The sequence below is a fragment of the Hippopotamus amphibius genome, chromosome 4, assembly GCF_030028045.1.
Source record: "Hippopotamus amphibius kiboko isolate mHipAmp2 chromosome 4, mHipAmp2.hap2, whole genome shotgun sequence".
NCBI lineage: Eukaryota > Metazoa > Chordata > Mammalia > Artiodactyla > Hippopotamidae > Hippopotamus > Hippopotamus amphibius.
Genome location: NC_080189.1, coordinates 1,780,795 through 1,852,883, shown reverse-complemented (window position 1 = coordinate 1,852,883; position 72,089 = coordinate 1,780,795). Strand labels below are relative to the sequence as shown.

The 72,089-nt window shown below is 45.0% G+C and overlaps 1 long non-coding RNA gene across 1 annotated transcript; it reads right to left on the bottom strand.

The window, feature by feature from the left end:
- Positions 1 to 20,018: 20,018 nt before the first annotated feature.
- On the bottom strand, positions 20,019 to 51,014 carry LOC130851729 (uncharacterized). Its single transcript, XR_009053261.1, has 3 exons — positions 50,694 to 51,014; positions 20,924 to 21,023; positions 20,019 to 20,269 (listed from the first exon to the last, which is right to left on the bottom strand). It is a non-coding gene; the product is annotated as an uncharacterized LOC130851729 (long non-coding RNA).
- Between the last annotated feature and the right edge of the window lie 21,075 nt (positions 51,015 to 72,089).

The following is a 72,089-nucleotide window of genomic DNA, read 5'->3' as shown; positions in this document are numbered from 1 at the left end:
TTAAGATTCTTTTCCCATAGAGGTTATTACAGAATATTGAGTAGCGTTCCCTGTGCTACACAGCAGGTCCTTATTCGTTATCTGTTTTACATATTGTGGTGTGTCTGTGTCCGTCCCAATCTCCCAATTCATCCCTCCCCCCCACGTAATGCCTGGTAACCATGTTTGTTTTCTACATCCGTGACTCTGCTTCTGTTTTGTAAATAAGTTCATTTGTAGCCTTTTTTAATATTCCACACATAAGCAACATCGTATATTTGTCTTTCTCCGACATACTTCACTCAGCATGACAATCTCTAGGTCCATCCACGTGGCTGCAAATGGCATGAGTTCGTTCTTCTTCATGGCCGAGTAACACTCCACCGTACCTACGTGCCGCAGCTTCTTTCTCCCTTCCCCTGTGGATGGACGCTTAGGTGGCTCCCATGTCCTGGCTGTTGTGAGCAGTGCTGCTGTGAACACTGGGGGCAGGCACCCTTGCCAAACCGAGTGTTCCTCCGGGTACGTGCCCAGGAGTGGAAATGCTGGGTCCTACGATAGCTCTATGTTTAGTTAAGGAGCCTCCACGTAAAACAGTAATTTTAAAGGGTAAGAATGGATGACTTAAGTTTGATTTCTTTTTCACGAAATATGGTTAATTACGAGTCCATACTATATGCTGCCTAAAGGGACGGAGTCACTAAAAATACTAGGTTTAAAACTGTGTTTCCTTTTTGAAAGTTCCATGAAGGTCTCTGGACTGTAGTGGTCGCTGCGTGTACCCTGTGCTGGTGCAGCAGACACCTGTGGAGTGGGCGAGTAAACGAGCGAGCTCGGGTGCCTCCCCGGAGCGGCCAGTCGCCAGCGTCCGCACGGCATCTCACTCATCCTGGTGGTCCGTTTGCTCGGGCCACCCCCCAAAGCACCGCAGACCAGGCCGCTTACGCACAGAACCTCGTTTCTCCCATCCTGGAGGCCGGGGGCGGGGGGGTTCCTCAGAGGCCTCCCTCCGTGGCTTGCGGATGGCCACCCTCCTGCTGCCCCTCCACACGGCTGTCCCTCTGCACGTCCAGCCCTGTTGTGATGCCCTCTCCTTAGAGGACACCAGGCACAGGGGTTCACCTCATCTAACCTGAGCATCTCCGTGAAGGCCTGTCTCCAAGTACAGTCACGCTGTGAAGCACTGCGGTCAGGACCTCAACACACAGATTTGGGGGCCCAGCTCAGCCATAACAGGCAGATGTGGGCAAACTGGACTTCTCTTCCTGAGAAGTGAACTGGGACACAGCAAGCTCTGCATTCTGAGAGCAGGGTCTGCACCACAGGTCCAGGAATCGTTCCCAGTTCACTGGGTTAACGATGAACGTGGAAAAGCAGAAAAGAACGTCAGTGAACACAGACTCCAGTGGGTCGACTGCATGTGTCTCCAAGTGCTGCACAGGACGGGGCTGCACGGTGAGACCCAGAAGCTGGGCTTCTGCTCCTGTGGTTCTGGAACAGGAGCCAATGAGGGAAGGGAGTGGTCGGGGGGACACGTGCTGCTTAGAAAGGGGGGCACGTTGGGAAAAGGAGTGTTTCTCCACAAAGCCGCCAGGAACGTGTGGGCTGGCGTCTCCACTAAGGGCTCAGCACCCTCCCTGCCTTCCCCGAGGGGCAGAAATCTCTGCTCTCCTCCAAAACGTGCCGGAAAGCAAGCTCTCCTAACCTCACCAAGTGACCAAATGACACCGTCCACGTCTGAAAGCGAAGAGCCGCGGCCCGAGTTAGCGAATGGGGTGAGGCCTCGGACACTGGAGACGGAAGGAGGGCACTGGGAAGAGGGGCTGTCCTGACCCACAGGCTCCACTGGGACACACCCGCCCAACTCGGACCCCGTGAGTCAGGGCCTGTGCTTTGCTGACCGAGGGTCCCTGTTCCCACTTTCACCATGAGGCTCTCTCCAAGAACATTCTATTTTTTAAATTATCAGGTGGAATTTACTCTCTCCTCTCCTTAGAAGTACTTATAAGAGATTCTCTTCTAATACTCACAAGTTCATGAGCAAACTAAAAATTTCTCAATACTTTCCAAATAAACTATAATTTTAATTTTCATGTCTCAATAATTCAGTCTTTAAGGAAAAAACAAACAAACAAACAAAAACCTTGACTGTTTTCTAAATGGAAATCATTTCCTCTTTAATGATCTTTGCTACCATCTTGGTTTCAGGCAGTGTTGAGAGTGGCCACAGGCGACATAAATACGGTTTTCATCTGACTGCCATGCAAAGAGTCAACACTCAGCGTGTGTCTTTCAGACCAATGAAATGACAGACATTATTTGTTTATCATATAAATAAAAAGTTACAGGTGTACAATACAGTGAGTGAGTCATAATTTTTAAAGACTCCACTTATAGTTATTACACAATATTGGCTATATTCCTCATGTTATACAATGTATCCTTGTATCTTATTTTATACCTAATAATTTGTGCCTCTTAATCCCCTAGAGAGACCTTATTTTTAAAGTGCTCTGGGATGGGAGTTTCAGATCTGAGAGCAGGAAGAGGTCTTGGAGCTCAGGTAAACTCTTGTGAAGTTGACACCTGCTTCTGCAGGCAGAACGGAAGTGGCTAATTTGTGGAGGGAAATACAGAGGAGGCACCCACAGAGGGTCCCAAGACAGCCGTCCTCACTGTGCACCTTGCCAGCCCTGAGCCTGTCGGCACCTATCGGCTCCGCAACCTTCAACCCTCTCACCCCCCACTCCCCACCCCCGGCCCTCCACCCTTCTCTGCATCGCTCTGTGCTGTCTGTGACCCCACAGGAATGCATCCCCGCCCCCGTGACTTCTGGCTTCTGGTTGCATCCCTGGGAGACCCGGGAGACAGAGGCTCGCGACACCACAAGCAGCACCTCCTCCAGCCACCCCCGCGGCCCAGCTCCTGCCGCACGGCCCCTCCCTCCTGGCCCTAGCTATCGGCTCCCTGCTGGGCCAGGTCTCAGGTGCTGCAGTGTCCTGGGTTTGTCCCCTAACCTCGGCCCCACTTTAGTCAGCCCTTCCCTAAGTCTCCGCATTTGCATCCTGCCTCTGCCAGAACCCAAACCCACAAGACGCTGCTGAGGGAAAAAAGGAAGCGGTTTCATCTAACAACTCACTGTGTTCTTGTTACTTTGCCACAAACAAAATGGTTTCAATACTAAAAAATCTGGCAAAGGCACTCTAGGCCCTGCTAACCTGAACTCAAGAAAATGAAGCCACTGCTGCCGCAGTTTAAAGTCTTCAAACGGTGCGTCTCAGGTGCCCACGGGCCCCAGCACGGTCACCCCTCCATCACGATGTCCTTAACATGACCATGGGGCTGTCCCACAGGACTCAGAGACCTGCCCAGTGTGATGGCTGCGCAGGCCCGCTGGCTCTGCATCCACCCCCCAGGCAAAGGCGGGTTCAGTGAGGACAAACAGCCCCCAGGAGCCTGCTTCCTCCACCCCACACTGCCACGCGGTTCCTGTTACGTGGGAAGACGCTGCGTCTTCTTAGGAACCGTGGATAAAAATGATGGCAGCGTGGCCTCCAACTGGACGTCCCTGCCTTCAACTCAATAAAGGAGCCCCTGAGAGCCCAGCATTCACAACACCAGGGCCCACCCCAACAGCCTCTTCTATATAAGGTTAGAGACAACAAGAAGTCAGTTGTGATTTGATTTTTAAAAATGGGAAAATGCGTTTTTTAAAATCAAATGAGTCTGATAATAAGGTGAAATAAAAAGCCACTATTTCTAGGAGCCAAAAATAGTCTCCTAGAGAAAAAAACCCTCCAGCAATTGATTTAGTAGGAAAAGAGATTTTTGTTGAAAGCGATGAGTCTCCAATTCCTGATTTTCCTATGAACTCTGTATGAATCATTTAAGACCCAGCAAGACACTTCTGCTCCAAATGCTCGCAAGCCATTTAAGGGGTGACCTTCATCGTGTGTGCTGGGGATTTTCTGAATTTCTTTTCCTTTGAGTTCCCATCAGAAAGACTCACCCACCATCAAAGTTTTCAGATCACGAGTTAACTTCATTGGAGTTGGCAGGGCATTATAAAACGCTCTGACAACAAAACAAACCTTCGCCTGAGACCAAACGCAGACGCAGGTTGTGAGAGACGACTCCCGGGCAGGGCTGGAATTCCCCTCGTTAGCAGGGAGCTGTCCTAATCTGCGCCAGTGCATCACCCTGTGGTCCAGAACCCCTCAGTAGTCTTCCCCTGCCTGGTGCTTTATTCTTTTCTCTGCAGTTGTTTTCTTTGGAGGCACTAGACATTGAACATGTGACAAGGCAGCATCACCTAGTGGAGAGAATGTCGGAGGAGTCGAGACAGGGCAGAGTCGTTTCATTTCTATATGTCTTGATTTTCTCAACTATAGAATGGGGTGAACACACCATCATTTCATAAATACACTGCAGAGACAACTGCAATTAATCTAGGAAGGGCTTCTAACTTCTCACAAAACAGTCAAGTCTCTCATTTTAGAGCTCCCGTGTGCAATATTCTTGCAGTTTAGAAGTGGCTTAAGACTCACTCTGCACTTCAGGTGGGGAGGGAGGGTGTGAAACAGGCCTGTTGGGGCTCTCTGTCCCTTCCCTCCAGTAGCTGATATCCCTACCCTTCGGTCCGCTCTAGTCCCTCCTGAAGTGGTAGCGGATGTCAGTGCTATTTCTCTGAGATATTTTTTTTACATTTCAGTAGCAAATGATGGAAAACTTCCAATACCTAATGCTGGAATTTCAAAGTCTCTCAGAGGAAGTTGGTCAGGTCTTTGGGAGTCTTCCAAGACATACTTCAGCCTACCCCCCCTGCAGACACCTCTCTGTTCTGCCTCCCTGGAGTCAAGCCCTTTCTGAAGAGAATGTTCTGACCCTACCCACAAAATTAAAACTTGAAAATTAGACAAAGTCTAATATAGCAGGTTGGTGTAACAAAAGACCATAGATTGGGCAGCTTATAAAGAACAGACATTTATTTTTCGTGGTTTTAGAGGCTGGGAAACTAACACCAAGGTGTCAGCACACTTGGTGCCTGGAGAGGACCCCCTTCTTGGTTCACAGATCTTGCCTTCTCCCTGTGTGTGCACATGGGGGCGGGGGGGAGCACTGTGGGGCATTTTTAAGGGTACTAATCCCCTTCATGAAGCTCCACCCTCATGACCTAACCACCCCCCAAAGGCTACACCTCCAAATACCATCACCCTAGAGGTTAGGACTCAGTGTATAAATCTGTGGGGGACACAGGTATTCGGGTCATAACAAGAGGCAACATTCTGATGGAAACATTTTCCGCTGGAAGATGCCCAGAAGTCCTCGTGGCTACAAGGTCTCCGTGGTCTCTGGAGAAGCTTCCAGAGTTAAACCAGCCCCCAACAGTGCACTTCCAGTCAACCCAGTGTGGAGCCTCTGTCTGCATCACTTCTATCTCTTTAAGACACTCATCAACACAGGAATGGCCTCCAAGACAGATCACATGCTAGGCCACAAAACAAGTCTCAATAAATTTAAATTTCAGAAAACTGAAATCATATCAAGCATCTTTTTCAACCACAACACTATGAGACTAGAAATCAACTAAAAGAAACTCCGCAAAAGACACAAACATATGGAGGCTAAACAATATGTTTCTACACAACAAATAGATCACTGAAGAAATCAAAGAAAAAAATTTTAAATATCTGGAGACAAATGAAAACACAACAGTCCAAAATCTATGGGATGCAGCAAAAGCAGTTCTAAGAGGGAAGTTTATAGTGATACAAGCCCATGTCAGGAGACAAGAAAAATTTCAAATAAGCTAACCTTACACCTAAAGGAACTAGGAAAAGATGAACAAACAAAACTCAAAGTTAGTAAGAGGAAAAAATCATAAAGATCAGAACAGAAATAAATGAAATAGAAACTAAAAAAAGAAAGAAAGAAAAGAGCAATTAAATTAAGAGCTGGTTCTTTGAAAAGATAAACAAAATTGATAAACCTTTAGCCAGACTTATCAAGAAAAAAAGATAGAGGGTCCAAATCAATAAAACTAAAAATGAAAGAGGAGGGTATTAAAGATGGTGGCAAAGTAGAGGGACGTGGAATGCATCCCTCTCCAAAGATGCATTGGGAATGCACCAAAAGATGCAATAACTCCCACAGAGAACCAAATGAACACCAGCAGATGACCTCAGACACCAGAAAGGACTGCAAGGATCCCAACATAACCAGTAGGAAGGCATTTATGATGGTTCAGAGGGTGAAGCGGCTGAGCTGTGGCAGATGGGAGGGAGTGAGAATCACATGGAGGGTCCGCACCACAGCTCAGCATTCCCAGACTGAGACATCAATTCACAGCTGAACAGAGGGTCCGGGAGCAGGAGCATGAGAACCGGAGAGCTGGTTCAGGGTGAGAAACATTGTTGCCAGTAAGGAGACAGACCGAGAGGACAGGAGGGAAGAGGTCTGCAGCGAGGAGTGCCTGGCCCTGAGAGCTGCCCAGCCATGATGGCAGCTGGATGCTGCTGGCTCACGGGGGGAGCAGCTGCAGGCATAGCCTCTCTCTCTCTTTTGGCGCCTGCAGCGGGCAGAGGAGGGACCCCTGTGGGCCACCTAAGGCACTCAGGGATAACAAGGACCCTCAGGCCCTCAGGCAGGGCTAGCTTAAAGCCCCGGCAGGCAGCCAAGAGCAGGTATAGAGTGCCAGCAGCAGGGAGACAGCCAAAACAAAAAAACCTGGAGAGAGGCCCAACTCTGAGACATTCTGTTCACACCTGAGCCACCAGCGTCCCTCTGCAACAGGCACCTCCAAGCCCGACTGAAACGGCAGTGCGCCACTGCTCACTCACTCCCAGGGGAAGGAGCCACTGCTGTCCGCTCTCCCTGCCCACACACCAGCGCTTACAGATGAACCATAAAGGAAGCTCTGCTGGTCACAGAATAATACAAAAAACCCAAGGCGAGTAGAAGGACACTTACAGCTGAGACTCTAAGGAAACAGAAATGTTAGTATCAATTCTATTGAACTGGTCCATTCTGGGATCAGTTCTAGTTTTTTTTTTTTTCTTCTTTATTAATTATGATTTTCTTCCTAAGGGATCTACAAGTTTTATAACATAGTTTTTACTCTATTTTTTATTCTATTTTTATTTTTAGCTTTTATATATACTTCTATTTCTAGCTAACTTTTTTGTAGTATGGACTATATATCTCTCCTACCTTCTTTTCATTTCTATCTTTTACACATTTCTATTCCTTTCTTTTTATTTGCATATTTCCAGTCATACTACGCTCTTCTGTTGCCCTGTCTTCCAGCCTTTTTTAGTTTATTTTATCTTAACATACTTATAAGTAACACTATCGATCTGCTCAGACTCCATGCTCTATTCTCCAGATGACACACTGCCTTGGTATTTAATGTTAGGTTTTTGTCTTTATCTTAGTTCTTAGTATAACTGTCTAATTTCATTCTGAGAATCTCCATTCTGTCTGGTGGTACTCTAGCTCTTTTTTATCTTTGATCCTAGCTTTCAATATCTCCCTGGATTTGTCTTTGTGTGTGTAAGGTGTTATTTGTTTGTTTGTTTTTGCTTTTGTTTCTGTCTTGCTCTGTTTTGGTTTTCAATTTCTGTTGGTTTTCTCTTTGAATATCTGATAGCATACAGGGGTTCTTCTGTCAGGTCTCTCTAGTGCCTTATGTTCTACTGGATTCAGTAATTGTGTGTCTTATACATGTATGTGTTTCCTAGACTTAGTATTTGTTTGACCCAACACTCTGCCATTAGTCTGGAGCTTGAATAGTCTTCTTTAAACCCCTCTATTGCTGGGACAAGCAACTCCTGAAGTTTGGACTACCATGAGGAAACAAAGAAACACCATGCAGGCAAAGGACCAGGAAAAAAACCCACAAGACCAAATAAATGAAGATGAAATAGGAAAAATGCCTGAAAAAGAATTGAGAGTAATGATAGTAAAAATGATACAAAATCTCCATAACAAAATACAGAAAGTACAAGAGACAGTTCATAAGAACTCAGAAGAACTAAAGAACAAACAAACAGCAATGGATAACAAAATAACTGAAATTAAAAATACTCTAAATGGTATAAACAGCAGAATAACTGAGGCAGAAGAATGAATAAGTAAGTTGGAAGATAGAATGGGGGAAATAACTGCCACAGAGCAGGAAAAAGAAAAATGAATAAAAAGAACAGAAGACAGTCTCAGAGACCTCAGTGATAACATTAAGTGTACCAACATTCGAATCATAGGCATCCCAGAAGAAGAAAAAAAGAAAGGGTCTGAGAAAATATTTGAAGAGGTTATAGTGGAAAACTTCCCCAACATGGGAAAGGAAATAATTAACCAAGTCCAAGAAGCACAGAGAGTCCCATACAGAATAAACCCAAGGAGAAATACACCAAGGCACATGTTAATCAAACTAACGACAATTAAACACAAAGAAAAAATATTAAAAGCAGCAAGAGAAAAGCAACAAATAACATATAAGGGAAAATCCATAAGGACAACAGCTGACCTTTCTACAGAAACTCTGCAGGCCAGAAGGGAATGGCAGGATATACTGAAAGTCCTGAAAGAGAAAAACCTAGAGCCAAGAATACTCTACCCAGCAAGAATCTCATTCAGGTTCGATGGAGACATCAAAAGCTTTACAGACAAGCAAAAGTTAAGAGAATTCAGCACCACCAAACCAGCCTTACAACAAGTGCTAAAGGAACTTCTCTAAGTGGGAAAAACAAGAAAAGGAAAACACCTACAAATACAAACCCAAAACAATTCAGAAAATGGTAATAGGAGCACACATGTCAATAATCACCTTAAATGTAAATGGATTAAAGGCTCCAACTAAAAGACACAGACTGGCTGAATGGATACAAAAACAAGACCCTTCTAAATGCTGCCTACAAGAAACCCACTTCAGACCAAGGGATACATATAGACTGAAAGGAAAGGGATGGAAAAAGATATTCCATGCAAATGGAAGTCAAAAGAAAGCTGGAGTAGCAATACTCATACCAGACAAATTAGACTTGAAAGTAAAGACTATTACAAGAGACAAGGAAGGACACTACATAATGATCAAGGGATCCATCCAAGAAGAACATATCACAATGGTAAGTATCTATGCCCCCAACATAGGAGCACCTCAATAAATAAGGCAAATGCTAACAGCCATAAAAGGGGAAATCAACAGTAACACAATAATAGTGGGAGACTTGAACACCCCACTTACATCAATGGACAGATCATCCAAACAGAAAATAAATAAAGACACACAAGGTTTAAATGACACATTAGACCATCTCGACTTAATTGATATTTATAGGACATTCCATCCAAAAACGACAGAATACACTTTCTTCTCAAGTGCACATGGAACATTTTCCAGGATAGATCACATCTTGGGTCACAAATCGAACCTTGGTAAATTCAAGAAAACTGAAATCATATCAAGCATCTTCTCAGACCACAACACCATGAGACTAGATATCAATTACAGGAAAAAAATTGCAAAAAATACAAACACATGGAGGCTAAACAATTCACTCTTAACCAAGAAATCACTAAAGAAATCAAAGAGGAAATCAAAAAATATCTAGAAACAAATGACAACGAAAACACAACAACCCAAAACCTACGGGATGCAGCAAAAGCAGTTCTAAGAGGGAAGTTTATAGCAATACAGTCCCACCTTAAGAAACAAGAAAATTATGGAATAAACAACCTAACCTTACACCTCAAACAATTAGAAAAAGAAGAACAAAGAAACCCCAAAGTGAGTAGAAGGAAAGAAATCATAAAGATCAGAGCAGAAATAAATGAAAAAGAAAGGAAGGAAGCAATAGCAAAAATTAATGAAACTACAAGCTGGTTCTTTGAGAAGAGAAAAAAATTGATAAACCATTAGCCAGACTCATCAGGAAAAAAAGGGAAAAGATGCAAATCAACAGAATTAGAAATGAAAAAGGAGAAGTAACAACGGACGCCACAGAAATACAGAAGATCATGAGAGATACTACAAGCAACTATATGTCAATAAATTGGATAACCTGGAAGAAATGGATAAATTCTTCGAAAAATACAATCTTCCAAGACTGAACCAGGAAGAAATAGAAACTATGAACAGACCAATCACAAGTATAGAAATTGAGACTGTGATTAAAAATCTCCCAACAAACAAAAGCCCAGGACCAGATGGATGCACAGGCGAATTCTATCAAACATTCAGAGAAGAGCTAACATCTATCCTTCTCAAACTCTTCCAAAATTAAGCAGAAGGAGGAACACTCCCAAACTCATTCTATGAGGCCACCATCACCCTGATACCAAAACCAGGCAAAGATGTCACAGAAAAAGAAAATTACAGACCAATATCACTGATGAATATAGATGCAAAAATCCTCAACAAAATACTAGCTAACAGAATCCAAAAGCACATTAAAACAATCATACACCATGATCAAGTGGGGTTTATCCCTGGGATGCAAGGATTCTTCAATATACGTAAACCAATCAATGTGATACATCATATCAACAAATTGAAGGATAAAAACCATATGATCATCTCAATAGATGCAGAAAAAGCTTTTGACAAAATTCAACACCCATTTATGATAAAAACTCTCCAGAAAATGGGCATAGAAGGAAATTACCTCAACATAATAAAAACCATATATGAGAAACCAAAAGCCAACATCGTTCTAAATGGGGAAAAACTGAAAGCATTCCCTCTAAGAACAGGAACAAGACAAGGGTGTCCACTCTCACCATTATTATTCAACATAGTTTTGGAAGTGTTAGCCACAGCAATCAGAGAAGAAAAGGAAATAAAAGGAATCCAAATTGGAAACGAAGAAGTAAAATTGTCACTCTTTGCAGATGACATGATATTATACATAGAAAACCTTAAAGACGCTACCAGAAAACTGCTAGCACTAATCGATGAATTTAGTAAAGTAGCAAGATACAAAATTAATGTACAGAAATCTCTTGCATTCCTATACACTAACAACAGAAGAGCAGAAAGAGAAATTAAGGAAACTCTCCCATACACCATTGCAACCAAAAGAATAAAATACCTAGGAATAAACCTGCCTAAGGAGGCAAAAGATCTGTATGCAGAAAACTTTAAGACACTGATGAAAGAAATCAAAGACGATACAAACAGATGGAGGGACATACCATGTTCTTGGATTGGAAGAATCAACATTGTGAAAATGACTGTATACCCAAAGCAATTTACAGATTCAATGCAATCCCGATCAAATTACCAATGGCATTTTTCACAGAGCCAGAGCAAGAAATCTTACGATTTGTATGGAAATGCAAAAGACCCCAAATAGCCAAAACAATCTTGAGAAGGAAAAATGGAGTTGGTGGAATTAGGCTTCCTGACTTCAAACTATACTACAAGGCCATAGTGATCAAGACAGTATGGTACTGGCACAAAAATAGAAAGGAAGATCAATGGAATAGAATAGAGAACTCAGAGGTAAGCCCAAACACATATGGGCACCTTACCTTTGACAAAGGAGGCATGAATATAGAATGGAAAAAAGACAGCCTCTTCAATAAGTGGAGCTGGGAAAACTGGACAGCTACATGTAAAAGAATGAAATTAGCACACTTCCTAACACCATACACAAAAATAAACTCCAAATGGATTAAAGACCTACATGTAAGGCCAGACACTATAAAACTCCTAGAGGAAAACATAGGCAGAACACTCTATGACATACATCAAAGCAAGATCCTTTTTGACCCACCTCCTAGAATCATGGAAATAAAATCAAGAACAAACAAATGGGACCTAATGAAACTTAAAAGCTTTTGCACAGCGAAAGAAACTATAAACAAGACAAGAAGGCAACCGTCAGAATGGGAAAAAATAGTTGCCAATGAAACAATGGACAAAGGATTAAACTCCAAAATATACAAGCAGCTCATGCAGCTTAATACCAAAAAAACAAATAACCCAATCCACAAATGGGCGGAAGGCCTAAATAGACATTTCTCCAAAGAAGATATACAGATGGCCAACAAACACATGAAAACATGCTCAACATCACTAATTATCAGAGAAATGCAAGTCAAAGCCACAATGAGGTATCACCTCACACCAATCAGAATGGCCATCATCACAAAATCTAGAAACAACAAATGTTGGAGAGGGTGTGGAGAAAAGGGAACACTCCTGCACTGTTGGTGGGAATGTAAGCTGGTACAGCCACTATGGAAAACAGTTTGGAGGTTCCTTAAAAAACTAAAAATAGAACTACCATGTGATCCAGTAATCCCTCCCACTCCTGGGCATATACCCAGAGAAAACCATAATCCAAAAAGAAACATGCACCATAATGTTTATTGCAGCACTATTTACAATAGCCAGGACATGGAAGCAATCTAAATGCCCATCAACAAATGAATGGATAAAGAAGATGTGGCATATATATATACAATGGAATATTACTCAGTTATAAAAAGGAATGAAATAGAGCTATATGTAATGAGGTGGATAGACCTAGAGTCTGTCATACAGAGTGAAGTAAGCCAGAAAGAGAAAGACAAATATTGTATGCTAACTCATATATACGGAATCTAAAAATGGTAGTGATGAACTCAGTGACAAGACAAGAATAAGGATGCAGATGCAGAGAATGGACTGGAGAACTCGAGGTTTGGGGGGGGGGTGCAGGGGGTGAAGGGGAAGCTGAGATGAAGTGAGAGAGTAACATAGACATATATACACTACCAACTGTAAAACAGATAGCCAGTGGGAAGTTGCTGTATAACAAAGGGAGATTGACTCAAGGATGGGTGATGCCTTAGAGGACTGGGATGGGGGGGGGGGAGTCGAGGGAGGGAGGGAATACGGGGATATGTGTATAAATACAGATGATTGACCTTGGTGTACCTCAAAAACTGTACAAGAGTGTAAAGCAATTATATTCCAATAAAAAAAATGAAAGAGAAGTTACAACCATCACTACAGAGATACAAAGTATCATACAAAATTATTACAAACAATATACACCAATAAAATGAACAATCCAGAAGAAATTAATAAATTCCTAGAAATATACAATCTCCTAAGACCGAACAAGGAAAGAACAGAAAATATGAACAGACCAATTACCAAAAATGAAATGGAATCAGTAATTTTTAAAAATCCCAACAAACAAAAGGCCAGGAACAGGGAGCATCACAGGTGAATTCTACCAAGCATTTAAGGAAGAGTTAACACCTATCCTTCTTAAATTATTCCAAAAAATTGAAGAGGAAGGAACACTTCCAAACTCATTCTACAAGGCCAGCATCACCCTGATACCAAAACTAGACAAAGACGCCACAAAAAAAAAAAAAAAAAGAGAAAAGAAAATCATAGGCCAATACCACTGATTAACACAGATAGAAAAATTCTCAACAAACTATCAGCAAACTAAATTCAACAATACATTAAAAAGATTGTATACTATGATCAAGCAAGACTTATCCCAGGGATGCAAGGATACTTCAATATCTGCAAATCAGTCAATGTGATATATCACATTAACAAATTGAAGATAAAAATCATATGATCATCCAGAAAGAGAAAAATCTTTTGACAAAATTCAACATCCACTTATGATAAAAACTCTCAACAAAGTGGGTATAGAGGGAACAAACCTCAACATAATAAAGGCCGTACACGACAAACCTACAGCCAACATCATACTCAATGGTGAAAAGCTGAAAGCATTTCCTCTAAGATCAAGAACAAGAGAAGAATGCCCAATCTTGCCACTTTTACTCAACGTAGTATTGGAAGTCCTAGCCACAGCAATCAGACAAGAAAAATAAATGAAAGGAATCCAAACTGGAAAGGAAGAAGTAAGACTGTCACTGTTTATGGATGAAATGATACTCTATATAAAAAATCCTAAAGATGCCACCAAAAAAAAACTATTCAGCTGGTAAATGAATTCAGTATACAAAATTAACATACAGAAATCTGTTGTGTTTCTATACACTAGCAACAAACTATCAGAAAGAGAAATTAAGAAAACAATCCCATTTACAATTGTGTCAAAAAGAATAAAATACCTAGGAATAAATCTAACCAAAGAGGTAAAAAACTATAAGATGCTGATGAGAGAAACTGAGATGGAAACAGAGAAAGAAACAAACAAACGGAAAGAAATACTGCCTTCATGGGTTGGAAGAATTAATATTGTTACCATGATCATACTACCAAAGGCAATTTACAGATTCAATGCCATCCCTATCAAAAAACCAATTATATTTTTCATAGAAGTAGAACAAATAATTCTAAAATTCATATGGAAACACAAAAAACCCTGAATAGCCAAAACAGTCTTCAGAAAGAACAAAGCTGAAGGTATCACACGCCCTGATTTCAGACTATACTACTAAGCTACAGTCATCAAAACCATATGGTACTGGCACAAAAACAAACACATAGACCAATGGAACAAAACAGTGAGCCATGAAATAAACCCACACTTACATAGTCAATTACTCTATGACAAAGGAGGCAGGACTATACAATGAGTAAAAGACAGTCTCTTCAATAAATGGTGTTGGGAAAACTGGACAACTACATGCAAAAGAATCAAACTGGACTACTTTTTCTCAATATATTTTTTAAAATCTCAAAATGGATTAAAGACTTAAATGTAAGACCTACCTGAATCCTTCAAATTCCTGTAAGAAAATATATGCAATATGTTTTTTGACATCTGTCTTAGCAGTATTTTTTTGGATATGTCTCCTCAGGCAAGGGAAACAAAAGCTAAAATAAACAAATGGGACTACATCAAACTAAAAAGCTTTGTACAGCAAATGAAACTATCAATAGAATGAAAAGGTAGCCTATGGAATGGGAGAAGATATTTGCAAATGATGTATCTGAGAAGCAGTTAATATCCAAAATTATACATAAAGAATTTATATGACTCAACATCAAACAAAATAAACAACTCAATTGAAAAATGAGCAGAGGAGAGCTTCCTCTCGGCTCCTCTCCTTGTGGTCCTGGCTTCCTGAGACAAAGACTCAGGGAAGAGTCACAGCCCTGTCGCTGCTGTAGTCCCAGGACGTGAGGGGAAGTCATCCCATGCCTCCTCTCATGTCCATTCTAAATCCCCACCCTCACCTTCACTTCAGCAGGTCTTGGAAGCTTATTGGTGGTAGAACCCAAACCCTTGTCCTTTCTCAGGTCACAATTAGGTGAGGACGTCCAAGAAGGTCCCAAGTGAACCACCTGACAGGCAAACATACACGGCCCCCACCCCCACCCCTTTGTTACCAACAGCCCTGCCCCCTCGCTGGTCATGGTCAACTACACCTGCCAACACCGTGGCTGTCGTCTGACATCCTGGACATTAGGAGTCCAGAGCACCTGGCAGCAGTTGGGCCTGTAATTCCATAGGACATAGGTTGTTCTCACTCTCAGAGGCCTAGGGCCCCAAGGCCTGCAGAGCCCAGACTGGTGGAAGATAAGAACCACCTGTCTCCCAGGGGCCACTGGAACCATATGTGGAGCTATTCTCCCCCTCACTCCTGGGCCCACGTGGGCAACCAGCCACCCAGAGAGCTCTGATTCAGCACACAGACGGCATCCTTGCAGGGTACTGCCTCCCAGCTGGGGCACTGGACTCACCCCCGCTGACCACTCCAGTGCTCTGTCAGCCCTGATGTGTATAGTGTATCCAGCAATGGCCATGGCCTGGGCCCACCCCTGCCCCTCCTGCACTGGGATTCTCTGAGATGACATGAGGCCCCTGCCTGCAGCCCCAACACTCAGAGAGCAGCGTTGGCCAAAGCTCTACAGCGAGGAAAGTAACAACACCCAGAATCGGTCACTGTTACTATGAGGACAAACTGTTGTCCCTTCTGAGCAGAAGTGGCCCAGTGAAGTCAATCTGCCCAAGTGAACAGCTGGTGTCCTTAAGAACTTATGCCACAGTGGGGCCTCAGCAAGGACTTTAGTCGTTGGCTGGCTGAACACTCAGAAGGGCAGCAGCTAAATCCGCCTTGGTAAATGGGAGCCTCTGCAGTTGGCACGTGAGTCCCTCCATCTTTGCCCCCAGTGAGAGCTCTGACCTTCTGAGGCTAAGGACCTGAAGAGGGGGGGATCTGACTCTGTGGGTTCATCTTCTGTTCAGATCAATCACAGCCACTGTCTCCCAAGCTTCAGTCCCTACCTGTGTACCAGTAACTGTGAAATCTATGTGTCCATTCAGAACTGGCCTCCTAAAACTCTGACACACATTCACCTGTCTACCACCCCTCTCCACTTCCATTCACCACAGCTCTTCAAACTCAGCCTAAGAAGGAGCTCACAAACTCCTCCACACAGCCTACTCCTCCTCCAGCCCCTCCATCTCAGTCAATAGTACCCCTGTCTCCAGGCATCCGACTCCTCCCTCTTCCAGGCCCCATGTCCCAGGCATCGCAGATGCTCAAATACATCTCAGGCGGTTCACATCTCCAACCTAACCCAGCCATTGTCGTCATTCTTGCACACAACAGCCTCCTGGCTGGTCTCTCTGCCTTCAGTACGATCCACCTCCAAATCGTTTTCCATTTTGCAAATAGGGATATGGTTCAAAAGACACCTGTCCATTTAAAATGGTTGGAAGAGATAATGTTGAAAACCATTAACACAGGTGAAAAGGCCCTTTTACGGGACCAGAATTGTGAAGAGTCCGAAAATCAAAACTAATGAAAAATAGATGAAGGAACTGAAATGGACTGTGTGGCTCAGGGGAGGGGGGTGGGAGGGGTGGAGAGGTGCTTGATGCTTGGCATCCATATCCTGCAGCTCTGATTCTTTTTCTTTACATATTTACTTCATCCAAGTGTACTTTATTTGGGGGTATAAAGCAAGTGTCTCAGCTGACTTTTTTATTTACAACAATATTAAAATTAGTAGCCAACTGTCACATATAGACTGCATGGCCTGCTTATGTATATACAATATGCAAATAAAAATAAATTCAAAATGAATACATTGGAAGCTCTTTGGTTTTCAACTTATTTATTTTCTTGAACAGCTATCACAACTCAAGTACCTTTATCTCATGTTTTAATATTTTTGTACTTTTTTAGCACTTTTTTAAACTTTCATGATTATTCACAGTTACTTTCTTCTGAATTCATGGAAAGCAGTTAAAAAGAATCTGGCAAATAGTAATTACTAAATAAATGTTAGTTTTTAAGAACATTATTGCTTGTTAGGTTTATTTTGTCAGATGAACTTGGAAATAATTTTGTCAACTCAAAAAATTAAAGGAGAGGGATTGCAAACCAAGTTTTATTGATTATTTTATCCCTAGCAAATCATTTTTGGAAAAACTGACCTCTCCATAGTATTCCGTCTCCCTACGCATCAACATGAAATGCTTCTTTGTTTATTCCTATCTCTCAATACAATAAACGATAATTTTCCTCTAAAAGGTTCTACACTTTCCATCTTAATATCATTATTTTAGGCAGGGATCACTGGCTTTCATAAAAAGAATTACCACTCAAACTAACAAGAAAAAAAGAGAGATTTTATTGTTAGACTACATCTCATAGAATTCAAAGACAGAAAACAACACAGACAAACACATCGGGACTGAAACAGGACGGCCAGGAGCCAAGGCTCTCCATGCCCTTGCATCTCCGGAGCCAGGGGCAGCTTCTCTCTGCTCTTTTCCACAAATCGGCTTCACACATGTGCTTCTCGCTTCAGATCAACTTCTCTGCTTACTCACAGTTTCTGTTTCTCCATAGTTTTATTGGGTTGGCCAAAAAGTGTGTAAGATGTTATGGAAAAACCTGAACACACCTTGTGGCCAACCCAGTAGCTGGCACATGGCTTAGATTTTTCAAGGCCCACTTCCACCCCTAACTCATGAATTTTTACCTCGGCTTCCCTCCACCAATGAAGTAATAAATAGTCTCTGTGTCTCTTAGTTCAAATTCATAAGAGAGAAAACCTGGTATGTTGTTGGCTAGCCAATGGCTGGTTCAGGTTAGCACTTTCACACCTGGACCAATTAAGTCATGTTTGGGGTCCAAGGGTGCAGCAGTGAGCAGAGTGAGACATCATGACGTGATGTGTAGGATGGCTGTGTGCACAGCGGGGACAAGGCAGGCAAGGTCCCCAGAAGCACCATAGGCAGATCAGGAAATGACAGACCCATCCAGCAGAATGGCTATACATCACCCACCGATCTGTTATCATCAGCAGGATTTGCTTTTCATTATATCATCCACAAACCACCCCTACACACAGAAATAACCTTGACATTTGTGTATTTATTATGTATCCAGCAACTTTACATACCAAATCCAATTGTTTTTAACATTTCTTTCAGAGTTTTTGGTGCTAACATTTAAAATAATGATTGATTTTTGTACTCCATTTTTAATTATTCTTATTATCAAGCCATTTTTGTGATTTTCTAGGATTTTCAGAATAGCATTAAATAATAATGAAATTACCAAGCACGCATGGTTTTTCATATTTTTAACAGATTTCCTCTACTGTTTTACTATTAAATAATATATAAGGAATTAGGAAATGGTATCACAACTGTTCCACAGGTGCAGATGAATGATGCTAACGCAGCACAGAGAGACAAGATAAGATACTGAGGACCGGCTTCCAATTCCCAGACCTGAGAAAAATCGTGAGAAGTGAGACAAGGAAACAGGTGGGAGCCAACAGTGAGACAAATTTGGAAGCACCCCTGTTCACTGGGTACGTGAGCGTGGCCTTCCTGAAACCGCAGGGTTCACGCAGTAGCTCATGAAGCAGAAAGTCCGAGGCAGGGACAAGGCATCCCCCTGGGGTGGTGGTGGCCAGCTGAGAAGCGTGTGGGGCAGAGACCTACTCTCCCCTGACAGCAAAGAGAGGCCAGAGAGATGAACACAGAAACCAGCCCCTGGGACAACAATATCTTAAAAAACTGGGGGGGTGGGGAGGGGGCGGGAGAAAGAGAATTTGGAATGGATAAAAATGACATGCTGTGACAATAATTACTCTGCCCCAGAAATCCTTACATTATATACTATTTTGAAATTGAGTTGTTCAAAAAATTACAAATACTATTAGCCAAAATCCTTTCCTTTTTATAGTTATTAATTTACTATGGTCAAATGTTTTTATTTTGTACATGGGGTGAAGTCAGTTTGGTTGATTATAATATGATTTGATTAGTATTATATTTCTCTACTGCCTTTCCAAATAGATTAAAAGCTGGGAACAGTAGCCGTGGTTTACACTTCTTTTATGTTCTACACAACAGCTATCATTTTGCTGTAACTATGATAGGTACTCAATAAATACTTACTGAATATAAACAAAATTGTAGAAAGCTATTGATAGCCAGGGATTCCATTTTTAACCTGGTCGTTATATCAAAAATACCTGCTATTGGTATTAACTCCAACTGAGTACAGAAGAGTGTGAATAGACTGGTACAAAGCCATTATCCATTCCAGCTTGAAAATCATCAACCTGTAACACAGCTGAGGATCAAAGAACATGATCGGGGGTGTGTGTGTGTGTGTGTGTGTGTGTGTGTGTGTGTGTGTGTGTGTGTGTGTGTGTGTGTGTGTGTGTGTGTGTGTGTGTGTACGCATGCATGCACACACGTAGAGGTAAATGTTGATTCTGTTTCATAGGTTTTTTGTTTGGAAGAGAAATGGGGAAAGGATAACCCCCTACAAGGCCAAAAGCATAAAGTTTGTAAGATAACTCTTGGGGCTTTCACTCAAAGTAAACTCATTTCTTACTTTACATATAATTTTAATAGTCTAAGTGTCTGTCAAGTTTTTACACTGACTATTTTACATACTATATAAAAGTGTCATTTTTTAAATAAAATCCAAAAATATCTGTTGTCTCTTGCAAGAACTGGGATGTGTTTCGGGCCAGAGGTGGAATACAAACATTGTTTTCTTGGGTTAAATCAGAAAAACATGTTTTATTTTTTTGAAAGTAGAAACCAAATGGGTGAATGGGCATCAGATACACATATACAAAAATCAGGCAAACCAAATTTGAAGGGCGGGGAGAGAGGCCAGCAGCCCGCCCCCAAAACAGAAGAGCAGGAGCAGCCCCCACACACTTCTGACCGACGTCGGGTCCAGCGGCAGCATCCTCCCATATGTGGGCCTGGGCCATCTGGACGTGCTGACCCGCCATGTTAACTCGCCCGGTGCACGGTCTCGGGGGCCTGCTCTGAGATTTATGACGTCTATTATTGAGTTGTAGATCAACCTAGATATTACATGTCAGTGTAAACACCTTTTCACACTCTTCACCATATAACTTGTCATTTTTAATCTCCTACACTGATGTTAAACATCTCCTTACCATCAAACTGTAAATACAGCATGGACCGTATTTTCTATGTGACTAAAAAGAATGATTGAAGAGCCGATTGAAAAAAAATTCCTTGATTTATTTCACCTGAGGTTCCCCAGGAATATGCTGTGATTTATGCCCCAGCGCAGGCTGTCTGATTAGTTCACTCTGGGCTCAAAAGGCAGACCATTAAAGGCATTACAATTTCAGCAAGAATGCTCTCTGCACGGTAAGCACAATAGTGACATCTTGTGCCCACGAGCTCATGCGCTACCGGCAGCCCTGCTGCTTCTCAGCCGAAACCTGGGCCTGATGAATCAGCACAGAGCCCATTTCACACAATTTAAGTCCTAAAACCGCTTGAGAATCCTGTCAGTGCTTCGGTCTATGAATCAACCGCAGCAGGGGAGGGTGTTTTTAACTTTCCACTTAGCATATACAGCACACATCGAGGGGTCTTACAGCTTTTTTCATTATATAAGAATGTCTGGATGGAAAAGAAAGAGCACTGGGCCGAAAGCCGACAGGCCAGGGCTCCTGCCCCAGCTCAGGCCGCCACAGACTCACCGTGCTGTTTCCTCGTCTGTAAAACAAAGGCCTGAAGTCTGAAGTCGACCACAGGAACAGTTTCGTATTGATGGTTCTTGCGTTATTTTTGTTACAAACACTGTCACAAGAAAATAGAAAGCATACATGGTTGTGAAATACAACACTTTGTATCAGACTGAGTTCAGACGGAGACCCAAGCCTTCCTCGAGCACGGACGACTGTAACAGCTAGCTACAGGCACCATGGGGCTGCATAAGGAACAACCATGAGCTGCAGGAGTACAAAACAAGCATGTACTTGTCTCATACGTCTGAAGGTCAGCTAGGCGCCAGCTGACACAGGCTGGGTCCAGCTGAGCAGCTCAGCTCTCCCTGGGAACAGTGGGCGTCCTGGGCAAGCTCCCAGGCAAGGATGCTGCGGGGGAGGGGCTGAGACACACAGGCCTCTGAGTGCAGACTGGGACCTGCACCGTCACGCCTGCCACACATCTGAACCCAGAGTCGAGGGGTGGGGAGGTACAGCATCCTTTGGGGGAGGGGGTGCCTGCAGAGTCACACAGTGAGTCACGTGCTGCAGAAAGGCATGAAGACGAGGGCAGGAATGCCACCATCACGCCAACACACACGAGGAAAAGCGAATCAAAGGGAGCAATTTCAATGTACACTTCCATTTCTCTTACAGAGCCAACACTGCGACCCAGCTACTGGAATCCACTTACTTAGCTTAACTTAATAAGTATTTGCTGTGACTACCTCGCAAAAAGTCTAGGTGTGGGGCCAGGACCAAGGATCTGGCTCAACAACCTCCCAGCATCTTGACCTCAGGTCCACATACACTCACCACCCAGGTGATGCGGGCACGCGTGTGGTGAACAGATGCCACCTCTCACTACACAAAATCCTGGAAAATACACACAGAATGAACGCGAGTTTCAAGCAACTGTGCTTCTAAAACACATACTCAAAATGAAAATGAACAGTGAAGCAGATTTGTAATCTGAATCAAAAAAATAAGAATTTCCTTTTTATAAAGAACCTCAGAATAAGAACCTAAATGTGAGAAACTTTGGAATATCTTAGTCAATAATCTGGATATATTAAGATTATTTTTAATTTGTTGGGACTAAAGTAATCTTTTCTTTCCCAACACTATGGCATTTTTATCCATGCATACTTTTGTGAATTACATACTTGGTTATTCTGTAACCAACACATTTCAAAAGCGGACTTGAAGGGTCTACTAATGTCAGAGCACCTGCCTCAGAAAATACATTATTAAAGCACTTTAACAATTTAAAACGTCTAAGTGTTAGCTGAAGAGAAACAAATAAAGCACACACTGTCCCTGGGGAAGGGAAGTGAGAGATGGGGCGCTGACCTGTTGTTAACGGGACGGACAGGGTGTCAGCTCTGCTGTAACCCTGGGAAAGTCCCCTTTGCTGGAACTGCCATCCTGTGAGCAGCCAGGACGCAGTTACAGGGAATCAGGATGAGCGGGGGAGGGGCACGGGAGACTGCAGAGCAGTATCTCTTACCCATCCAGGCTGGTTTACATGAAACCTCTGAAGACCCTCCTGGAGACACACACTGAAGTGCTGAGGAGCTAAGAGACACAAGCCTGAGATCTACATTCAAACGTCTCAAGACGGTACCTGAGTGTCCCTTATATCAGTCTTTAAACCTCCCTCTGGGAATCTAAAAAAATGGTTCAGATGAACTTATTTGCAGAGCAGAAACAGAGAGACAGACTATGGATACCAAGGGGGGAAGAGGGGTGGGATGAATTGGGAGATGCGGATTGACATACAGACACAATTGTATAAATGTATAAAATAGATAACTAATGAGAACCCACCTGTAAAGCACAGGGAACTCTACTCAGTGCTCTGTGGTGACCTAAATGGAAAGGAAATCCAAAAAAGAGGGGATATGTGTATATGTGTAGCTGATTCACTTTGCTGTACAGCAGAAACTAACACAATACTGTAAAGCAACTACACCCCAATAAAAATTAATTTAAAAAAAAACCTCCCTCAGGCTTCCCTGGTAGCACAGTGGTTAAGAATCTGCCTGCCAATGCCAGGGACACGGGTTCGAGCCCTGGCCCGGGAAGATCCCACATGCCACAAAGCAACTAAGCCCGTACACCATAACTACTGAGCCTGCGCTCTAGAGCTCACGAGCCACAACTAAGCCCACATGCTGCAACTACTGAAGCCCGTGCACCACAACAAGAGAAGCCACCGCAATGAGAAGCCCACGCACTGCAACGAAGAGTAGCCCCCACTCACTGCAACTAGAGAAAGCCCACGTGCAGCAACGAAGACCCAATGCAGCCAATAAATAAAGTAAGGAAATAAATTTATAAAGCAAAACAAAACAAAAACCTCCCTATGTGTTTCAAATGCTTCCAAGTAAAATGTTGAAAACAATTAACAAATATCCTCTGGAGGCTTCTGGTTGAGGCGTCACAACAGTCAGTTTTCGAGCAGATCTCTCAGCCCAACACTAACACCATGGATAAAATCTATCAAGCCAAAAAAAAAAAAAAAAAGACACGCTCCAGCTCAAAACCGCTACACGGCTCTACGAACCAACACCGACACACAAACGCAGAGCTGAGGGGGCCCCTGAAGCCACAGGCTCCTGGGAGTCAGGTTTGGGGATGGACCTGCCAGCGCTGAGTCAGCATCAGTGAGGTAACAGAGCAGAAAGGCTCCCACAGGGAAGGATCGGGTAGAGCATCTGATTCACGCAACACGGCCCACAGAACACGAATAACAAAGCCAAGGCCGGCATACCCCTTTCCTCCTTTTGATCATAAATGCAAAAAATCCAAATAAAATGTTAGGAAATCAGCAGTGTATAAAGATAAGTTATCATGGAAGAGTGAGATTTAGCTTAAGAATGTAAAAGGTCCAGCATGAGAATATCTAATCAGGAAATCTCCCAATTAACCTGACAGATTAAAGAAGAAAAGCCATGGCGTCTCCTCCATGGATTCGGAAAAACCATTTTATAAAGTTAACAGTCATTCATGTGATTAAACGGTGCAGAAAGTAGAAAGGAACTTCCTTAACGTGATCCCTCCTCCCCCCAAAGAGAGAAAACCCTACAGCAGGCTTCCCTCCCAGCTACGATGAAGGAGCTTGTGGCAAAACAACACATCTGCCAAGAATAAATAGCAAATCTGGAAAAAACACCCCCAGACAATCCTGTCTGGAAGCACCGGAGAGCCACGGAGGCCACCAGGATGTAGGGAACAGGATGGCAGCAAAGGAAAACCACAGGCAGAGCTGAGCTGACGTCGGCAGCTCTTCCCACCAAGGTGCTGGCTGGCCCTAAACAAAGGGCCCGTCCACAGGCCACGACTAAGAGGCAGAGACACCCACCAAGGTACTGGCTATCTCCCAAGGGTGGAGAAAGAGACACTGGACACGTGAGGGGGAAGGGATAAAAACTGACCCCTATGGTCTGCCAGTTTCTTCCTCCAAGTACTTGCTGGATTTTGAAGCTGCAAGGGCAGGAACCACTAAGTCAAAGAGAAATCCCAGGACACAACAGTAAATGTTCAGCCAGTTGCTAAGAAGTCAGGGGCTGGAGGTGAGGCTGGGCAGTGGAGGGGGCCTAGGTGATCACTGCAGGCTTCTGGGCTTTTGGCTGAAACACGGGGAGAAGGAACAGACAAAAACCTCTCAGCCCGCACATGGATAAAGGCCACCACACCCCCTCAACTTCCCAGCAGAGAAAGCATAAACTCTGCCTAGGACAAGAAAACATCATACAACATGCAACGTTCAGGAAAATAATGACTTGCACTAAAGAGACAGAGCCATCTGACCAAAAACCAAGGAAAAACAAGCCAATAGAAACAGGCCCACATTTGACAGACTTACTGAAATGATCAGATAAGGAACTTAAAATAGTCAAGAATATGTTCAAGAAAATGATGGAGAAAACGATGAAAGAAAAGGATACTCTCATCAGAGAACTGAAATCTATTAAAAAGAACCAAATGGAAATTTTAGAACTGAAAAATACAGTAACTGAAATTAAGAACTCCGAAGATGGGCTCAGTAGGAGACGATACTCAAAAGAAGGAAAGATTCATGAACCAAAAGCCAGGTCAAAAAAAAAAGTCTCCAAATCAGAGCACAGAAAGAAAAAAAGAGAGAGAGAATACAGAAGAGAGCAGGAGTGACCTGTGGGACTTGGGGGAAAGATCTAACACACGTGCAAATGGTAGAAATGTGAGTTGTTCCAGGTTTTTTAAAAAATAAATCTAGCAATAGAAAAAAAATTATATGTATAGCTGTATCTATCTTTCTACCTACTCCTATCCCAAAGAGCTAAAATAGCCAACATGTGAGGCAGATATACAAGGGCTTTATCAAAGTCTATTTTTCAGAGGCCAAAAAAAGAATTGAAAACAAAATAAAAATGGGTCTAGGTATACAATCAGTGGTATAACACCATGGAATCCATTAAAAAGGGTGAACAGAACTTTACCAGTGGACCTGGAAGGATTACTGTGTTTATTATTTGATTATTTATTATGTATTTATTATAAGAAATATATATGTATTTAAAAAGCAAAATACAGGGAAATGTGAGTGTATTCATACAAAACAATAAGCAAAAAAAAATACATGCCAGAACATGTGCTAATTATTATTGTTGCATGGAGAACAACATGAAATTATACACACCATGTTTTTCATAATCTTGTTGTGGGACCAAGAGAGGACTTGAGAAGGATGTGGACGTGAGAAATGACAGGGGAAGTAACACCAAAAAATGAAAGTATGCATGAAATTGTCCCACTGGCATAAAATCGTAGAAGCATGACCATCAATCAGATGTAAACATGGGCTGTCACGGAGCTGTGCGTGTTCAGTGGAACCTGTGTTTCCTTCAAGCGTTTTACAATGAAGACGTCTTAACATGTTATATTATGACATCATCAGAAAGTAAATTACTTTGGGGATCCACGGATATGAATCAAACTGGACCCAGAGTAAGCAGAAGGAGGAATATAATACAGGTAAGAGCTGAAATAAGATTAAAATTTGACTAACAATAGAGAAAAACCAATGTTTTTTGAATGATAAATAAAAGTAATAAATTTTAGTTCAAATGAGAAAATAACACATATTTCCCATATTAGGAATAAAAGAGGAGACATCACAGTAAATATTACAGATCCCGAAAAGATAAGAGGGAAATCTTATGAACTACTATATGACAACCACGTGACAATTTAACCAAAAATGATGAACTTCACGAAACACACAAATAACCAACATAGGAAGACATTAAAAAATGTAGAGAGATCCCCCCAAAAAAGAAATTGAGTTTGTAGTTTAAAACCTTCCTATAAAACTTTGTTTTATAAAATAATGCCTAAAGTGGGAAAGAATTTGAAGACACAGGTGTTTCTGTATGTTATTAGAAGAAGCGAAAATTGACACAAGCTTTCTGGAGGGAAATTCAACAATATACGTCAATTTTTTTTAATTTGTACAATCCTTGAGTACATTTCTCAGTAGGATGAAGAGCATGGATGTTCTGCAAGGCGTCTGGTATTACTGACCCCAGAAGTAGACAGGTAGGAGCGTTTGAAAATATCCATCACAAGGTTGCTGATATTTGCAAAAACAGAAACTGGAAACAAACTGGACAACAAACAATACAATTAAATTAACTAACACGAAAGCAACGTAGTTAAATAAATTAGCGAAACCCCATTACATCCTCACAGTGGAACAACTGGCAGGCTTCTGTGACGTTGATATAGATCTGTATTTATTGAATGCGAAATATGTTCACAAGATAACATGATATTTAAAAAGGTTATAAAATAACATACCTGGTAAAAGTAAGTTTTGTTTTCTTTGAGAGCGTCTTTCCGTATTATCATGGCAAAAAAAAAAAAAAAATACCTGGGAGGGTTTTTACCAAGACGTTAATTATGATTATTAGGGCTTTTTCCTCTTTCTTCTAAGGCTGCCTTTGCTATCTGAGTTTTTTTCTAATGATCATACACTGATTTTCAGTCCACAGTTTCAGTTATAGATGTAAAGATACGCTCGAGTATGCTCGAGTCCTTGCCTTTCCACCATCAAGCCCTTATAAAACTAGTGCTGTAAAACGCGTGAAATCGAGCAGAAGTACCACCGCCTGTTCTTACGCATCCTTCTGTGACCACCCTGATAAAACACCTGGAGCCAAGAACTCTGGCGTCCCTGCCACGCGGACCTCACTCAGGCCGGCCTGCTGCCTGATTCGCGCGTTGCAACATCAGAGCTGGTGAGGACGCACACCCAAGCCAGCAGAGGCATTTAGGCAACGTGAAGTCAGCTCGGAGGGGAGGGGAAGAATTCTAAAGAGCCTAGGAGAAGGGAACAAAATTTCAGCACGATGGACTTTTCATGAACGCACTCAGAAATTCTTCAGAGGCTGTTAGAGCAACTGTTTCCTTGATCATCCTAGTCCTGCTTCTGATCACCCAAGTGCTGGGGAATAAAGCTGAGCAGGTGCAGCCAGGACACGAGGCTGTCCCCTATGTAATGAGACTTCTCCTCGGAGGAGAGCGAAGTGGTACCATGTACATTCAGGGTCCATCCAGGACCTGGGGGAACAACGAAAACAGGCAGCAGGACTTGGTCAGAGGCGAGTGTTCAACGTGTCAACTTCACCACTTTTAATCTTCGGTGTTTAAATGAAATAAAGTAGTCACCAAAGCAATGAGGTCCTCACGTCTCTGCCTGGAGCAGAAGAGCCGTGAAAGCCAAGTCCCGCCTTTGGGGCAGAAGCCTCTGGGCGGATGAATGAGTGGAGGGAAGGCCGCTTGACTGGGTGGAGTGGAGGGCCCGAGGGGGCGGGGGGCTGCGTCCCGGGGGCAGACGGACCCCTGGCCGGGCCCGGCCAGTTCCAGTACACTCCCGGCCTGCTTTGGGCCCAACCGGACTGCCATCAAGAGCTATAACCAGCTGGAAATGAAGGCCCAGCCACAGGCACGAGCTGGACCTTCTCACGCCTGGACGTCCCGGGAAGGTGGTCCTTAGGGTGCGGGGAATGAGGGGCCCCCCCCGTCCTGAAACCCCAGCCCCACCTCGAAAGCTCGCTCAGCTCTAAGTTTTGGTGACCTTGTTTCCTTGTCGTCACAGCAGACTCAACCCCCAAGGCCCCTGGGAGCCCCTCCCCAGGGTCTCCGCCGCCCGTGGCCCCCACTCCCCCCACAACAGCAACTGGCTCCTGACTTGTGGTTTACATCCCCCCAGACGGCAGGGAGGCTCCTAGAAACGAGGGGCTCCATCACTCACCTGTTAGGTCCCTGCGATTTATGACCTACTAAGTACACACTCTGAATGCAGTTATCAAGCACTGCGTGAATAACTAGAACAGATCCACCTCTGTTTCAGAGGAGAACTCCAGGGAGAGAGGCTGCTGGGTCTTTTTTCACAGCACTAGGAATGAGGTGAGGGTAGCAGCTGGAGCTGCAGGAGGAGGAGGGGCATGGGGTCCTTCCCCCTTCCTCTCGGGGGGCAGCGTGTGAGGGGAGACGTGGACGCGAGAGCTGGGAAGGACCTGACTCCAGGCCTCAGTGAGCTCTGCAGGGATGAGGGACTGGGAAGGAAGAGAGATTAAAAGCGCAGCCCAGGCTAGAACGGAAGGGAAATTCCAGGGCCAGCTCTCCAGGCCAGCGTTCCCGGGACTTATTCATTCGTAAAAGTACCTACATCTGAAATTGCCTGTAAAATCAGACATATTTTCTCCTGACAATTTTTCTAGATTGGGTAAAGAAAGATATTAAATCCAATTTATAATATCATAAATTTTCCAAATTTGAAGAACTACTTTATATTCTACAGGGAAACTCGGGCCAGAGGGATCTCGCCATAATCCTCACCTGCTCCTTACAGGCTGCTTTCCGACCGGGAGCATCTCATTTTACGGTCCCATTTTTCTAAGTGATATCCTGAACGAAGGAATAATTTAGATAATAAATCCATTTCAATTACTGTCCATTAGAAGACAGGAAAACATTAAACCCAACCAAAGCGGGTGGGAATTATGGGCTGTCCTTGCAGGGAAAATTAACTTAATGCGTCCTCAGGTAACACCACTCTACAGCCAGCATGAGCTCTTCCTTATGAAAAGAGCACGTTCCAAACAAACGACATGCTTTTCTACAGCACTTGTGGATGGAGGGAGCACGGTTTTCCACTTTCCTAACACAAGTCAGACCCCAGGGCAGAAAGGAAATGGGAGTGACACCCCTTTTCTGACCCTCTGTGCCCCCATCTGGTCCCCTCTCCTCCCCTTCTCTGACTTTCCCACACGTCCAGACGGAGGCAGGCAGCTAACCTGTTAAGGGGTGGAGGCTCCAACTTCAAATCGCCTGCAGAACCCGAGGCCGGAGCCCAGGCCAGCGTCCACCCTGGTCGGACCCTCCAGGGCCATGATGGCCAGAGCACATCACACAAACACGTTCTTATCCGAAGCACATGGACACGTGAGGTTGCAGAGAAAGGAGGCCGGCTCAAAGGGCAAGTAAATGCCCCAAAATGCGTCTATTTCAATGGTTTTCCCCCTACATTTCCCCAAAGCATGTGGAAGAAGCACATTTTGAACAAAGGGTTTATGCTAACATCTGGTATACAATGCAGGGGTTTCTTTCTGTCATCACACAGTGACGATGAGCTTGGGTGTATCTTAGTGGTGCTTTCAGCCCAGCAAGGGGCTCGGGCAGGGACTCCGCCCAGCCCTGTCTCCTGCGGAGCCCTCATCCTCCCTCACGCTGCACAGAGCTGAGCAGATAAACAGCAGTGATTTTGTCCTTCACATTCTCAACAATCACGCGAAAGTCACTGTGAATTCAGTCATTCCAAGGCTTTCAAGATGACTGATCAGAACTGCCTGTCCTAGAAAACGGGACATATGTCCCCCCAAATTTATGCAGCATTTTTCATACCCAGCTCTTCCCCCTCTCCCTTCCCCTCCTATCCAAACCCGACAGGCCTACTTTCAGGCGTGCCCCCCGATCCCACCACAATGAGTTCCAGGAGCCTGACAGGTGACCCACTGGTTAAACTCACTACCTCAGAGGGCAGTGCGAGCAGGAAATAAAGGTGCATTTAAGAATGATTGGGATAAAATGACAATATCCAAGCCACAAAAGGCTACTAACAGAAGCCAGGATACACTTCAGCTTTAAAGATGCTGGTCTTAAGGTTAGTCCTAAACCCGTGTTCCTACAGGCAGATTTAATTAGGAAGTACAGAGAAAGAGAAAACTCTTCAGATGGAAGTGGCAGGAATGGGACTGTGGGGACAGGAACGTGATGCTGTGCTTGGGGCAGGAGAGACCCCGTTACACGGGAGGGAGGGTGACTTCCCTCACCGCCGATGCACCCGTCCTGCAGATGCCAGCTTCGAGGCCACCTCTTCTGGAAGGTTCCCAGGACCAATACTTGACTTGTGGGCTGTGCCCTTGAAAACAGGGCATTCAGCCGAGGCCACCTTCAGCCCTCACCCAGCGGCCCGGGGCACCCCTGCGTTCTCATTTATCCTGTTCCCATTCGAACGTTGGGATTTTTGTGTTTTCCTAATTTGGAAAACCTGCTTATCGTTCTGATTTTAAGACACTTTATATATCAGGGACGAGAATCCTTCTCATTTCTGTTTAAATTGTTTCTTCTGACTTTCTTAAAGTTTTTCTTTAAAAAAAAAAGCCACCTCTTTAGAAAGCCCTTCCCTGGGTGGCCAGCATAGCATGTCCTGGTCACCCCCATTACGTGTTTTCATGACTGCCCTTGTCACCACAAATATATGAAAATACACATCTGTTTGTCTCCCGTTGGAGTGTGAGCTGCATGAGGGTGCAGGAGTGCCCCGGTATACAGCAGGCACTCAGTCTGTACTCAGGGAGGGAAGGAAGTGATGGGGTTCAGGACATGCTGCCCCAAAACGTGGCACCTTGGCATCCTGACTATTTCAAGCTGAAGAAGTCAGAGAAAGTGCCAGAAGCAGGAAGGTCTTTCTGACCTCCCCTGAAGCCGTCACAAAACCCTCTCTCCATCCAGAGGAAAGAAGCATGTTTACCCCCTCCCCAGACTGAGAAGAACCCCACAACAGGCCTGGGTCAGCCACCCACAGACCTCACCCCCATCCCATCCCACCTCTCTACGCCTGCCCACCCGGCAGCAAATCTCAGCAAATCAGACCCTCAGGTGCCTTCCTTTGGGTCTCAGAAAGGTGTCACGTAAAACATTATACTACATAAATGTGTGTGCTTTTCCCTGTTAGTCTGTTGGTTTAATTTTCAGACCCAGTCAGGGACCCTAGGAAGGTCAAGGAAAAGGTTTTACTTCTCTTTACAAGGAAGGAGGGAGGGAGGACGAGGAAGGCGCCACTTCTACCTGAGTCCTCCAGACCAGCCCCCCATCTGTGAGCACAGACGGCAGGACGTCTGCTACGTCATGGGGGATGCTGGCGGCACCGCTTGGCTGCTCTGGGTGGCACCGAACGCACCAGTGACAGAACCCAAGACACAATGCTCTTCTTGTACTTTCCCCGTCAATCATCTGGGCCAATACTTCACTGACTTGAGTTTACTTCTTAATTTTCAAAGCTGGTCATTATCCCAGAAACACATCCTGAAATTTCACACCCCTGTGCTTCTTCTGCTGCAGCTTCATCTGTCTCAACCCAAAACATGTTTAAACCCCAGCAAACTCCCCAACCTTCACCTTTACCACCTGCATCACCTTTTCAGGAAGAGATACAACACGTAATTGAGAACAGTCTTCTACTCGGCCATCCTGGAATCAGCCCTCAACTTCAGGGTCTACACTTCTGACACTGCATAAAGGGAATTAGTCTGGAAATCAGCACTCAAAAAATATTTGCCTGTGGACTGTGGGCTCCCAGAGCGTGGTAACTTTTTCATCTTTATCGCCCAATTCCTGGCACGGAGATATTAGCTAATTCAACATCAGTCATTATTGAAGGATACAATTATTTTTATTGCCTCACACCAAAGCTCCCACTAAAACTTCAGGTCACGGACTAACAGCCCCCACCTTTTGAGCATCTCCTGTGTCTTAGGGCACATTTCACCAAACGTAACCCTCACAAGAGCGCTGGGAGACACAGGTCAGGGTGATGGATAAAAGAGATGAAGTAATGTGCCCAAGTTCAAAAAGCTGGAGAAGGACGGAACCAGTTTTCAAATCAGGTCTTTCTGATTTCAGACAAAAGTTAAAGATGAATGAGCTTTGCTGGTTAACTCTCAGTGAATCAGCACATCCTCTGAAACATGATGCCCCAGTCCCAGAATGTGTAACCTCAAGAGCAACAGAACTAACTGAGCTGAAAGCGCACCCTGAAGGCTGAGCTGGGAACACACACGCTGACGCGCGCCTCCAGCCTGAGGCCCACCTGCGAGCCCCGCGCGCTGGCTCCTCGGAGGAGGGAGCGCCGTTCCCCGTCCGGCCCCAAGGGGTCAATGACAGACCCGTGACGTGGCACACCAGCCGGTACACACGGTTACCTAAACACTTCCTTAAAATCGCCTTTCTTGAGCATGTGCGATTTCATGGAAACTGGAAACAAGTCACGAACAGGATCCGACCCTGACACTGAGCGTCTGCACGTGTGAGTCTGTGGATATGAAATCACATCTCCCATCCAGACTGTTCTTCCCGCCAGCCCGCGGTGACCCAGCACCGTCTCAAGTTCCGTCAGCGGGGCTCTGCCTTCTCCCCTGCAGGCTGCCTCCAGTCCCCCTCCTCTGGGTCAACCTCCGGCAGAGGTGGCCCTGCCAACGGTGTTAACTAATGAACTAGCCGACTCTGAAGCTGAATTACCTAAATAGGTGTTGCGTGCGGGGCCGTGTAGACTCAACCTTAGCCAACTGACAGGAGCTTAGAGAACGGCCCCGCATTCTCTAAGGCCAGGAGAGAGCTGCACTTTCTTGGGAAACGTGAAGAGTACTTTGCAGTGAAACTCTGGACCCGGGTGGGATGGCTAACACCTCCAGGTCGGAACGCCCCCCTGCTGCTGGGAGGTCAGCCGTCCATCCCTAAGGCGGTGGTGACACAGACGTGGGGGCGCGCCAGCCCCTCCTCCCCCAGTCTCAGAGCCAGGGCACTGCAGGTGTGGCCTCACGCCCCCGTCCCCAGGCTGCCCCTGCACACCCCACCTTGTCTGCACGGGGCTCTGCGCCTCGACGCTCCGTCTGAGGCCACCTGCAGCCTCGTCCCAGCTTCCTCACCGCGATGCCATTCCACGGTGTGAGCCCCATCGGTAGTGAGAGTCAGCACAAAAGCACCGCCGACGTTTGCTCAAAAACTCCTGATTCCTCAGCTGGAAAACAACCCCCCCCCCCCCCCCACTCACACACACACTCACACACACGTCTACATATTTTAAATCTACATAACTGAGAAAAGGAAACTTTGTTTTAAAACATCAATTAAAATCCCTCTTTACTTAAATTAAAATTCCTCTTTACTTTTAAGCGTACAAAACACTTTGGGGCTCCCCTTTTCATCTTATTGGCATATCTTGAAAATCAATTTAATTTTTAAATGCTCACTGTTGACAAATAGAGACCAAAGGAACTTGTGCTAGAAAAGTCATATTCAGACGAACAGCTGTAGGTGGCGGAAACCGCGTTGCTGAGGCTGAGCGCGTGAATGGGGTCCACGGCGGGAGAAGCCGCGGTGGGCTCTGGCGTCAACACCGCGGAGTCCCATGAAAGATTAATCGAGACAAGCAATCGATAGCCTCCCCAGCGCTAATAAGCGCCGCCTTGTTCCGCGGCGTGCTGAGCAGTTTATCATGTTTAGCCGTACGGAGATTTATAGGAAATCCATAGTTAAAACCAAAGGATGAGGTAATGCAGCACTTAGTAAATGAAGCACAATTAAAATTTATGCTCGAGACCATGCATTCCAAAGATCCGCAAAAATCAGTTTTGATGCCCCCTCCTTTTTTTAAAAATTAAAAAAAAAAAACAGAGTTTGTCATGTCACTTCCCCAGTGTCATTAGGGAAATAATTTTGTAAAGTGTGACACTATTCTAATGATTCTGTGCCTGTTTTGTGGTGGAAAGCAAGAAATGCTTTGGAAATTAATGAACTTTTTCCCTACTCTCTTTTTCATCCAGGGATCAACTTTTCCTGGACATTTTCTGGAAGTTCTGTAAAATACCTTTCAGGAGCACCCAGGTCTCTACTCTCCATCAAGCTGAGGGCTCAACCGGTCGTGCGAGAAGCTAAGTTAATGGGTAACTAATGGTTCATAAATTGCAGGTCTGGACTACTGGGTTACATCACTGAACTCTGTTCCGTGGCAGGTTATTAATTAAAAGCGTCAACTGTATGTTTTGTAAATTAATCTCTGAAGCAATATTATAATCACAAGAACATATCTAATCAAATAGATGGGCCTGCATGTTTTCTTAAATTCAGAAACATAAACTAACTGTAAGTAATTAAAACAAGGGGGGGCGGGGTTTCAAGTCTCCTTCAGTGTCAATGATCAGAAAGACCAGAAAATACACGTAAGACACCTGTGAAGTTGCTAGCTGAATCAAGGTTTAAAATGAAGATATATGAAAAATGTGAAAGGGGCCAAATGAGTCTGCCCCATACCAAACTGGGAGATGATACTTTTAAAATAGACACCGTGATAGATCCGTGAAGACCAGGAAGGAATTTCCTGGACAAAATTCTCGTGTTCATGATGCTTCCTAGTCCAGTTACAGTGTGAATTTTTTTCATCAGAACATCTGGGTGCTTAACGTGATACCAAAGCCTCGTTACCCACGGCTACTACCACGAGTAAGCAACCCCACACGCACACTGACCACACCCTACACGCTCGCCCGACCCTGGGCTCTTGCTGGAATTGACTGGAAATGCTTCTCTTGAGGTGTCCTGCAGAGGTCGTCTGACCAGACAGTTTGGACAGTGTGGCTCTCTCTCTACTCACAGCTCAGGTGGATGTGGCACCTGCCGGAAGTCGCTCAGCAGCACGCAGAGGGAACAAGCAGGCCTCAGAACAGAGGGCACGTGTCTTCCCACTGGAAGTCACCAGAGGACGGGCCGCACGTCAGCGACGTCGGTGAGCGTGCCTTCGCCTCCAAGTAACAGAAAACTCAACATGCCACGGCCGGGCTCCAAAGCTTCCTCCGCGGGCCCCTCCCTCCCTCAAGGCCGGCACCCACGGTCTCCACTTCAGGCTGCTTCTCTTGTGGTTGTAAGGTGGGTCCCAGCAGTGGCCTCGGCTCCACGCTCCCCTTCAGGAGATGCTACCAAAGCAGGAGAGATTTTCCATGACTCTCAGGAGCGAGGAAGACCTTGCCCTGCAGCCCCCAGCAAACCTCTAAGTGTCACCAGCCAACACTGCGGCACGTCCCCGGCCTACAGCACTCCACGGGAGCACTCGTGGAATCACACCTGCATCAGTCAGGTCCCCGGCTAAGGTCAGTCCCTCACGAGCAGAAGACCTTCCATGAGCTCCGCACACACATGGGTGGATGCAAAAAGCCCAGCGGATGCAAAACGCCCAGCGCACACGGCAGAGGGTCGCGCTCAGCAGAGGGCCAGCGGGAGAGCCCGCGGGACTGCATCACCACGCCTCGGCATTTCGGTCCCTCTGCGCGTGCGGTTAGTTGCCTGCTGGCCCAGCCAGGTATGGCTCAGTGATTTAATGACATCAGAAACAGTAACTAATTATTAAGGTACAGAGCAGGTCACAGCCTCATAATCATAGGATAATTATCTTTGCTGTGTAAATCACATGGTTTTGATGAAATACAAAAGTTGCGTGGCAAATAACCATCTAATTACACAGCAAGTTCAATGTAATTATTCCTAAGTAATCTATCAGAATATAAAATCACTACTCCACGTGGCTGTGAAGATCCATTTGCTGCCAAAAGTTTCACAGGGCTACTGAACGTCTTGTAAAAGGAAATGGTGCTAAAATGGCAGAGTGTGAAAAAAACAGAAGAGTTGTTCCACTGTTTGTTTTGTTTGGGGGGTTTGTTTCGTTTTTACCAAATAGGGCAGTACGTCTTTCCATTAGAGTTCAATTAATGGCAATTTAGAACACAAACACACACAAAAAGCCACGTTGTGGGGGAAAAAAACAACTAAAGGAACATGAAGAAAAACAAATACACAAAACCTCAGATTTAAAAAAAAAAATAAGAAAACCAGTCTGTAATCAAGAAGGCAATCTAGTAAATGGCTGAACAGGTGAGGGCCACAATTACTGAACTGCCACTAGGATTTTCAGAATTTCAGGATGCAAAAAACACTCTCCCATGTCTGCCCCGAGGAGAACAGTGGCCAGATCTTCACAAGCCTCTCACTGTTAAAATTACTTACAAAGGAAAGCTCGGGGCTGACTACTGCTATTTCCATCAGAAGCCAAACACATACCGTCTTCACCCTGGATTCGTTCGTCCACGAAGCAAGAGCAGAGCAAGTTTCATCAAAAAATGACCACCTGCCAGTACCCATGCCCATTTGGACCAGTGAAAAGAATTCACGAATTTGTTCAGACTGATGGCGTCCATACTCCCCGCTCTGCTGTCATTTGTTTCCTCCTATTCCTCATCGGCTTTTCCCAGTTATTTTACATGCTCATTTCCCCACCTCACAGATATAATACAGACTGGCTTTCGCTGACTTTGGATTCCAGAAGTTTCGTACATTTGCCATACGTTTGAAAGCCTTTATGACCGTCTCCTCTATCCTTTAACGGCATGGCCGTCACATAAACATTAGGTTCAAACGTCAAGTCAGCCAACACGGAGCAAGCAGTCAAGGTGAGGAGGAGAAGGAGGGTGGGAGAGGCGGGGGGAGGATGTAAGACGCAGAGGGGGCAGGATTCTCGCTTCTGGGAGGACCACGGGGGAAGCGCCGCTCGTGGTCCAGCGCAGTGAGTCCTCCGTCAGGGCCAGCGTGTGGGGCCCTCGTGGGCCCTGATTCGCTTCTGACTTCTTTCCTCCTGCTGCTTGGCCAGAGGAGCCCGCAAGTCCAGGCACAGGCTGACGGAGGGCAGGGCTGCCCCCAGGCCTTCCTTCAGGTAAAGACACCGAGGGGCTGTGGACACTACTGCCGCCTACGCATCCTGGATGTTTCTTTCCTTTTCAGTCTATGTTTCCTGAAGTTCAAGATCTCCGTTGTCACCGGGGCTCTCCCGTGAGCATGACAGGGAAGGGCTCTGACCTTGCCCTTCGGGGGTGCACTCCAGCCCCTCTGTACCTCATTCCCGGCCCCTGCCTCCCACCCAGACACCCCGGGCTCCTTGCAGTGGGTGCTGCTTCTTCTTGAAGAATTCTATCCCACGTTACACTCTTCCTTCTGCTTACATCTCCACGGGATGTAACCTGACTGCCACTGCACCCTCCTGCCCAGAAACCCTCCCCGCTTCCTGCACACGACACTGAGCTTGTCCACTTTTGCCCCTTCGTGACTCCACATCGGGGACGGCGTGTTCCAGCCCCGACGTGGGTCTCCGGCCACCACTCCTTCCCAGCTTCCCTGCTTCCCCAGCCACCCACCCCCCCACCCCCCGGGACCTGCTGGCACCTGAGAAGCCCCCACCGTTCTTCCTTCACTCCTGTCACGAGTCTGAGATTCCCGCTCCGTCTCTCGACGAGCCTCTTTCATCCCTCCGTCCCTCTGTTCCAGTTACCACCCTCCCCCACAGCCTCATGCTGCTTCCCGACAGCTCTGGACAAGCAGGTACAGATAACAGACTTATCTTCCTAAAGGTACTACCTTGATTCTGTAGCTCCGCCACTCCAACATGTCCCCCAAAGTCCCCTCCATCTAAGGTTAAAGCTCAAACACGCTACACACACGTTAGCCATTTCATCTTGATGTCACCTCTTCCGTCAACAGTCTTCAAGTTCCTTTTCCCATGAAACTGACTTTGACCATGAGGATGTATATTAAACACCTTCTTCACTGAAATCTTGTTGAACTTACTGTCTGTCACGTCATATGGTTGGTATCTGGTTACGTACAGACCTGTATTGATGAAATGGTTAACCTAAAGCTTATTCTTCATTATTCTTACTGCTAAACATATAGTAGGTATGTAACAGCTGTTAAACACTATTTGATCTGTTCAACAAATATTTCTAGAGACCTGCTAAGTCACCGGTATTGTGCTGAGATACAAGGGTGTACGAGGAAGACATGACTCTCCTTTTAAGAGGTGAATGCTGTGACAGGGAAGCCCACGCACCCTGGGGGCCAGAGGGGGACCCTGGGCCTGGAGAGACACTGCAACACAGACACGTTCAACATCCCACAGCCAAGTGGTCCTTGCCATCACTATCTCAGCATCGAGAAGCCACCTGCCCCCCAACCTCTGTAAACTCCTCTTTTAGCAACTCTGGTCATTGGTGTAAGAAACCAAAAAGGTTAACGGTCAAAAGGTGCAATGGTTACATTAATTTTTATGCAGAACTTTGAAAATCAGAAATACAACTACGTAAAAAGTTGTGATTTTTCTTTTGACTTTTTGAAAGCCCTAGACCCGTATTTCTTCAACCTGGAACATTTCCAGCGAAACACAAATGACAACAGCCAGCGGCGCAAACTGCGACGTAATGACCGCGAGCTTGCCCCGCCCCAGCCGAGCGCCCGCTTCTGCTTCCCGGGGTGACTTACCCAGAGGAGGGCTTTTTGGAAGCGTGAATGGAATCCAACCACACAGCCCCTAAAACACTAACAGAAACCACACAGAGTAGACAGCGTGCTTCTGATGGGTTTACAAAGTGAAAGTCAAATTCTGCAGCAGTGCATCCGTGACATCGGGTCTGGTACGCTGATCGCGACGCCCGCTGGGAAGGAGGTGGGAGCTTTGTTTCTGAAAAATGTCACCTGCATGGTGAACAAACGTGAAAGTCGTGCCTCCTCCCCAAGAAACGTGTCCTCAGACACAGTTTACTCAGCATAAACCAACAGATCCTGCGCACCTCCTACGGGAAAGTCGCTCTGTGTCGTATGACGTTGCAAATAGTGTTTTCTTTCACAGGGCTCATCTCAACTCAACTAAAACCATCTGCACCGCTTTCCCAGTAACGTCCGTCTCCTAGACTGTAACCTGAACCCCAAGGGATGGGGACCACTTCTTCTTGTTCATCATGTCATTGTCCAGCGCTCAGCACGCTAACCTCTGTTGACTAAAAACCACAGGTGTGCCAAGTTTCAAGGTGGGGGAGGCACATTTAAAGAAATACAAGACGACACCCTTGTCCCCAAGGAGCTTACAGACCCAGCTGGGTAGACAAGACATCACAAAAGATAAGGCAAAAGATAACTTGCGGAGTAGATTTAGTGAAGATAAATGATAAACGATTTAGATAATAACTTCACAGAGATTGCACACGTTACTACAATATGTATCTTTGTGCATAAAGCCTTATTGTGCGGAATTACATTCTTATCTAATACTCTCAGAATTGGAACGATTTGGTAGTATTCTATAGAAAAATAACATTAACCCCCTTTATGAAAAAAATTAATTAAAAAATAGTAATATTTGGAATGTCAAACTTCCTGGTTTTAAATGTTTGTAAGATAAATTATTTAAATGGATGAAAAAACAGACAAAGGTAAAGGACTTTAAAACAATTCCTTACCACTCAAGCATTGTTACTACTCCAATGTGTAAAGAACTTAGAAGGTCCCCTCCACCCCGCCCCACCCCACCACCATCCTGAACCAGAAAAAAGTTGAACTAATGGAAAATCAATTACCTTTCTTGGATCCATCAGAAAATTGAGGTCACAGGGAAAACCACTGCCCAGAAAAATGGAGACACAAGAGTCAAAGAATCCCAGCAAGATGAGCCTACCTGGAGAAGCACTGCAGCTATAACTGGTGGGGACACCGAAATGTGGTGTCAGTGCCAGGGCTACAGGTGGACTCGCTGGAGAGGAGAGATTCCTGGGGCCACAGTCTCAGGGGACCCCACACTGTCACGGGTGGTACCTCCAGGAACACCCCCAGATTCTCAGGTGAAGAGCCAAGAAAACTCTCCTCTCTTTCTGGCGGAGGAAAGGAGGAAGGAATCATTTTGTAAAGACACCCAGAGTGCTCCCCATTACAAAGGTCTACTCTGCCGGGAAAAGACGTAACCTACCTGGGAGAGGGTGACCACCATCCCACCCTCTCCGGCCTTCCTGTCTCACCTGAGGAACACGGCAGAGGTCAGGAGCTATTTACAGGGTCTACTTACAGAAAAGCAGAGCGTCAGAGAAGGAATAAAAGAAGAAAAGTAAAAGAATTTTTTTCTTATTCTTAATTGATGTCACAGATAAATGTTTGTTCAAAGTCATCATATCAGGTGATGCCAGTATATGGAGAAATGCAGTGAATGACAGCTATGTCACAAGGGATGGGCGGGAGGCATCAGGGTATCAGGAAACTTAGTTAATTTAAAAGGTACCTGCCCCCCTCGTGAAGCAGTATAGTGTTACCTGAAAGCGAACTTAGATGAGCTGCAAATGTATGTTGCAAACTGTCCGGCATCCACTGAAGAAAAATTTAGAGGTGAGTATAATTAATGTGCTAAGAAAGGATAGAAAATGGGATTGTATAACATTTCGATCATAGATGATCAATTAAAACCAGAGAATCACTATCTAATCACTGTCTCACAGACAACTGTATTCCCTGGAATGAAGGTCTTCAAAATAATCCTACCTCAGGGACCCTAACCCTTCTGAACGTTACGGCGCTCACAACCTGGCAGGCGACTCGGCACCCAGTCTGAGGATGGGGCTGAATGTTTGGAATGAGACCATCCCAGCAGCCCAGCCTCGAGCGGTCACCAGGCAAAGACGGCGGCAAGGTCGGCGGCGCGAGCGTCAGGAAATCCGGGCTCCAGGTCTGATCCCCTGCTGATTAGCTAATAATTAGCCTACGCCAGTTTCTCCACTCCTCTAGCCTCGTTTTAATCACTTTTAAGGTGAGCCAACATACTGTAAACAATCTCTAACAGTCTTCCCAAGTTCACAATTCTTGAATTCTAAATGGATGAAAACAATACGACAATTCCCAAATGTACACAACTGTGCTGCGCGATTCGAGACTGTAGGTGAGTGTGCGGACAACGCGGAACACAGTCAGGCAAGTTCCCACAGCCTTCATTAACACTGCTTTATAATTCGAAAGCCAAGTGGTAATTCTTGTTTATCAAATGTAAACACAACGTACATAAAAACAGCCCATTCCACACCACATCTGTTACCTCTCTTCAGTCCTAAACTTACTTCAGTTTTAATGAGCACCATGTTCTCGATAATGAGACAACTTTCAAACTTCTCCACTCACTTATCCTGAATTCCTGACTCTTGATTTTACTGGTTTAAAGCCAAGACTCCTACCACACCACCAGAGCCTACGACATCAGCATGGCCTATGACATCACCATAGCCTATGACATCACCACAGTACCAAGAGTCCAGTCACAGGCACCACTTGTCACTAAACTCTGCACTGTACTCGCTGGTAAATGCAGTACCTCATTTACTCCTCATCACAGACCTATGAAGTAGGTACCACCCATATTCAATCCACAGAGAAACTGAGTCTCTGAGGGGTCAGGTGGCTTGGCCCCTGTCATCAGTCTACTACACTTCAGGGCCAAAATTCAACTTCAGTCTCCCTGAGCTCACACTGTGCTCTTGCCACCCTATCAGAGTTTTCAAATGTCTTTAGTAGCAGGACCCCTTTCTGGAAAAAAAATGTACATGGAACCTCAATATACAACACAAATAACTGCAACAGTATATTGGACTTTTATAAGATACAAGTAAACACACTCGTCTCATTATAGTAAATCAAGGAGCGTAATACTGAATTCTGCTAAGATGTAAAATCAAGCATCACTGTTATGTTAGCAATTTTTCAGGCTCTGCATCCATTTACTCTTGTATTTTGTTTTGGTTGCAGAGCTCCCAACACAGCTGAAAAAAGAGTGGGTTTTTAACACTTTTTATGTTGCAGTCGCAGGCTACTCTTCAATCAAACTGATCCAGAAGTTTGAAGGATGATGAGTAGGAAACTATAAAAATAAGAAAAGCCCCAGACTTACAGTACATACCACACTAACCTAAAATACAAGGGCATGATGCCAAGATGCCAACCCACTTGGTGTTACACCATGGCTGACGGGCTCTCCCTCAGTCATGTCCAAATCAACACTCCAGAGCCTGCCCCACCTTTCACAGAGCCTGTAGGAAAAAAAAGAAAAGAAAAAAAATCATTTAAGAGGTGAAACTTTTAGAATTAACAATAAAGCTATAGAGTTATAAGAAATGCCCCCAAGTGGCAGGATATTCTTTATTTTAAAGTCTTCCCAAAAGAAGTGAATCTGGAAGCGTAAATCAGTGTCCTAATGGTTTGATATCTTCCAATGTATCAAAATATGGAATATTCTGCAATTTGAGGATGTTATTTTTACCACTATTTTTAAAAAGGCCTTAAGGAAGAAACTCATAGACACAGAAAATAAATTTATGGATACCAAAGGGGACAGGGGAGGAGCAGGATAAATTAGGAGTTTGGGATGAACAGACACACTCTACTATCTGTAAAACAGGTAACCAACAAGGACCTACTGTATAGCACAGGGAACGATCCTCAATATTTTGTAATAAGCTATAAGGGAAAAGAATCTGAAAATGAATGGATATATGTGTATATACATACAGAACATATATATAAAGAATATATATACGTTACTGAATCACATATATAAAGAATATATTAAAAGAATATATATATAACTGAGTCACTGTGCTGTACACCTCAAACTAACACAACGTTGTAAATCAACTATGCTTCAATTTTTTTTACAAAGAGTTTAAATTTTACATGAAGATATATATTCATATTCACAGCACTAACGCGCCCTGCCTTGGTGTTGTGGGGTTGGTCCTGATTGGAACACGCACAGGAGGGCTTTCTAATTTCCAACACTCAAACAGGACTGTCAGGATGTGATGAGCTTTTCAAATGGAACCAATGACCTTGTTTTATCGGTTGCCTCTCCTTTTGGGGAAGATAACACAGCACTGTTGCACTGGGTATTTTTTCACCGCTCCCTTTGAAGTGCAGAGCTAAATTGATATTTTGTAGGCTATCAGTGGCTTGCCAAGTGTCAAAAGTAAAACAGCAGAGTAATTGATTCCAAGAATTATCTTAAATAATATATAGTTTTAGTGCTGAGTAATTTATTAACAAAACTACTAATGCCTAAGATGTTTTTGTCAAGTTTTGCAAAAGTGGCATAAATGTTTAAGATGCCCTCCACACAGGCTGACTGCCAGGAAAAAGCAGTCCCATTACATAGGACTTCATGGAATATTTATAAGACCCAATTTAAAACGATTCCAGGCAGTCGGCCAAAAGTGCAAGATACTTGCTTCGTTTTTATCATTTAAGCATTTTATGAAATTCAACAAAACAGAAGAGAATTTGAATAATTTTAGGTGCCCCAATAATACTTTTCTTGAGACTGTTCAATACGTTCTTAGATATACACTACACAGTTATCCATTTCCTCCCAAAGATTCCTTATGATGTCTTATGAGCTTACTCATGCTGCAAAAAAATAGTTGGTTCTTGATGAATTTTTTAACCAACATACGCAAGAAAGCAGAGGGATGGCATGAACAGGGTCCCAGGATGTGAGCACTGGAATTATTAGACGACTGGGGGAATTGCACGTGTGAAAAGTCACAGTGGACAAAGCCCATAAACAGGACAACCTGCACTGCCCAGCGAGGGGGCAACTGCCGCCAGCTTCGACCCGCAGCACCACCCTCCTCGAACAAGACGCGTAAGACGACGAGGCCTCCGCCAGAACCGGACCGCCCTGGCCCCCGACCTCGGACGTCCAGCCTCCAGAACCACGAGAAGAAACGTCTGTTGTCGAAGCTGACCGTCAGCGGTACCTTGTTCCATCAGCCTAGCTGATGGATACAGACGGAAACAAAGGATCCTGACATAGAAAACAGTGAGGTGCGATGTCGTTCTACAACCCGGGGCCTTCATAAACTTCCTGGGCCATTCTGATCTACAATAATGTTGGATGTTTTCAAATAGGCCATTTTCCAACTATTTTTATTCTTAATAATTGTCTTTGCTACTCTTGGCCCTTTTCATTTTCAAGAAAGTGATTTAAATCTTTAACTCAGCCTATCAATTTCCATAAAATATTGCAGAATTTTTATTGGAATTGCATTGAGTCTACAGATGTATTTGCAAATGGTGACATTTTTACAAAAATGTGGTTTCCATTCCATGGATATGGCAAGTCTCTCCACATGGGAGGGTCTTCCTTAATTTATTTCAGTGAGATTTCATAATTCCCAGTATATAGATCTTGCACCTCTTCCACTAGATTTATTGTTGGGTATTTCATGTTTGTGATGCCACTGGTAATTTATTAAAGGTTTATTTCTAATTATCTAATGACAGTGCATAGAAATGCAAGTATTAACCTCAAACCCTGTACTTGTTAGACAGTTCGCCTGTGGATTCTTCCGATTTTTCTGTGTACAGTTCTCAGTACAATATCTGAACACATTGCATCCACTCTCTGAACTATTTTCTATCTGCTGAGTGATTTCCTCAGTGGCAGTGATGACTCTACTATTTAAAGGAATATTTAGGAATTATGCTTCCAGTTTACTTAAATGAGATTACAGTACATTAGGCGAAGTCGACTTCTTCCCGGCCCACCCCACCCTCAGCAGATTGAGCTACACGGCCTTCCTGCAGGCGTGGACAGCACACGGTGCCCGCATCCATCTTTCTGAAACCATCTCTCCGTGAGATCATCTTCCCCTCCCTTGTCTTTCTCTTGTCCTGAAAATAAGGCCGGTCCTCTTCCATTCTGTCTCCTCAGTACCCACAGGGAAGATAATAAGCTCTCAAATATCTACGGAACCAAACGGCTGAGCTAGGTTGAGTCCAAAATATCCAAGGTTTTCACTACATGATCTTATTCCATCTTCACAAAAACATGTGAGGTACGAAGAGCAGGTGTAATGAATAACCAGGTTACAGGAAACTACAGGTCAAAACACTGGTTAAGTGGGAGCTGCCCACAGTTATGAGCTTGGTCTGGGGTAGATCCAGGGCCCGGGGGGCACATGCATGTCCTCTTCTGGGCTGTGTCCATACACACATGAAAATGCTGAATGTACGACACGGGGTCACATTTCTGTGTGGTCTGCACATCTAACCTATGCACATCACTGCCCCTCGCACCCAAGTCTTCAGTAATAAAGGGCGTTTTAGCAGGCAGACATGCAGCGTGAGACTGGTCACCGACAGATCTCTGCCACACGTCACGGGGGAAGCAACAGGCCTGCTGTACCCAACGAGTTTGCATCACGTGCTTGTATTTATATATTTATGCAAATCTCTGAACTGTTATAAATATTTAAATTCATATACAAATTTTCATTCCTTTGCTTCTTCTCTGGACTTCCAAGGTTCCCACTACCACCCACTTGTGACAAGCTTAGCGTGACCACTCCCGGGATCGGATCAGGCTCCCATTTCCAGTGACTTCTATTCTCACCCCAGCACAGCATGAGAACACGTTTGTGAGAGAGCACAAAGTGCAGTCAGCTGCCTTCCACCTGCGTGCAGACCACATTTTGCTTCTTAAATCCAAACTGTACACAAGCCTCACGTTCTGTTCTCGCTACATCCAAACTAGTGAAATCCAGTAACTTACGGCTGCAGTTTAATTAACAATGCTGTGCCGATGTTAATTTCTTAGGTGTTTTTCTCAGTTTTGATGATTATGTGATGTTTCTATGCTCACGCCCGAGGGAGCCAGGTGAAAGATACACGGAGACTCCAGAGCACTGAGCAACTCTTCTTTAAGTCTGAAGTCACCTCAGAATAAAAGGTTCAGAAAAACAAAAACACAGGCTTTGGGTCTGGCCTGGAGATGAGAGCCGGGAGGTAAGAGGTCGCCTGCTTTCTGGTTCAGGACCTGAGGGACGCTGGCCCCCTGCTGTTCACAAGGAACAATGCTCTACTTACTGAGACGACACTGGCATCTGCAACAAACAGTCCCCAACATTTCTGGGGCTTAACACAAAAAACCGTGTTTGTCCCTCCAACTCCAGCCAGCTCCGCGTCTTCACTGTACGGCTGCCGGGGTCTCTTATAGGACAGCATTCGCAGTGGGGGGGAGTTCACACACCAGCCCCTGAGTTTTGTGGTCAGGCTGGAAGCAAACCCACCACTTCTGTTCTAATTCCATCGTTACCACCGCGTCACGGGGCCACGCCCGACTGAACGGAAGCACTTCCCCTGAGTTCGGGACAAAACCAGGGAGATGTGACCAGTGCTAGGGGCCCTGCCCCTGACCCCTGACCCCAGGACTCCCTTACCAGCCAGCACAGCCCCACCCAGACGGAGGTGGAGACCTTCCCCGGGCCTGCCGGAGGCTGTTGCAGTGGAGTCACAGTCACCATGGGAGGTCACCAGTCTGAAGCTCTGGTCCGGGTCAAAGGGTCAGTAGTTAGGATGCTGCAGAATCACCATCAGCCGCACGTGGCTGGCCATCTGCTCGGGCGGCGAGTCAAGAGCCAGGGTGAAAATCGCCTCTGCGGGGGCCAGCCACAGGGACGGGAGGCACCGAGCCCCTCCCCCGTGCCAGGCTGCGACACACTGTTACTGGTTTAACGCTCATAGCCACCCTGTGAATCCAGCACCAACGCACCCATTCCAGGACTGAGGAGCCCAAAGTGACACATCCTGGGACTCCAGAGAAGCATAACAAGACGGTCCCTGGAGCCGTGGCCTCACACACGGGGCTTCCAGCTACCACGCGGGGCGTGCAGAGCCCGAGGCCTCCTGTCCACACCTGCCCCCGGGGACCCAGCTCCATCTCTGCGGGGTCCAGGCTGCCTTCAAGTAGCTGGCCCCAGCACAGGTGTCCATCCCTCGTACTTAAAAGACCTGCAGATCCAGAGCCCTTCGCCTCAGGACCCCCACAGAGCACCTGGCCTGAGGTTCCCACGAGCAATGCTAACCACCTGCTGGAACACTGGGCCCAGGATACCCCCCTTGTCATGACTTTAAGCCCTTTTTGGTGAACCCCCAACTTTGGCAACTGAAAACCCCAACTCCCCAACTTTACTTACTTATTGGAGGTAATTTCCTTTAAAAACAACCAAAAACCCTACTGAATGGAGAAGAAACTCAGTGTCCACATCGTATATTTCGACCCTGGCTCTCCTGCATCTCTGACACCTGCCAGTGCAAACCCAAACACTTGTATTTGGAAAGTAAAACAACTGAAGAGACAGCCTGACCAGCACCCTCGTTTTCCCTTGGGTCCCTGTGATGCTTCTTCTCTTTAGAATTAAGTCCTTTGGGCTTTCTATCCCCTTCTCAGGACCAAAGACTCCCCACAAACTGCTCTAGGAACTGGAGTCCTTTCTTTCTTGCCCTTTCTTTTCTCCTAAAGAGGGAGGAGCAGCTGGGAACTCCCTGGAGGTCCAGTGCTTAGGACTTGGCACTTTCATCATCTTGGCCCAGGTACAATCCCTGGTCGGGAACTAAGATCCCACAAGCTCCAAGGCGAGGCCAAAAAGAAAAAAAAAGAATAGAAAAAAAAAAAGGACGGCCTCTTTCAGGGCCCCCCATCACGCCCCCCATCAGCCCCAGACCACGAGCCAGACAAGCTCCCCCTGTCTCACAGCAGTGATGAAGGTGAGACTATGACCACTGCGCCGGGCGCGGGGGCCCCAGGGATGTGCCGTCAGCCACTCACTAGGCAGCACTTACTCACCACAAGCGCTCAGACCTTGAAAAGGACTCCCATTCCTGAGTAATACTTGCTCCCACGCTAATTCAATCTTGGAAAAACCCAGTTTCCCTCCCAAGAAACACAAGTGAGAGAAAGAAGAGCAAGCTTTCAGCCAAAACAAGTGGGAAGAAGGCTCTAATTCCGTCTTGACTCACTTCACAGACCTTCCGATTTAGGGATCTGAAGAGGGCCTGCCGCTTCACTTGTTTGTCCCTGTGACTTACGACAAATGCAGCTGACAACAAGGAAGCACTTTCTTTGTCCCCACATCAGTTAATTTAAAGGGGACATGTTTACTAGCAGCTTAGTCTGTTTCGTGCAAATACTCTTACATTCTTTTCCTCCATCAGAAACAAAGCCTTCAAAAAAATCACAGGGAAACTTGCAAAGTCATAAGCCGGGCTTCACAGCCACGTGATGGCTGTGTGCATCTCAGCTGCACACACATGCCTCGCTCAGCTCCTAAACCTCCTCCCTTTGTGAAATGTTAAGGCCACAAGCTGGCATTTTGAGTGCTGGTCTGTATTTTTACAACTTTGCATAAACAATAAAATACCAACAGAAGCTCACTTTAACCCAAAGAAATTTCTTCCTCTGAGAATCATCTGAAAGGAAAGCAACTTTTACGTTCTGCAGAAAATTGACAATAAACTTAATTAAACTTGACGCATTTAATAAGTAAACAATTGCTTGAAATTTCACAAGCAGAACAGATGAAGTTGTTTTCCATTAGCCATTACGTAGTTATGTCAGGAAACATTCGATTCTACCAAAGTAATCATCTGTGTCGAAATGTTAATATCAGATTTGCAAAAGAAGTACAGTATAATTTTAATACTGTACTTGCTTATTTTACTTTAAATACAGAGTAATCTTTTAAATTGAATCTAACTATAAAACTTCCATAAAATAAAAATGCATGATCTCATAAAATCAAATCAGTCTTTAATTGTAATAATAAAAATTACATTTAAGTAATGGTGTCTCTGAGTTAATAGCTCCATAAAATAGCAGCTGAAAAGTCAATCTTTGCTACCTGAGCAACTATTCCTTTAACATTTCTGTACGTAAAAGATGAGCTTCTGATACACACTCGGCAGAACTCTTGTTTGGAGTGAATCCCTAACCCAGCCCAGCAGGAGGTGGTGACAGGGACGTCACAGAGCAAAGACCAGTTCCCTTGGTCTCTGAAGGGTTTACTCATTTTAACTCAATTCCAGAGTAAAGTGGCAACATTAAACCAGGAAATGTTAAGAAAAAAATCTGTGCCAGCATTATACTTATCGACAAAGATGGAAGTAAATGTTCTATTGTTGTTTTCACTGCACAGTAATACCTGCCCAGTGTTACACGCTGTTATTGCTTATTTGTGGATTATGGGGTTTATAAGCCTGATCTTCATTTTTCAATGCATCATGAAGCCAGCCAATGAGGAAACTCTACAGACGAAACTTATTTCCAAGAAAGGCTTCAACTTGTTTAAATCTTCAAGGTAACAAATGTTACTCCTGTGTCTCAGAGGAGACTCTCAGCAAGTTGAAAAGCAGCCCATGGGATGGGAGAAAACGTTAGCAAATCATATGTCTCATAAGGGATTGATATCCAGGATATACAAAGAATTCCTAAAACTCAACAAAAACAAACAACCCAATTTCAAATGGACAAAAAAAAAGGAGCTTGTCTATTAAAAAGTTAATTCACCCTTTCCAAGGTTTCCAATTTTTATATCCACCGAGTTACTGAGCAAAATTATTTGCAAAAAAGAGGAGTAACTAGTGACTCTGATTTAAATCAATAGCAGAAGGCTGCTCTCTGAACTACCTGGTCCGTACTGCAAGAGGATGTCTTTCTCAATTATTGAAAATTAAAGGACAATAGGGAATGATGTGATGACCCTTGAGCAGGGCACGCAAGGACACCCAGTCTAGCCCTAACCACCTCCCTCAGTCTCCAGGAGGCCTTGAGGGAGTGAACCTGGGAAACAGTGACCAGGCCAAGTGGAACTTCCTCTGTCCCTGGCGGTTGGCCGCCAACCCTAGCGTACAGCCCAGTAAACTGAGTTGGATGTGCAGATGCCTTGTTTGGCAAGCTACTTGGGAACAGATGACTTTAAAGCAGTGAAATGCCACAGCTGCTTCCTTATTCTCTGCCTTCACCCTCCCCACCCCCAGCTTCAACTGCGGAACCGCAGCCTCGACCTGACTGACCACCGTGACACAAGAGAGGCGGGTCCAGTCCCCATGTCTGCGGCCAGGAGAGCAGGCTGTCTACCCACCGGCCACCATCTCTGCTAACGGGGCCTGATTTCTGCCCAGCACTTCATTCCCAAGGATGAAGGACTACAGTTTCCACCCTCCCTGGAAACTAGAGACTGCGTTTGGGCTGAAGATGCCTGAGGCACAGGCGGTGCCTGAGGCACAAGCTCTGATGGGCGGCCCCGGCAGCTGGAAAGGGCCTCCTCCTATTTCCTCTCTCCTTCCCTTCCTCTGACAAGAAAGACAGCTGCAGCTTCAGACGCTATTTTGGACAGTGACCATGACCTTGAGACTGCAGACCGTCCAGCAACGCGCAGACGGAAGGTCCTGAGGTCACCCCATGCGGTGGGGCTGCCGCAGCAGCCTGTGCGCCAATTTCTCGCGCGTGAAAGCGACCGTAACCTGAGCTCCGTCACTGGCAGGGCCAGATCTTCCCAAGGGCGTCCCCACGCCACCGCACCCCGGCCACCTCCCGTGGAGAAGCAGAAACTGAGCCCACGCCGCCCCGCGCGCGCGGGGCGGGGGCGGGGAGGGGGCAGGGCTGCCCAAGGACCCCCCACCCCCCGCCCCCACCGCCTCCGGGGCTGCTCTGGGAAAACGCCCAGCAACACCTGCGGGCCGCCCCGCGCCGCCTGCGTCCCACCTGCGGGGCCGGCGTCTTCTCCGCCCGGCGGAATGAAGGAAGCAGAAGGCCGTGAGGATCGCCTCGAGATACGTGGTAAGTCCCCTGCCTTCTGAAACGAGCGTTATTCTTCAGCGTGGACGGCCACGTGCGGTGACTTCTGGCAACATCCGGAGGAGAAAGTGACTCCAGCCGGGACGCGGACCCGCCGCGGAGAATGCCGGCGCAGACGTTTAGGAAACAGGCGGGGCTGACAGCAGCCGTGGGAACACGGCGGGCGACACGCGTGCAGGCGACACACGTGCGGGCCACACGCGCCCCGCGTCCAGGGCCCCGCGTCCCGCCCCACCCGCTGACGGCACGCCACGTCGCGCCACCTCACGCCACTTCGCGTCGCGTCACGCCACGTCACGTCACGTCACGTCACGCCACGTCACGTCGCGCCGCCTCACCACGCCTCACCGCACGGCCTGCCGCGCCTGCCGCTGTGGCCCCGAAGTCCCTGCGTGCGCTGGCTTCCGCGGTTCCCGCCCGGCGGCCCGCGTACGGGTGTCATCCGCGCTGGTCTAACCCCTTCCCCGTCAACAGTCACGCGTGACGCGTTTGGACTGGGAGCAGGTCTCCTCCTCGCGCCTGCGCCTTCCCTGCCGAGCCTTGACGTGAACCCGCTCTGCCGGCAAACGCCCGGAGCGGCTCGCGCGCCCGGCGCAGGCAGGTGGGCCGGGTGGGGGCTGCGGCCCCGCGGGCACGCGACCCCCGAGCCTCCGACGGCGCGGCCCCCCGGAGACGGAGCGCTGTCCCGGGCCGCGACCTGCGACGACGCTCGGCCGGGCCGGCGGAGGCGAGCGAGCTGCGCGCGCGGGCCCTGGCCCCGGACAGGACGGCGCGGCGTGCAGGGCGCCGAGGGCCGGGCCCACCGCCGCCGAGAGCGCGAGGGAGCAGGGGCGGCCCTGGGCAGGTGGCCCGGGAGCAGGCCTGGCCCTTCGTTCTCGGAGCGACGGGTGTACTCGCAAACAGGGCAAGAGGACGCTTGCATTTTTAAAGGATTCTTCCCAACGTTGGAAAAGGAAGGCCGGGGGCAGGAGCGGCGGCGGGGCGGGCCGACCCCAGCTTCCGCGAGGCCGAGGTCGGCGCCGGCCCCGCGTCCCCACAGGACCGCACGGCGCCGGCGGCAGGTGCGGACGCGCAGGCGCGTGTCCCATGCAAGGCAGGCACGTGTCCCATGCAAGGCAGGCACGGATGCCCGGGTGGGAGCCAGGGGAGGCCAGACCCGGGGTCCTGCCCTGCCGGGGTCAGAGGGTGCGAGGCGGGGGGCGGGACCCGAGCGGCCCAGCGTTCTCAGGGGTGGCAGCGCTGCCCGGGGGCCCAGCCAGGTGGGGAGCGGAACAGCGGGGGCGATTCCAGAGACAGGGCCGCCGCCCACCACGTCCAGGGCTGCAGGGCGGCGAAAGAGCCTGGGATCCAGGCCCACGGAAAAGAGGGGCCTGTTGCTTATTCAGGCGTGCTTGTTCAGTGGCTTGATTAAGAGTATTTTATCCTGTTTCTTGCTAATATTCAATATTTTTGCCACCATATTAGTTAAGTGGGCTTTCTTACTTAACCTTAGAATTCAAATATAACTTATGGTTTGTATTACAAGTTCCCAGAAAAACAAAACCTGACTTTCAAAGGCGCTTTAGGACGGACACCCGAGACTGGCAGCACCTTCACAGAGAGAGCCTGCCAGCATCGCGGGTAAGGAAGGGCCGGGACAGCATCACTGCTGGATCTCAGCCAAGGATGAAACCGGGAAACGGCCGCAGCACCACCGCTGCGCGCTGGCCTGGCTGCTACCCTCTGTGCTGCATTTGGCCGGTTGTACCTTTGAAGCGGCAGGAAGGTGGGACCCTGACCAGCGGCTCCCGCTCACCGCCGCGGCGCTGTTAGGGCGCAGGGGTCCACGAAGGGCAGCCGGGGCCGCATGTGTGTCTTTATGCTGAACCTGAACTCAGAGAGGAGCCGACACCTAAACCACAAGCGATTTGCTGTCACTGTTCTCATCCAGCGACAACCGGGAGCCACGAACGTGTACTGGGTGGACCAGAAAGTGCCTTCGGTTTTTAAGTGAAAATAAAAGACACATTTTTTCATTTTTACCAAGAACTTTATTGAACAACGTAATTATCCTTTTGTTCCACTACCTTCTGCCATTTTTCTTGCAACTTCATAATTCCATCTTCCCAAAACTGTTTATCTTTTTGAGCAAAGATAAAGGTGCCTTTTATAGTCTTCCAGGGAAATGAAATTTTTTCCATTACGAGAATTTTGTAAAGACCGAAATAAATGGAAATCCCAAGGTGCAGTGTCTGGTGAATACGGCGGGTGAATCAGAACTTCCCAGCCAAGCTCTAACAGATTTTGCCTGGTCACCAAAGACACATGCAGTCTTGCGTTATCCTGATGGAAGATTATGCATTTTCTGTTGACTAATTCCGGATGCTTTTTGTTGAGTGCCGCTTTCAGTTGGTTTGACTGGGAGCCATACTTGTTGGAATTGATTGTTCGGTTTTCCAGAAGGAGCTCATAATAGAGGACTCCCTTCCAATCCCACCATATACAAACAACATCACCTTCTTTGGATGAAGATCAGCCTTTGGTGGGGTTGGTGGTAGTTCATTTCGTTTGTCCCACATGATTGGACAGTGTCCACTTTTCATCGACCATCACAATTTGTTTTAAAAATGGAATGTTTTCATTACATTTCAGTAGAGAATCGCATGAGGAAATGTGGTCAAGAAGGTTTTTTCACTTAACTTATGTGGAACTCAAACATCAAAGCTATTCACATAACCAAGCTGGTGCAAATGATTTTCAGTGCTTGGTTTGGATATTTTGAGTATGTCGGCTGTCTTCTGTGTGGTATAACATTGATTGTTCTCAGTTAATGTCTCGATTTGATCGCTGTCAACTTCAACTGGTCTACCCGACTGTGGAGCATCATCTGGTAAGAAATCTCCAGCGCAGATCTTCGCAAACCACTTTTGACACATTCGATCAGTCACAGCACCTTCTCCACACACTGCACAAATCTTTTGGGGGTTTCAGTTGCATTTTTACCTTTTTTGAAATAGTAAAGCATAAAATGCCAAAATTTTGCTTTTTTCTTCCATCTTCAATATTAAAATGGCTACACAAAAATTCACCAGTTTTGATAAGTTTTTTTTAATGCAGCTGATATAACAGCTGTCACAATACAATCTAACAAAATTTTTTTGAGCGCAGTTAAAGACAACTAAGCACTGCTAGAGCCATCTTCTGAGAAAAAAAGAACGAACTTTTTGGCCAACCCAATACACACTGCTAATCTCAAACTGCCTAACTAGCCCTCCTCCCACCCTTCCCCTCTGTAACCATAATTCTCCATGGAGGTCACTGATGAAATTTAAACAAGCTGGAGTCAGGAAGCAGGACGTCAGAGATTTCTCCCCTCAGTTTACACCAGCTACTTCCTCATAGGTCTGGCATGGGCCCTGGGCATGGTGATCAGCTCACCTGCCTCTTGGGGTGGGTGGGCCCAGGTGGGCCCACCCTTGGCCCACCTCACACTGACTCATGAGCTGTGCAGGGCAGGGACCTCGGTCATCTCGGGCATCCTGCAGCCCACCAGCCCACTCGGCACCCGCCCCTGGCAGGCACTCAGCGTGGGTATTTACAGAAGGATACCACGGAGCCATTGAAGTCCTTCACGTGGGAAGGGTCATGGCCAGGTCTGTATTTTAGGTAGGTCCTCTGACTGATTTAAAGAGGAAACGAGAGAACTTTTTGCACGGCAGTGGTCCCAGTAAAGATAGAATGTTGGAAGGCAGGGGACAGATGAGACGTTTAGATCTGAGGTAAAATCTGCAGGACTCAATGACAGGAAACGTGGCACAGTGCTTCCTTTCGAGATTATCTGCTGGTTTTAGGTTATCAGAACCCTCACATATCTGATTAAGATGTATTAAAGAAAAAACTTCAGGCTTCTTAACTCTACTTCTCCCCATTTCCCCTTTCTTTCTCTTACTCTTCATGAACTGGATGTTGTCTGACCCCAACGTCACAAAATCAGGCCTGCACAGCAGCTCTCCATCATCAAGATGAAGAGACACACATTAGACCAGACCCATGCAGATTCTGAAAGCATATGAGCAAGTGGCTGAGACCCCCCTGGTGCCTGCTCTGTGGCATCTCACGTGCAGCATGAGATGGCCTCAGGAAGGGTATCTGATGACGAGCTGAGTGAGGAATGAAAAGCCCAGACCTTATGTGAATGGTTGTGTACAATATACTGGTACCACCCAGAAATGGGCAGCTGGAGCCCTACAACCCCATACAGGCTGCTCTGAAGGACAGTGGTTAAGGGGAGTCCTCCCAGTGGGCAGAACTTCAGGTAAAGCACCTCATTGCTCATTCTGCCTGGAAGGAAATATGGCCAGAGCTTTCCCAGCAGTGGCTATCCACTGGGAAAAGATTTGGCTGGATGGTCAAAGATTTGGCAGGAATACAGTTGGAAAGCTGACAATAAAGTGTGAACACCTGGAAAGACCTCTCCAGTGGACACACAGTGTGAGTGTATCTGTCTCGCGAGAAGGCCTAGCAAAGGGCAATGTCAACAGAGAACGACTGGATGGGCTTTGCGAATGTCCAGCAGCCTCTTTCCCAGCCGCCATGGCCGTGTCACAGGGACTCTTGAACAGAGTGGCTGCAGCACCAAGAATGAAGGTTATGCTTGGCCTCAGCGGCATAGACATCCACTCACAGAGGCTCCTGCGGCTGCAGCCACCCTGAGTCCCATGCTGCCAGCAGCAGAGGCCAGCGCTGAGTCCTCAGGGGGTTCCAGACCCCAGGGAGACCAGTTGCCCCCTGACAGCGTGCTGATAGCATTTCCATCATGGGAGAGGTGGGTCTGTCTTCTCTCTGGAATAGACAGGCACTCTAGACAGAGATTTGCTTTCCCTGCCCGCAGTGCCATCCATGAATCATGCAGTACCTTTTCATCAGCAGATATTGCATATAACACTGCTTCTGACCAGGGACCCAACTCATCTCACAGCAAATAACATGGCATTCGGCTCCTGTCCATGAATTCACTGCTCTTACCACCTTCTCCGTTCCCCCGAAGCAGCTGCCTAGTGGAATGGTAGCCTTGTAGGCCTGGGGTAACGTCCTCCCAATTGTGCTATATGCTCTGAATCAGTGACCAGAATAAGGTTCAAAGTTCAGCTCAGGCATTACCCCAGGAAATTTTTCCTGAGTCAGACCTCCCCAAATGTACACGTCCTCGGACTGAGTAGGGTCCTCGCAAATCGCATTATATCCCTTTATCATAATCACTACTACACTTTACTAACATTATCTGCCTACATATTTTCCTCCCCCACCCTAGAATTTAAAATGCTCAAGGGTGTGTTGCCTGTCACCTATACAACATTTGATAAATATTTGTTAAATTGATTGTATCTAGCATTATAATTCTTATAAGTAATTCTGTAGCAGTTGCAAAAAGATTATAAACACCAAGCAGACACGTGGGGTTCAGTACTTCACCTTGCTGCTTCATTCAAGCAAAATCAGGACAGTTAATAGCTTTCTTTCTAACCACAAAATGTCTCTGCATCAGTGCCCTGTGCTCCATCAAAGTACTCACGTGTGCACTAATTACACGTTCTACCTTTTCCACTATATCCTGGGCTGATAATATGTAAGATATAGAATGTGCATTTACCGAGGTTTCAGTAGCTTAGAGGTAAAGGTAGTTGTAAAAAATCATAAAATATTACGTAGCAAGTTTGTAGATTTTCAGCTAAAGCAGTAATTAGTGGAAAATCTGTAGCCTTAAATGTATATGTTAGAAAAGAAGAAAGCTGAAAGTAAAATGAGGTAACCAACCATCACAAAAAAGGGAGAAAAAAATGTAAACAATAAAATAGAGAAAAATAAGAAAGGGCTGAAATTAATGAAATAAAAACATTCAATAAAGAAGAGCAAAGGCCAAAATTTGCCTTTTGAAGTAATGAGTGAAGTTCATAGTTTGACACTGAGCAAGAATTTAGAGAAAATGAACAAACCACCACTATCAGGAGTGAAAAAAGAGACATCATGAGACACTTCAGGTATTATAAAGATAATGTTATAAACAACTTTATGCTTATAAATTTGAAAATTTATAACAAATTATTCGATGCCTTGAAAAATATAACAAACTGACTCAAGAAATAAAGCAAAGCCTAAATTGTCCTATAATAATTAATGAAATTAAATTAGTTTTTCCCACTAAATGTCATACTCAGATGCTTTTATAAGTGACTTTTATCAAACTTTCAAGGAACAGATCACTAACCCCTTAACAAAGTAGGAATAGAAGGGAAATGTTTGTCCAGATAAGGAATATCTACCAAAATCTGTACCACGTGTCGCTTTTGTGGAAGCGTTTCTTTTACTATCACAAATGAAAAAATGATGCCCATAATCTCTTATAATCAACACTGGACACGAGGTATAGCTTGTGCAGTAGGAAAAGAAAAAGAAATTAAAGGTATGAGAATTGGGAAGGAAAGGACTTCATTATTTACAGATGAGATAACTGTCCAGGAAACCAGAAAGAATATTCAGACAAATTATTAAAGATAATTAGTGTTTATCAAAATAGCTTGGCATACAACCCATATATTTACAGTAATCAATATCATTTCTTGGCCAGTGACAGAAAAGAAAACCAGAAAGTGTTAATACCATTCATATAGAAAAAAACCTTTATAAATAACTAGTATGGGTCTGACATCAGATGGGTAAAAGCTGCATGGAGACATTTTATAAAGTTTTATTGAAAGGCATTTAAAAAGAACTACAGAGGCTCCGCCTCCTTCTTGCTAGACCTGGGAGGACACCCTCCATGTGCCACATGGCGCGAGAGCAGACCTGAGACCCAGGTAGGGGACGAGGGCCGGAGCGACAGGCGGCTTGACTGGCGAACCCGGGGAATCCCAGCAAGGGAGACGCCTCTTTGAGAGCACCTGGTCTAGATCCTTCTCCTGAGATAGGTGACCTTAGGCAGGTCCCTTCCACCTCTAGGTTGAAGTTGAACTTAGTTTACACTGGGGTGCTTCCGGCTCCTTTTTACCCTCGAAGACAAGACAACAGATTTGACTCTTTGTGAACCTTGAAGAGCTGCACTCTTGCGAAAGATTGAAGTCAATGCTGATCCTTTGGAAGCCTCCAGAGGCTACAGCTTGTGTTGGGAGCCCCTGGCTTTGGTTCTCTTCTCACACCTTATTTTAATAGTAATAGTAAACCCAGCTGTACATCTTTAAAAAAATAAAAATTAAAAAAATTAAAAATTAAAAAGAAAAAGAACTACAGAACAAATGGAGGGCGATACTGTGCTTATGCACAGAAAGACGCAGTATCATGCTGAGTCCTCCCCCAGCCAGATGCACCAGATAACTCCGGATATACCTGGAGTGCTTATGATGGTGGCACAGCTATAGACAATAAATTAATGGAAAAGAATAGAGATCCCAGAATTAAACCCATATATATGGAAAGCTAATATAAAACAGAGATATTTTGTATACCATTGAAGAAAGGATAGCTATTTATTAAATGGTCCTGGGAAAATTAGGTATCTCTACCAAAAAAAAATAATCAGACTGGAGCTCTACATTATATCATACACAAAATTCAAATCCAGGTAAATCAAAGGCAATATAGGTGAATACCCTTATGATCCTAGGGTAGAGAACTATCTCTTAAATAGAAGACAAAAAGCACTAACCATAAAGAAAAAGCTTGTTAAATTGGGCTACATTAAAATTAAGAGCTTCCCTTCATCAAAAAATAATATAAAGAAAATTAAAAATTGGCCACAAACTAGGGTATTAGCAACACATCTAACTGAAAAAAGACCTGTATTCAGAATATATAAAGTACTACACATGAACACCCTAGCAGAAGGTAAATGACATTAAATAAACAGAAAAGACACGATCAGGGATTTCACAGAAGAGGAAATAACAGAAAGTTATTGTATGAAAAGTTGTTCTACCTGAGTAATGGGAAGATTCAAACTAAGACTATGATGAGGTCACTTGTTACACTTAGTAGATTTAAGAAGCTTAACAATGCCAAATATTGGAGACACTGGATTGGTGAGAACTTTACACCCCACTCTTGGGAATATACATTGTCATAACCACTATGAAACCACTGTAAAAAGCATTTTGATGTTTTCTAAAGTTGGACATTTGCATACCTTACCTAGGAATTATATTATTAGGTATATACCCTAGAAAAAGTATTGTATCTCTGTCCCAGGGAACATGTGCAGAAATGTTTAAAACAGCCCTAAGCCTAATAAAAAATAAACTAGGAAAAACCTGAATGTCCACTGACTGAAGAATGAAAAAACAAATTAAGGTACAAGCATGACAGTACAAAATTATGCAGCTGATAAAAAAAAAATATGACCTACAAGTGTAGGCAACCATATGGATGAATCTAAAAAGCATAATGTTAGGAGACAGGATCAAGATAGCAGAGTAGGAGGACGTGGGCTCACTCCCTCTTGCAAGAGCACTGGAATTACAACTAACTGCTGAACAATCATCGACAGAAAGACACTGGAACTCACCAAAAAAAACCACCCCACATCCAGAGACAAAAGAGAAGCCGCAATGAGATGGTAGGAGGGGCACAATCATGTTAAAATCAAATCCCATAAATGCTAGGTGGGTGACTCACAAACTGGAGAACAGTTATACTGCAGCAGTCCACCCACTAAAGTGAGGGTTCTGAGCCCCACGTCAGGCTTCCCAACCTGGGAGTCCAGCAACGGGAGGAGGAATCCCCAGAGAAGCAGACTTTGAAAGCCAGTGGGATTTGATTGCAGGACCTCCACAGGACTGGGGGAAACAGACTGCACTCTTGGAGGGCACACAAAAAAGTGTGTTCACCAGGACCCAGGGGTAAGGAGCAGTGACCCCATAGGAGACTGAACCAGACCTACCTGCTGGTGTTGGAGGGTTGCCTGCAGAGGTGGGGGGCAGCTGTGGCTCACCGAGGAGACAGGGGCACTGGCAGCAGGGGTTCTGGGAAGTGCTCATTGGCGTGAGCCCTCCCAGAGTCTGCCTTTAACCCCACCAAAGAGCCTGTGGGCTCCAGTGCTAGGTGGCCTCAGGCCAAACAACCACCAGGGTGGGAACACAGCCCCACCCATTGGCAGACAAGCAGATTAAAGTTTTACTTAGCTCCGCCCACCCAGCCCTACCCACCATCAGTCCCTCCCATCAGGAAGCACACACGAGTCTCCTAGATAGCTTCCTCCACAAGAGGGCAGACAGCAGTATCAAGCAATATTAGCAGTATTTTGTCTTATGGAACTGAAAACCACAGCCACAGAAAGATAGAGAAAATGAAAAAGCAGAGGGCTTTGTACCAGATGAAGGGACAGGATAAAGCCCCAGAAAAACAACTAAAGGAAGAGGAGATAGGCACCCTTCCAGAAAAAGAATTCAGAATACTGATGGCAAAGATGATCCAGGACTTTGAAAAAAGACTGGATGCAAAGATCGAAAAGTTTACCAAAGACCTAGAAGAATTAAAGAGCAAACAAACAGAGATGATATGCAACACACTAACTGAAATGAAAAATACACTAGAAGGAACCAACAGCAGATTAACTGAGGCAGAAGGGCGAATAAGTGACCTGGGAGACAGAATGGTGATAATCACTGATGCAGAAAAGAATAAGGAAAAAAGAATGAAAAGAACTGAAGACAGCCTAAGAGACCTCTGGGAAAACGTTAAATGCACCAACATTTGCATTATAGGGGTCCCAGAAGGAGAAGAGAGAGAGAAAGGACCTGAGAAAATACTGGAAGAGATTATAGTTGAAAATTTCCCTAACGTGGGAAAGGAAATAGCTACCCAAGTCCAGGAAGAGAGTCCCAGGCAGGATAAACCCAGGGAGAAACACACCAAGACATGTAGTAGTCAAACTGACAAAAATTAAAGACAGAGAAAAGTTATTAAAAGCAACAAGGGAAAAACAACAAATAACATCCAGGGGAACTCCCATAAGGTTAACAGCTGATTTCTCAGCAGAAACTCTGCAAGCCAGAAGGGAGTGGCATGATATATTTCAAGTGATGAAAGGGAAGAACCTACAACCAAGAATACCCAGCAAGGATCTCATTCGGATACGACGGAGAAATCAAAAGCTTTACAGACAAGCAACAGCTAAGAGAATTCAGCACCACCAAACCAGCCCTACAACAAATGCTAAAGGAACTTCTCTAAGTGGGAAACATAAGAGAAGGACCTACAAAAACAAAAACAAAACAATTAAGAAAATGGTACTAGGAACATACATATCGATAATTACCTTGAATGTAAATGGACTAAATGCACCAACCAGAAGACACAGACTGGCTGAATGGGTACAAAAACAAGACCCATATATATGCTGTCTACAAGTGACCCACTTCAGACCTAGGGACACATATAGACTGAAAGTGAGGGGATGGAAAAAGATATTCCATGCAAATGGAAATCAAAAGAAAACTGGAGTAGCAATACTCAGATAAAATAGACTTTAAAATAAAAAATGTTACAAGAGACAAGAAAGGACATTACATAAAGATCAAGGGATCCATCCAAGAAGTGGAGATAACAATTATAAATATCTATGCACCTAATATAGGAGCACCTCAATACACAAGGTAAATGTTAACAACTATGAAAGAGGAAATGCAAGGCAGAGATAGAGACACAGATGTAGAGAACAAACACATGGACACCAAGTGGGGAAAGCAGGGAGGGTTGGGGGGGTGAACTGGGAGACTGGGATACCGAACTGTACACTCTAAATATATGCTGTTTATTGTCTGTTAACTGTATCTCAATAAAAGTTCTTAAATAAATAAATAAATAATAAAATAAAAAATAAAAAACATAATGTTAAATGAAAAAAAGTCCAGAAGATGATATTCAGTATGATACCATTTGTATAAATCTGAAAAAATAAGGAGGAGAATGTAAACATGTCATTGAGGATATGAAACATATAGAATAAAACTGTATAAACAAAAGCAAGGAAGTGATAAACACCAAGTTCAGGATGGTGATTACCTCTGTAGGAGAATCCCTGTGATAGAATAAGAAAGGTACAGAGGTAAATGCAAGGCAGTGGTGATCTTCTAGTCCCTACATTAGGGTGTGGGTTCAAATATTATCTTATTAAACTTTCATATATTTATATTTACATATAATGTATAAGAGAAAGAAACCCTACCTTATCTGATACCAAACCTAGACAGAGTACAAGAAAACCACACAATAATATCCCTCCTGAATATACATGCAAAAATTCTCAGTAAAATATGAGCAGATTGAATCTAGCAATATGTAGAAAAGAGTAATACTCCATTGTGAGGTGGGGAGGCAGGGATTATTCCAGGAATGCAAGGCTGGTTCAGCATTCAAAAATCAATCATTGTAACCCATCACATAAACAGACGAAGACAAACCACATGATCATATGAATTGGTGCAGAAAAGCACAACAAAATTCAACATCAACTCATGATAAAATACTCAGAAAACTGGGAATAACAGGGAACTCCCTTAAGCTGATAAGGGGCATCTTAAAAAACAAACAAACAAAAACCAGCACTGACATTATATAAACATCATATTGCAGGTCCTAGGCAATTCAATATGGCAAAAAAGAAAAATAAAAGGCATACAAAAATTTTCCCTCTTCTTGGATGCCATGATTATAGAAATCCCAAAGATTCTTTAAAACAAGCTTCTAAAACTAATAAGTGAGCTTAGCAAGTTTGTAGTTACAAAGCCAACCCACAGAATCATATTTCTGTATGTAAGCAATAAATAATTAGAAAGAAAAAATTTTTAATAGTAACATTTACACTAGCTCCAAAAATCATACATTTAGCTATGAAAACTGTAAAACCTGATTAAAGAAAGGAAGGAAGATCTAATTAGATGGAGGGACATACAATGTTCGTGGATTGGAAGACTCTCTTCAATCAACCTACAGGTTTAATGCAATTCCAATCAAAATCCCAGCAGAACTTTTGTGTATACATTCAAGCTGACTCAAAAATCAGTAGGGAAAGACAAAGGATCGACAATAGCCAAACAACTGTGAAAAAGAAGAGCAAACTTGCAGGACTCCCACTAACCAATTTCAAGAATTATTACAAAGCTACAGCAATCAAGGCAGTATGGTATCAGCAAAGGAATAGAAGAAACATATCAGTGAAACAGAATAGAGAGTTCAAAAACAGACCCACACAAATATGGCCTTTTGATCTTTGACAAAGAGGTGAAGACAGTTAGAGGAAAATGAACAGTCTTTTCAACAAGTGCTACTGGGATAACTGGACATCCATATGCAAAAAAAAAGAAAAAAAAATTAACCACCATCTAAACCTCACAGCTTATATAAAAATTAACCCGAAATACATCACAGATCTAAATGTCAAATGTTAATCTATAAACATTTTAGAAATCATAGGAGCAGTCTTTGTGGCCTGGAGTTAAGTGGAGATTTTTTAGATATGACACCAAAAGCAAAATAAAAATTGGAAATAAAAATTGATGAATTGGACTTGATCAAAATTAGAAATGTTCGCTCTGTGAAGGCACTGTTAAGAAAACAAAAAAATATACTGTCGACTGGGGCGAAATATTTGTAAATCACTTATTCACCAAAAGACCTGTATCCAGAAAATACAATGATTTCGTGCAACCCTTTTATTTAATGGGCAAAAGACCTGAACAAACACTTCACCAAAAAGAATAGGCAGATGGAAAATAAGCACCCAAAAAGATTCTCAACACCATTCTCCATTTGGGGAAATTCAAACCACGGTGAGCTAGCACCACACGCATTCTGAGGATGGCTACGAGGAGGAGGAGGAGGAGGAGGAGGAGAAGCTGACAGCACCATGTGCTGGTGAGGATGCCAAGCAACGCGAACTCCCCACATGCGTGCAGACAGCACAGTGTAGCGTTAAACACGCTTACCATGGCACCCCCACTTTTAGGTATCTATCCAAGAAAAGTGAAAACATGGCCCCACAAAAACCAGTGTGTGAGTGTTTATAGCGGCTTTATCCATAGCTGCCCAAAACTGAAGTCAACCCGGATGCGCATTAGCCTGAGAACGGATTCCCAGCGTGAGGCGCGCTCACCAAATGGAACATATCTCAGCGATAAAAAGGAAATTTGGGTGCATGTCAAACACGCATGAATCTCAACGGCATTATGCTGGGGGGGGGGGGGGGGGAGCCAGACTCAAAAGGTCACCTGCGGTGTGGTTTCATGCATATGACGTCCTGGAGCCGGCCACACTGTAGGGACAGAAAGCAAATGAGTGGCTGCCAGGGGCTGGGGACGAAGGGAAGGGATTGACTAGAAACGGACGGAAGGAGACATTGTGTGCTGGTGGGTATGTTGTATATCTTGATTTTCATGGTGGTTTTGTGATTTTTCGTGTTTGTCAAAATGCCTGGAACTGTACAATCAAAACGGTGTATGTATTTTTAACTCAATATACGTGACTTTAAACATATTCTACGTATAGAAACATAATTTTAAAGCAAAGTTATTGCTTCAAACGGGAAACAAAGGGAATGCCAATAAATGAAGGTGTGTCTGGATAAATTCTGGTACGCCTGTGCTGTGTGTTGTTTTGCAGCTGTTGATAATATTCATGATATACGAGCTTGAATTTCCTACCAATACTTGACTCTACAGATGCAGACTGAACAGCAGAGCTAAATTTCTTAATAATCTAGGAGAGCAAGAGTTAAGTATATCCAAATGTCCCACACCCCAAACCTCTTTCTTTTACCTTTTTATTGATCTGAGCCATTGCTTGTTAAAACCAGAGAGGAAATAGAAGTACAGAGCATCCTGGAAAACAATTAATTTATCTCCCAGTATAATCAACCTGAGCTCAATAAAAAGAATCTGAAACCAAATGTTCAGATGAAGATTATATGCCTTTGTTTTCCATCCAGTTTTTATGGTGTTTAAACAAGGATTTTTTTTTTTTTTTAAGCCTTGACTTTCAAAAGGTCACATGTGCAACATTTCCCTAAATCTTTGTCTGGTCTCACAACAAGGCGAGTTTCCTTAATGCTGCCGCCAATCAGGTAAAAGCCACACCGAGGGGAAAGTTAAATAAAAAGCTATCTCAAATAGCATTTTTAAAAGGCAAACATCAACCTTGTAAGTATTAAAAGCACGTTCTAAAATCCGCTCTGATGACAGTTTAAGAAAGCCGCTTTTATGTGCGGGGAGCCCTGCGGTGCAAGGTCTTTTAAATGCGAGTGTTTACCTAAAATACCGGCAAGGGCCAGAATCTGGCCTTGAAGAGGCGCCTTCAGATGGCACCCAGGAGCTCAGCCTTGAACTAATAAACTGTCCCACACCTTTGTCTCGCCCGAGAAAGACCCAGGTCTGCTCTCCCACAAGAACGTACAAGCCTCTTTAAAGGACTTGGGTTTTTCACTCTGCGTCTCTGTACTTGTTGATTTAGAGTTTCTGTGAGTGACAATGCACATCACTGGGGTTTTTTCTAACTCTGTCATCTGTGCTACTGAGTGTACTTTGACTCAGATCAAAGTTGAAAGCTTCTAGAAAGATACACAAACCGCAGTGTGACAGATAGCATGCTGTGTTTGACCTAGCAAACAATAAATTACTTCCATCAATCCAGGTAAAGAATCCCATGTTTTCAATGCTAATTCTGAGGTCTGAAATGATAGAACGTTACTGCATTCTCAGAGAACGAAGAGCTTTAAATAAAAAGACATAAATAAAACTCACGTACTACAAGCTCTGAACTTACCATTGTTCAGAGAACTGTGATTTCAATCTGCTGTTATCTGAAACCCAGTCGTAAAGTTTAAACTAAGTCACATAAGTTCAAATAAAACATGTTAATTTGCTCCTATTTTCATAGTTGAAAAATAATTTGTAGTAGATCTGTGCCCAACCAGACGCTATGGAAGCAAGACTTCCATACCATCGGCAAGGCTACCCAGCCCAGCTCTCTCCCACGTGGACTTTCACCACAAGGGCCACTGTGAAAAGAAATGGCCGGCAAAGAACATCGGGACAGAAACACCAGCTTTGCCTGCTTGAACATTACACCGCCTGTAGCCGCTGCTACCAGCAAAACCGCCAACCGTTTCCAACCATGTGCTGCCTACCAGGCACCAGGTAAGTGTTTTACATATACTCTCTCACTTAATCCTACAAAATCACCTGATCTAATTTACAGATGCTGCCTAACTTAATCCTACAAAAATCCTGAGGCAGACATTATTACTCCTCTGGAAAAGGTGAGGAAACAAAGGCACCTTTGTTTGTTGACGGTGTTGTCCAAGATCACACACACCTAGTTAGTGACAGAGCCTGGATTGGAACCCAAGTCTTTTGACTTTTAAAACCCAAGCTTTATAGCACTGTGTTAAGAACAGTTTATCCTAATAAAGATAGTTACTCTGATGATTTAAGAATTGATACACTGATCTTTTATTTCAAAACCCTTCAGCAATCAAAGAAAAAAGTCCTCCTTTTTTATCCCTAGTGGAGGGTTTAAATCATGTGGCTCTTCCAACGCGGAAGAGGATGGATTCCACAGACGCTCACGGGCCGCCCGCCATGGGTGGGTCCTGAGCTGTGTGCTGGAAACACAGCAAATCAGAAAAGCAAGCAACACCATGTTCAATTCCATGAGATTTCTGGGTTTGATTTTTTTTAATGTATTTTTGGATTCAGATGTCCTGCCAGAATCTAAAAATCAGTAAATTCAAAATTGAGCTAACATTTCAAACTTTGACTAATCCTCCTCTCCCCTACAACGATGCAGAAAATTTAGATAACACAATTGGGGCAACAACTGGTAATCCCAGAAAAAAATATGGAAATTGCAACCGTGGAATGCAAGCAGTTGGCCTTCCTCTGTGAGATCAGTGGTGACAACACGTGCAAGAAGCACGGAGCTGTGGAAACACCAGAAGTGACAGCAAAAGATCTGTCTTCACTCTTTACTCTCCAGCAGAGGCTACGTGTACGCACTGACAGGGCTCAGTGATGCTCAGTTTCATGGCATGATGCTCTTGCCTTGGTAGCTCTGGCACAGCTCGGCCGGCACCATCGCCGGGAGAGAAAGAAGAAACGTGCAGAAGAGGGCAGCGGGGTTCAAGCTGACCCACCTCCTTCTACGGAGACGATGCCGCAGTCCCTAAGAGAGGAAGACAAGGCCACGGAATCCAGCCTCTCTGCCTGAGGCCTAACCACACGAGGGCCCCACGCTTGTGAGGCCACGGGGAGGATTTCGTGAGGTGCCCTCAGACCACCTGGTTGAACACAACGGGGCTTTCAGACACGCAGGTCTTGCCAGACCCCTCACCTCTGGGGTCAGATTCTGGAGGTGGGCCTGGAAGCGTGCGGTTTTTCACTTTTGATACCATCTTTATAGAGATTTAATTTCTATACCACACGTTCACCCACCTTAAGTATAAAGCTCAGTGGTGTGTGCGTGTTTACAGGGTTGTACGACCACCAGCAGGTCCATTTTACAGCATTTGCATCATCTCCCCAAACCCCGCCCTTCAGAGGTCACGCCTCATTCCCAGAGCCCCAGCACCACCTGGCCGCTCTCTGTCTCTGTGGACGTGCCTGTGTGGACAGCTCGTGTAAGTGGAATCAACTCACTGTCCTTGTGTGTCTGGCGTCTCTCACGGAGCCCCGTGTTTTCGAGGTTCGTCCACACTGTAGTCTGTGTCACTGCTTTTCATGGCTGAGTGACGGTCACCCTCTCTGCTTTTAACTCTATAGTTTATTGTGAGTTCCTGCCTACACTGCACAGGGCTGGTGAGACAGTCACCTTCCGTCCTTCTCGGGGTGTAACCTGCACTTTTTTTAAAGTTATTATAGAAATTCCCCCAATTACCCATCTGAGGCTTTCTCCTTCTCCACATTGATGCTACTTTTCATGAGTGTGGTCGTCTGAGGCTGTGTAGATGAGCCCTGGCGCGTGCACAGAACATTTTCTCCTGCGGCCTCCAAGCTTGGGGCACCCCGGCCACCCTCCTGCCCCATCCTGTGGGTCCTGTGGGGCCACATCCTGCCCACCCACGTCCCTAATGCTGCTCCATCCCTCTGGGAAGCTCTCCCAGCCCAGGCTCCCCTCTCTCCGGCTGGACACCTGTCAGGTCAGGCTCCTCACGCCACAGTCCTGACCAGTCCTGCCCTCGCTCAGCACCTCTAATCCTTCCCACTTCCCACCAGCTCTCTGCAAACCTGTCCCCTCTCCCCTCCTTCCACAGCCAACCTGCTCTCACCTGGTCCCGGACACACCTTGCCCACCTGCTCACCTGTGTGACTCCTTTCAGGACACTTGCTCTGTGCAATTTGTCCAGATCCCTTTGTCTCTCGTGGTCCATTTTTCCCTCCAACCCTTCTCTGATTCTACACCCTCACCTCAAAGCCAGAAGTGCCATCTCTCCCCCCCAACTCCCCACACCCCAGCTTATCCATCCTTCTCCGCAAGTGGAGGGCAGCTCTTTTTATCTTAACTTTAGTTCTTCGTGTGCACGTTTTTCTTCTCCTTCTAAACTATAACCTCCTTGAGGGCAGGGCTCTGGACTGATTTAACGTTGATGTGTCTAGAGTTCTTGGCATCGTACTTTCATAGAATAGACGTTTAATAATTATTAGTTTAATGAATAAACAAATCAAACGTATTTAAAGAAGTGGCCACATAAATTAGTTATGCTGATAATAATACAACCTTCAATTAAAATATACATGAAAATACTATCAAACCAAGCCACTGTGCAGAGCATAACATAATAGCAATAGGATAACCTTAGAAAAACAGAACTAATTTTTATGTATTATTTTTTACTTTGCAGTCTCTTTTTGTGTTTCTACTTATGTGAAACTACCTCTTTTTCTGTTAAGGAAGTTTAAGCTTCTTAAAAGTTCTTAACATGGCATTTGTTCCAGTGTGGTGTTTTTTTCCAATTCGACACTGTCACAACCAAGGCAGCTGGAGCCTTTCAGCATTCAACTTCATGCACTGCTGTGTACACAAAACGTGATGATTTCTTACAAAATTCACAACCTGCTGTACTTTACTCCAAACTCACTTTCTTTATGATTCATTTAAGGGTAATAAAGAGACAGTGACAGTTATTATAATAGGATTTAATATGAATGAAAAGTATAACCTGTGTGTAAGACTGTTGCCACCTAAAGACTCAGAACTGAGAATCAGGTGCAATTAAAAAAGAAAAAATGTATACTTCATATGGAAGCTTTCAGAGGGTTTCAATAACAGTGAAAATAAATACCACATCAGTGACACGTATGACACTTAAAATATTCACAGAAACATGTACTTCCAGCTTATCTTTGAGCTGTGAAAAAAATGCACAGGCAACTGCATGAAAGTGGTTTAACAGCCTCATTTTAAACAATTTCTGGATGAATTAATAAATTCTGGACCCACGAGCTAAGATCTCACTTAAAAAGTAGTCATGATGTGTTTCATACGTGAAAAGGAAGGAACAACCGTCACGAAGGTGTCTTCTCACACCCAACAGTTTCACTCATCCAGACAAAGTGCAGGGTGGGCCGCGCCCGGGCCAGGGGTGGACAGACTCAAAGTCATGGGCACAGATCCGGCACGGCAGCTGGGGCCGCCCCTTCTTCCTCCACCCACACTCTGGGCGGTGCCGCCCCTCTGCTCTGGGCTCCACCCTGCGACTTGCATTGACTGCCGGCACAGCAACACGTGTGCACGCCAGGGCCAGAGCAGCCCCTCTGCCATCACCATGAAGAACACACCTAGGCCAGCCAGCCTGGGGAGGAAAAGCCTGAGGGCCACGACTGAGGGACCCCAGCTGCCCCAGCCAGCCTGGGTCAGCCGACAGCCTGCCAATGCCATTCGAATGGTAGCTCTTTTGGGTTTCTTCCTTGGAAAGTTGCCTCTTTGTGTAAGAAGCATCCCAGCTGAGGCCAGAATAACCTCCAGCTAAGCCCAGCCAAAATCGCCAGCCTGTAGGCTTACTCATAAGTCAGATGAATCTTATTGTTTGAAACCCCCCAAGTCTGGGGTGGAAAGGGGTTGTAATAGGGCCTTATTGTGACAACAGACAACTGACACGGCATGGAAACATGGAGGGACTAGGCACACAAATGGACAATGGCCAGACCGTATGTGACAACAGAACGTTGGCCCACAATCCCTGCAGCAGCAAGCCCAGGAGACGCCCACAGCCTCTGCAGCCATCGGGCCAGGCAGCCAGGATGGGTCCAGGCCAGCTTCCGTGTGTTTTACCCCTACTGTCAACTCAGGGCAAGGCAGAAAAGCCACGTGTGCCCCCAACCAGTCATGCACGATGTCCCACTCTGTGTAGCCCGTCTCCAGCTTCCCCGTGCCAACAGCCTCCAGCAGGGCACCCCGAGCCTTGCCCTTTTTCACTGTGCAGCCCCCCACTCCCCTGCCCGCCTTTGAGGCTCTGCTGGACACAAGTGCTGGCGGCCGACTCCCTCGCGGTCGTAAGCCCTGAATCAGCAGCCTGCGTGTTCTCGGCCGGTCTTCATTTCCACAGCACGAAGGGAGTGGAGAGCTGTGGACGTCATCGCAAGCAGTAACAGATGTTTAACCAGGAGCCGAGGGGTGCTCATAACTTGACTGACTGGCCGGACGGAAAGCCTGTGCGCCAACATCCCTCCTCTCCAGCGTCGCCTCCCAAAGCGGAGTCTTTTGTCGCAGACGACGCGAGACATTCTTCAATGTGTGCCCAAGAGCGTCTCTTAATCCTTCAACTTCTAAGCCTTTCTCTTCTGAAGCTCCTTCCCGGCCATCATCCTTGTCCTTTTCTCCTCTAAAATCACTATCTGGTCTGAAGCTACCAGATCTTCAATCAGTGATGGCTTTACCTGTGTGGCTGCCGTGTCATTTCATCAATTACATTAAGTCCTGGCTCTTTCACAAGATTTGTCATTTTAGCTTTGCGATTTATTTGCCTCGTTGTTCTTAAAATTTTAGCATGTTCTCCATCTGTAAGAGACGGACAAAGAAGCCAAGGCATCTCGGATAGTGGGATGTAGAGGGCATTTTTCCATAGAGCTAATTTTATAAACGTTCTGGTAGATAAATTTGATCATGAAACTGCAATACTTCACTGTTTTCATAATTTTCTTATATTTTAGAAATCTCTTAGAAACAAAAATTTTGTAATAAAAAAATTTTATCTAAAAATAAACCTCGAACAACAAAAAACCTCAATACTTTTTTTTGACATTGTAAAAGCCCCCTTTATTCCAAAGTATACGTCCAGTAATGCCCCAGAAGATACGAGTAATGAGCATTGTACCGAGAATAACAGGGATCCTATCGTTTTAGAATTTGTGCAAAAAATGTTATTAAAATGAAAAAGAGAGAACTTCCACTGAATTGCAACTGTTGGTTTCAATGCTAAACCTGTTTGTCAAAATGGTGTTGCCTGGAATTGGTGAACACTCACATAAAACCAAAATATTCACACACTGGTTGGGTACTGTGAGAAATTTTGCTTTGAAGGAAGCTCAGTGAAGGATCTTTAAATTTAAAGATCCAGTGTTTTTCCGATGAAATGAATAGCTATCTTTTGAGAGTATTTTTCTTTCAGATATTTATTGGAGTATAATTTTTACACTGTTGTGCCAGTTTTTGCTGTACAACAAAGTGAATCACCTGTATTTATACATACATCCCCATGTCCCCTCCCTCCCGAGCCTCCCTCCCACCCTCCCTATCCCACCCCTCTAGGTCATCACCAAGCATCCAGCTGATCTCCCTGTGTTATGCAGCAGCTTCCCACTACCCATCTATTTTATGTTTGGTGGTGTGTATACGTCAATGCTACTCTCTCGCTTTGTCCCAGTCTCCCCTCCCCCCCATTTTAAAATAGCATGTATAGTGTCATTCCCTTTATCTCAAATTTATTTTTACCATCTGTCTCTCTGTATATATGCATTAGAAATATGGCCGAATGATGTTCACCAAATGTTCATGATAATTACTCTTTGGGTGGGATTTTAAGTGAGTCCACATATGTTTACATGTGTGTGTATATGTTTACATTCTTCTTTGTATAGTTATATGTTGTAGAAATTTTATAGCAAGGCTCTATGATTTTACAAAAACAGTAAAGGTTTTCTTTTTTAAAACCCAAAACTTGAAAATATACAAATAAAGATCTAAATCTATTCATTCAATAACCTACCAACAATTTACAAAAGATAAAAAAAGTCAGGGAAAAGTTTAGAAATGTATATACACCAAATAAATAGTAGGTACTAGAGA